At 38.1% G+C, this 72,089-nt stretch overlaps 1 pseudogene; it reads left to right on the top strand.

Annotated features, from left to right (window-relative positions):
- Positions 1-20,975: 20,975 nt before the first annotated feature.
- Positions 20,976-65,545, top strand: LOC134379140 (small ribosomal subunit protein uS12-like; annotated as a pseudogene).
- The last annotated feature ends 6,544 nt before the right edge of the window (positions 65,546-72,089 follow it).

Genomic DNA, 72,089 nt, shown 5'->3' with positions numbered 1-72,089 from the left:
GACTACCATTTTCTTATGCCATATATAGCCTCTTTCTTAGCAGGAGAAAGTCCAGGATTTGACCTATATCTCTAAATCTAGACACATATATAAATTCACATAGTGAGTCACTAGACTCACATAAGATGAGAGAATGGGCTATAAATATGTCTATATAAATTCCAACAAGCTAATGTGTTTGCATATGGCTAATACATGAGTTCTATAAAAATTCTGAAATTTTAGGAGTATTTGTGTTTGCCAGGCACTGGTCTGTTGCATTAGTCTTGCAAATTAAACATATTTTAATTGTTCTAAAACAAAGAATACATTTTGAGTCTATCATAATCTTTTGCCCCTCCCTATTTGTTGTATGGCACAGTTTCAAGGGAAGTTCATCACAGTGTAGAACTCTGGAAGTTTTTATAACTAAATTCATTTTTGAAAGGGGAAGTCATATATGAAAAGGTTTAAAATGTCTTGAAATTATTGCAGTCGACACAGATCAGGAAAGTAAAGTGGAAAAAGCAGAAATGGGAATGCAGACTGTTCTGGCAGTAACTCTCTGTGTGTGTTTGTTTCCCTAGCTATAAATAGAGAGAATTTATATCCAATACAGCAGATGAACATAATGTGAACATGTGCACACAAATAACATATAGAAATGCTAGATAAAATATAACATCAAATATTCTTCTTTTACCTACTAGACTTCCAAAGTAAAAAAAAAAAAAAGATACCAAAACCTATGAAGAAAATTAAAATCAAAAGGGTGACAAAAACTAAATAGCTCTAAGGAATGTAAGAAGGAGGTAAGAGTTAAGGGGGTTGGATGTAATGAAAGGACTGTGAGAAAGGACTGTGGTTGAGGCTGGAAACCCTGTACTTAGTGGGACACTGGAACTTAACTCCCTGCCTAGAGACAGGAGCCAGAAAGAGGAATTCAGTCTGTGAAAGGGAGAGAAATCCTCTGCTCACAGGCCCAAGAACACATCATGGAAAGCAGGCTGCCAGCACTGAGTGATGAATGGAGAGAGAATCACCATCAAGGAACTGAAACCACAGTCATGCCTGGGTACTGCATTCAACTTCTCATCAATTTCTGCATGAAGTTAGAGCCACCAATTTAGAAATTAAAAGTCAATACAGACATGGGTTATGTACATATATATTTCTTACCACTCTCCACTGAGGGGCCTAGAATACCCCAATAGAAATGAGCAGACCTAGCACTCAATCTTGCTTTCTAAAAACCATATTCCAATAAAAAGAAACATGGATCCTTAAAGAGATGGCTGCTTTTAGGACCAAATCAGAGAAAATATTTAAAAATCAAGCAGAAATACTGGAACTAAATAATTCATTCAATGAAATAAAAATTACATCTGACAGCATGAGCAGCAACCTAGAACAAGTGGAAGAAAGAATCTCCAAACTAGAAGACAGGCTTTTTGAATTAACATAGAAGGACCAAAAAGAAAAAAGAAAAAGAATTTTTAAAAATGAAGAAAACCTAGGAGATCTTTGTGATAACTTTAAGTGTACAAACATCTGCATTATGGATGTACTGGAAAGGGAAGGGAAAGGAAAAGGCATTGAAAGCCTATTTAATGAAATCATAGCTGAATACTTCCCAACTATCAGGAGATATATGTTCTTACAGATCCAAGAAGCCAAGATCTCCAAACAGATTCAATCTAAAAGAACCTCCCTGAATCATATTATAGTCAAATTATCAAAAGTCAAAGACAAAGAAAGAATTCTAAAAACAGCAAGAGAAAAGCATCAAACCACCTATAAAGGAATCCCCATCAAGCTAACAATGGGCTTCTTAACTGAAATCCTATAGGCCAGGAGAGAGTGCGATGACATATTCAAAGTGCTAAAAGAAAAAAAACTGTCAACCAAGAATGCTATATCCAGCAAAGCTTTCCTTCAGAAATGAAAGAGAAATAGTATCTTTCCCAGAAAAACAAAAACTGTGGGAATCTACCACCACAAGACCAGCCCTTCAACAAGTCTTCAATGGACTCCTACATATGAAATCAAAAGAGAGATACATGTCACTATAAATACATGAGAAAGCATAAAACCACTAGTAGAACAGATATGCAAATGAGAAAGAAAGAAAATGTATCTTATCACTACAAAAAACACCCAACAGCAAAGGTAAACAATAAAACAAAAAGAAAGGAACAAAAGAAACAAAAAACAACCATAGAGAAATTGATAAAATGGCAGAAATAAGGCAATACCTTTCAATAACAACCTTGAATGTAAATGGATTAAATTCCCCACTTAAAAGATATAGACTGGCTGAATGGATTAAAAAACTAGACTCAACTATCTGCTGCCTGCAAGAAACTCACTTCACCAATAAAGATACACAAATGGAAACCAAAAATGAGAAGGAGCTGCCATATTTATATCAGATAAAATAGACTTCAAATCAAGAACTATAAAAAGAGACAAAGAAGGACACTATAAAATGATAGAAGGATCAATGTAGCAAGAAGATATAACAATCATAAATATATATGAACACAGCATTGGAGCACCCAAATATACAGAGCAACTGTTTTGGATCTAAGGGGAAAGAAAGACTAGCACAGTACTAGTTAGGGACTTTAACACATCACTCTCTGCACTGGACAGATCACCTAGACAAAGAATTAGCAGAAAAATATTGGATTTAAACAGTACTTTAGACCAAATGGACTTGGCAGACATATATAGAACAAACATTTCATCCAACAACAACAGAATATGCACTATTCACATCAGCACATGGATCATTCTCCAGGTTAGACCACATGGTAGGCCACAAATCAAGTTTCAAAAGCTTTAAAAAGATTGAAATAATATCAAGTATATTTTCAGACCAGAATGTAATAAAGTTAGAAGTTAACAACAAACAAAACTTTGGAAACTGTGTGAATTCATGGAAATTAAACAACATGCTCAAATGTACCAAGGAAGAAATAAAGCAGGAAATAAAAAAAAATTCTTGAAACACATGAAAATACAAGCACAACTTACCAAAATCAATGGGTTACTACAAAAGCGGTACTAACAGGGAAGTTTATTGCAATAAGTGCTTACATGAAAAGAATAGATGGACTTCAAATAAACAACTTATAACCTTAAATCTCAAAGAACTAGAAAAACAAGAACAATCCAATCCCAAAACTAGTAGGAGGAAAGAAATAATTAAGATCAGAGCAGAATGAAATGAAACAGAAACTAAAAGAATGATACCAAAAAATCAATGAAACAAAAAGTTGGGTATTTGAGAAGATAAATAAACAAAATTGACAAGCCATTGGCCAAAGTAAATAAAAAAGAAGAGAGAAGACCCAAATAAAAGTCAGAAATGAAAAAGGAGACATTACAACCAATACCACAGAAATACAAAGAATTATTAGAGACTATTATGAACTACTATATGCCAATGAATTAAAAAATCTGAAGGAAATGCATAAATTTCTGGTCAAATACAAACTACCAAGACTGAACCAAGAAGGCATAGAAAACCTGAACTGGCCAATAATGGGCAATGAGATTGAGGCAATAATCAGCAGTCTCCCAACAAAGAAAAGCCCAGAACCAGATGGCTTCACTGCTGAATTCTACCAAACATTTACACAAGAATTAACAACAATCCTTTTTAAACTATTCCAAAAAATTGAAACAATGGCCATTCTTCCAAATTCATTCTATAAGGCCAGCATCACCCTGATACTGAAATCACACAAAGACACAATAAAAAAAGAAAACTACAGGCCAATATCCTTGATGAACATAGACACAAAAGTCCTCAACAAGATATTAGCAAACAAAATAAAACAGCACATGAAAAACATTATACACCATGATCAAGTGTGATTCATCCCAGGGATACAGGAATGGTTCAACATATGCAAATCAATAAATGTGATACACCACATCAACAAAATCAAGGACGAAAACCATATGATTATCTCCATAGACAAGAAAGAGCACTTAAAATTTAGCATCTCTTTGTGATAAAGATTCTCAACAAATTAAGTATATTAGGAAAGTATCTCAGCACAATAAAAGCACCACTACCATCATCCTGAATGGGGAAAAGCTGAAAGCTTTTCCTCTAAAAACAGGAGTAAGACAAGGATGCCCACTCTCACCACTCCTATTCAACATAGTATTGGAAGTATTAGCCACAGCCATCAAGCAAGAGAAAGAAATAAAGGACATCAAAGTTGGAAAAGATGAAATCAAATTGTCCCTGTTCACAGATAATATGATCCTATACATAGACAAATCTATAACCTTTACGAAAAAACTCCTAGAGCTGAAAAACGAATTCAGCAAAGTTGCTGGATACAAAATCGATACACACAAATCAGTAGTGTTCTTATACACCAACAATGTACAAGCAGAAAAAGAAATCGGGAAAGCAAGCCCATATACAATAGCTACCAAAACAATAAAATATCTAGAAATAAATTTAACCAGAGATGAAAGAGCTCTACAATGAGACCTACAAAACACTGCTGAAAGAAATTAAAGAGGACACGAAAAGATGGAAAGACATTCCACGTTCATGGATAGGAAGAATTAACATTGTGAAAATGTCCAAACTATCCAAAGTGATCTACAGATTCAGTGCAATCCCCGTCAAAATACCAATCACATTCTTCTCAGAAAGAGGAAAAACTATCCTAACTTTCATATGAGACAACAAAAGACTATAAATAGCCAAAACAATCCTGAGCAAAAAGAAAATAAAGCTGGAGGCATTATACTATCTGACTTCCAAACTCTTCTACAAAGCTATATAGAAACCAAAACAGCATGGTACTGGCATAAAAACAGACACATGGACAAATGTAATGGAATAGAGAACCCAAAAGTCAACCCACATACTTACAGCCAACTGATTTTTGACCAAATCAACAAGAACATACATTGAGGAAAGGACAGCCTCTTCACTAAATTGTGCTAGGAAAACTGGATATCGATGTGTAGAAGATTGAAACTAGACCCATCCATCTTGCCATGTACTAAAATCAACTGAAAATGGATTAAAGACTTAAGTATGAGACGTGAAACTATAAAACTCCTAGAAGAAAACACAGGGGGAACACTTCAGGATGTAGGACTGAGCAAAGAATTTATGAATAAGACCCCACAAGCATAGTTAACAAAAGAAAAAAGTAAACAAATGGGATTATATCAAACTAAAAATCTTCTGCACAGCAAAGGAAACAATCAACAGAGTGAAAAGATGATCTACAGAATGGAGAAAATATTTGCAAAATACACATCTAAAAAGGAAATAATATCCAGAATATACAAGGAACTCAAACAACTTAACAGTCAAAAAACAAATAACCCATAACCCAATTTAAAAATGGGCAAAGGAGTTGAATAGACATTTTTCAAAGGAAGACATACAAATGGCTAATAGGTACATGAAAAAATGCTTAACATCACTAAACAACAGGGAAATGCAAATCAAAACAACATTGAGGGATATCATCTCATCCCAGTTAAATTGGCTATTATCAAAAAAGAGAATAACCAATGCCAGTGAGGATGCAGGGAAAGACAAAACCCTTCTACACTTTTGGAGGGACTGTAAATTAGTACAGCCATTATGGAAAATAGTATGGAGTTTTCTCAAACCACTACAGATAGAACTACCATATGATCCAGCAATCCCACTACTGGGTATACACCCAAAGGAATGGAAACCAGCATGTTAGGGGCTGGCCAGTTAGATCAGTTGGATAGAGCGCAACTTTGTAACACCAAAGTCAAGTATCCAGATCCCCTCACTGGCCAGCCGCCAAAAGAAAAGAAAAGTTTAGAAAAGGAAATCATTCATGTCAGAGGGACACCTGCAATCCTACATTCATCGCAGCTCTATTTACACTGCACTCCATGTTCATCACAGCTCTATTTACAATAGCCAAGATAAGGAACCAACCTAAATGTCCATGGATGGATGACTGGATAAGGAAAATGTGTTATACATAAACAATGGAATACTACTCTGTCATAAAAAAGAATGAAATTCTGCCATTTGCAGCAACATGGTTGAGCTTAGGGAAAATTATAAGTGAAATAAGCCAGGCACAGAATAAGCAAGCAGAGAATGTAGCAGAACAACTTGGACAACTATTAAATTTTTCTTCTGGGGAAAAAACCAAAAAACCCTGACAAATTCTGGACAACTAAGGCAGGAAAATATTAAAAGAATATGGAATAACAACCACCACCACCACCCCCAAAATAACTGCAGGACTCAGCAGTAATGATGAACTGGCCGGTGTCACAGAAGATAAAATGCTCTCACCACAGCCAAACTTCTCCAGCTGCCTAGTGCTGCCCGTCTTGGTGCCACCTTCTTATCTGTGCACCTGAGTAACTGCCATAAAGGGACCAAACCAACATAATGTCACCATACATAAGAGGACTAAGCAGAGGGACACATTCTCCCAGGGTTTACAGCATCAAAGAAAAGTGCATTAAAAGTGATTTTAGATTGCAAAGTGATTCAGTGCTAGGTGGAGGATTCACAGAGACGGAATCCTTGGGTCACAGATGACTCCAACCTAAGATATGGAAAGAGAATAGGAAACAGCCTAATTGAAGGAAAGCTAAGAGTTATTCAGCATTGAAGGAAGGCAACGAGCAAAGGAAAAATGATCACTATTACCTAATTTGATTCTGGTGACTATTTTTCTCACCGCTTTTTCTGACCTTGGCCTAAAATTTCACCATCCTGAAATTTTTAGTCTAAAACCCCCAAAGCTTACAGCAGTCACTAGCTCATCATCCATAGAACTCATAGTCTGAAATTACCATTTCCTTTTTTTTTTTTTAATTAAACTTTTTTTTTATGTTAAGCAATGATAAATGATGGCATGGATCTTATGGTAAGCAAGACAAATGGTTTTTGTGTTGTTTAATATACATAATGTACAATTTACCTTGTTAGCCATTTTACCCTGTTTGTTAGTGTTTACATTTGCTTCTCCTTTGTCATGTAAGTTCAGGAAAGGCCCTTTCTGTCTTGTTCACCTCAGTACTCCCTGCACTCAGAAAAGTGACTGGCACATAATAAGTGGTAAATAAATCTTTGCTGAATGAAGTAATGAATTCTTTAGAATTTCTGTGTTTCTTCTGAGAAGCAATAAATGATTCTTGGAGACAAATGATTTAGGGTTAACTATCTTAAGTTGACAAATATCCAAGGTAATTCAAGTAAAAGTGAAGCTCAAAATACATTAGCCAGAAAATTCTTTAATTCTCCTTGTTAGTTTTAGCTCTGAGGCCCTGACCTCAATGTATATTCTTCTCATCACCACCAAAGGGAATGTTTTAATTATTTTATCCATTTTCCTTAATTTAAATCTCGATAAAATTTTAAATTTTACCATGGATATATCCATCTTTGAAATGATACTTTTTGTTTCCTCTTTCAGTTAAACAGAGGTGGTAATACCTGTTCCTTAATTCACAGAGATCAGAGATGGTAATATTTGTTCCTTTCTTCATAGAGCTGTAAGAATTAATCTTGAGAAATAAATCTACATATATTTTTGAACTTCCTGGTGCTGGGTACTATTAGAAAGCCTAATACCCTGCTTAGATTTTAAATCTTATTTCTTTTTATCTGTAGTGCCTACAAGGGATGAATGATTCATCTAAAAGAATAATCCAGGCTTAATTTTCAGTGTGATATTTGGGGAACTTGAATATCGCCAAACAACAGACTCCATTCAGGACCCAGCTGATGGGTTACTTTCCCTGATAAGTAGCAAAAGGGATTTTTAGTTCATAAACAGGTTTGGGTAGTAGCTTTACAAGTTTGTTCACTTTGGGAAGCACATGTTTGGGACTTTTTTAATAGCAAAGATTAATTCACTCTAAACACCTCAGCATGAAGAGAAGGACTGGTCATTTATTGATGCTGTCAGAACCAATCTTTTGGCCAAACACTGTACTATGGTTGCTTCCCAACACGGTAAGGTTGAATACAAATTCTTTTTGTCTAGGCTACAATATTCTTTAAATTCTTGGGAATCTTCAGCAGAGAGGTAGTATTTACCCAAACCCAAGAAGCTCTGGGGTGGTTAAGCATTAAATTCAACCAATGTATCCATTTATTAAGCCTTGCAGGTGCAATGGCACTACACACCACTGACTCCTATTGCCTGCTCTTCCAGAAGGCAACAGGAGCACTTAATGCTCATAAGAAAGAAAAATAAGTACCTTAAAGTCCAAGGACCACAGCTTTTCTCAGAATAGCCTCCAAATGCTTACTAATATGTCATGCACATAGAGTGACCATATAATTTATAGTCCAAACCAGGATATATTTGTATGTGAGAGTGAAAAGAAACTCTAATAGGCAGGGTGGCAAGGGATGTCAGTACCATCCAAATAAACCAGAGTGCATGGTGTGTTGTCATTTGAGCACGAACATGGTGTTGCTGATGATGATGATGGAATGATGACAACGTTCTTATTGGAATATGTGCCTGACATATTTCTCCATTTGGTGTTTGTAACTAATGCCATGACTGTTAAGTTGCACATTCCTTAGATTTAGCCTTAGTTTTGGAATGTTTTCCACCCAATATGACAAAATGCTATCCTCAATCACAGACCCAAGGGACTGTTCTGTTACTTATTTTATGGTGAATGCTTTGTCACCAGTATTCAATTTCATTTGCTAAAGCAACTCGTGAAGGTAACACCACCTGAGAATGTCAAGCCTTTTCTGTTTCTGTTTTCTGAAATTCATCTGTTTCTAGAAATCCATCTATAACCACCAGCTTTTCAGTCTACTTTTTTAGCAACTCCTTGCTCTGGGTGTTGGTGTAGAGTTCTTGATGAACTGTGGCTTTGTTTGAGCTAGCATTTGCACGTTTCTGGGGACTGACAACATTTGGGAAAGATAAGTCTGAGTCTTTGCTAAGCCTTTGTACAACCTCACAAAAGAAGCATCTCCATCTTCTATATTTCTGCTTTATCAGAAACTTCTCTGAGTCTTTCCAGTTAAAAATAAATAACATAACATCAGAATTAGGTGATTATACTACCGTCTAGCAGCATAATGACTATTTAATATCTTACATAATAATTTCGCATATATACCTCAGGTCTTTGTACTTGAACTTGGAGTGTAGATTCATGAAACTCTGCCACTCTGCCAGAATTTGCATTTCCATTATAACATTTTTGTCAGGTCACCACACTCTCTCAGTTTCCTGTCTTGTAAAATGAAACTTTAACCATATTATTATTCTCTAATTTTAATAAAGCAGAGCATTGAGATAATCATTTGGGGGAAATGCTGAACAAAACAATGCATTAAAAATTTAACTACCATAAACAGAGAAATGCAGATCAAAACCAAAATTAATTCTTCTTTACTTCCTGGAATTTCCAGAAGATTTACCCGCACTCTCTTCTCCTCATTTACCTTGGGGAAGAATTTTCAGATCAATCTGCAGGAAATAAAAAGCTGGATGAAAGTTGAGCGACAAATCCAGAGCTTTACATTTCTGAACCTATAATTGTTCAGTGTGGAACAAAGAGCATATAAAGTTGGCAGAGTTCGGACTGTAAGGCATTGTCAGCATCACAGGTAGGAATTACCATAAGGAGGAATAACCATAACTAAATTCCATAGTGTGGGGAAAACAGAATAATTTGGTCAGGGTCCCTGGACACTTCTTGTAAACAAGTTGAGTGTGGGTGGAGTTAGTGCGCATGCGCACCAATGTATCTTTTTAGTTGATTGCTTTTGTGTGTTCTGCAGTTTGCAAAGCAGAGCTGGCCGGCAGAGAGCTCGCAGCTGACGGTGGAGCTTGTTTACTCGCAGCTACTCGGTTTCAGTTTTTCTTTGGACCTTGCTGGTAGCAGTTGAGTTTCTGAGTTTCTCCTTTGTACTGCCTAGCTCCTAGATGTGTGTGTGCTGAATAGACTATTCCTACTTCAAACAAGTCTCCAAGTACCTTTTTGCCGGTGACCTAGCTCATAGATCTGCGTGTGAAAGGTTTGTGAACGGGCTGGAGGGATCTGTGAGCTTCAGACCCTAGCCCTAGCTCCACACATAGACTCCTCAGCTTACACTTATTGAATACTTGTTATAGACCCAGAGGTAACATATGTAAAGTACTTAACAGAGTACTCTTAGCAGAGGTAGCATATGTAAAGTACTTAGTAGCGTACCTCTGACTGTAGCCCTAATAATCTTTAAAATCAAGCATTATTGTTATCCCTGTTTTTAAAATTAAGAAAATAAGGTTTAAAAAGGTTAAGTACATTGCTGAAGGATACACTGCTAGGAAGGGTTAGAGCCAGCACTAGACCAAGAAGCAATTTGACTCTAGAGTCCACAGTGTTGCCCTCTGTCCTGTTAGTATTATCTACCCTACCAATCTCCTACTACAAGAACGAATGTAAAGTAATGTGCTTTGGAAGAAATGATAAATAACATGAATATACTGAGAAAAGACTTTAAGTAAGTAGTATGCCCATGCAGGAAGAAAAAAGATTTAGGCAGCATAAACTTTGGGAAAATAGGATTTACTTTGATTTTAGGATATAGTGCTTGCTGAGTGTACCAACAATGGATAATTACAAGAAAAATCGCATATAACCCCTAGCAAAATAGGAGTTTGTTTGGTTTTAGCATGTGATGAGGAAAACGGCTCTATAGATTTGTGCAGTTATGCTAGGAAAACAGTGTGTAGGAAAAGATTTTCATTTATTCGTTTATTCAGTCAGCAAACATATATTATATTGAGTATCTGCTATGTGCCAAGAACTGTTTCATGTTCTGAGGATACAGGGCGAAAAGACAAAGTCCCTTTCCTCACAGAACTTAAGATGGAGAGAAGGGAACAGGTAATATACAAGCAAGCAAATAAAAATACAATTTCAGGTGGTAATTGTCAAGAAACGTTAAGGGTCTGAGATTTTGCCCTACTTGCAAGCTACCAAGTTAGCCTGCCACAGTTTCATGAATGTTGGTAGAAGACATAAAATTGTATATCCAGGTAGGAGAGGAGAATCAGCCTTCTGTTAAAGGGGTTTTCCTACTTGTATTTTCTCAGGGAGATCCATTTTAGTGCACAATACACAAGGAAATCGAAGAACCAAATAGATGTCCCTAGAGCTTTCTAAAGTAGCATAGTCCCTGGAAAGGCTGTGCCTATTCCCAGAGTCACACATACTCCAGTTTGTTTTAAGTGAATTGTTTTTATTTTTTATTTTTCAGGATCCCAATTCCCATAGAAAATTGCACAAACATGCATACTCAGAATATTTTATGCAATTTTAGAAAATCCACAGACCACCCTGAATCCCATAAGCAAGGTAGCTGAGGAGAACATACGTGGAGTATGTTTTGGCCCAGGAGAGTCATTACAAAAAGGCTTCTTCCTTCTTCCTTCTCCCCGAATCATAGGTCTACTTTGTCCAGAAGTAAAATGAGAATTTGGATCTCTCAATTTCTATTAAATAAGTTATTTTTTAAATGAAGGTAGATAATTTAATTTACCTAAACAAACCAAATGTCTGTTTGTAAGTATATCTTTAATGAATTTGTCTTTCAGGTATAAGATAAAAAGAGACTTTTTCTATGAGTTCTAAATATTGGCATTTTCATTCTAACAGAAGAAAAATTTATTGTAAATTGACAATGTATAATTGCATATATTTATGAGGTACAAAGAGATATTATGATGTGTAAATACAATTAGGAATCATTAACTCAACTTAATTAACATATCCATCACCTCAAATACTTACAATTTTTGTAGTGAGAACATTTGAAATTTACTCTTAGCATTTTTGAAATGTACAATACACTTTTATTAACTATATTTACCACACTGTGCAATAAGTCTCAAAATAAAACTTCTCATTCCTGTAACCTGAAAATAAACTGAAGCTAAATATTTATAGCAAGGAGTTTATTTGAGTGCATATAAGGAACTGCAATCCCAGAAGACACACAGCCAGGTTGCCTTGGAATGTGCTTTGAAGGAGGTCAGCAGAATTCAGCATTGTATAATCACATGAAGGGGAAGAATCAAAGAGGAAGAAAGAAGACAGCCCCTCAATCGTTACCTCAGTTTTTCTATTTGTTGTACCTGACATATAGATTTGGGATTGTTACTAGGTTACATCCTACATGCAGGGATCTAGGGCAAGGGTTATAAGAAAAATTCTACGTTATTTCATTACTTCTGTTGCCAGTATGTCAGCTTGTAACAATGATCTTACCATGTTTTCGAGGACATGGCTACTCATCTGGCCAGAGTAGATTTTTTTAGTTATCACTCCTGTCTAACCGATTTTGCACCCTCTGACTACCATCTCTCCATTCCTCACATTCCCCTAGCCTCTGTAACCACCATTCCACTCTCTGCTTTTATGAGCTCAATTGTTTTAAATTATACATAAAAGTGAGAACATGTGGTATTTGTCTTCTGGTGCCTGTCTTATCTCACTCAGCATAATGTTCTCCAATTTCAGTCACGTTGTCACAAGTGACAGAATTTTCTTTTTTTTAAGGATGAATAGTATTCCATCGTGTATACGTATCACATTTTCATTATCTATTTATCTTTTGATGGACATTTAGGTTGATAACAAACTTGGCTATTGTGAATGGTGCTGCAGTAAACATGGGAGTGCAGGTATCTCTTCAACAAACTGATTTTAATTTTTTTGGGTGAGTACACAGAAGTGGGATTGCTGGATCATAAGATAATTCTATTAAACTTCCTGTTTCTGTTCCTTATAACAAAATACTTAGAACTGCACATCATTTTAAAAAATGAAATTTATTGCTTACAGTTTCATAGGCTGGGAAATACAAAGCCCAGGAAACACATATAGTAAGGGTCTTCTTTGTTGGTGGCTTTACAGCAATGCAGGGGTCTCACATGGCAGAAAATGGTGGAGCTGAGAGACACACTCTCATGTACTCTCCTTTTAAAGCCCTCAGAACCACACCCCTGACCACCATTATTAATCCATTCACCATGGCATGGTACTACAATCTAATCACCTCTCCAAGGCCCCACCTTTCAATTACTGTAATAGGATTTGCTATTTCCTGTTTCCACCCTCAACAGTTATAGTGGGAATTAAGCTTCTAATATATGAACATTGGGAAACACAATTCAATCAATCCCTGGCACCTCCATATAATTTTCTATAGTAGCTGTACCAATTTACATTCCCACCAACAGCTTACAAGTTCCCTTTTTTCCATATCCTCACCAACACTTATATTTTGCCTTTCTGATAATAGCCATGATGACAGGTGTGCAGTGATATCTCATCGTGGTTTTAATTTGCATTTCCCTGATGATTAGTAATATTGGGTATTCTTTCATATATGTGTTGGACATCTGTCTTCTTTTGAGAAATATCTGTTTTGGCCTCTTGCCTATTTTTTAGTAGGATTGTTTTCTTGCTGTTAAGGTATTTGAGTTCCTGGTACATTTTGGATAGTGACCCCTCATCATATGTATTGCTTGCAAATATTTTCTCCCCATCTGTAGGTCATCTCTTCATGCTGCTGGTTCCTTTGCTGTACAGAAGCTTTTTGGTTTGATATAATCCCATTTGTCTAGTGTTGCTTTTGTTGCCTGTGCTTTTGTGGGCAAATCTAAAAGCCCACATCATGTAGTTTTTCCCTTGCTTTTCTTCTAGAGTTTTACAGTTTGTGGTCTTAATGTTTAAGTCTTTAATCCATTTTTGAGTTTATTTTTGTCTGTGATGTGAGATAAGGGTCCAATTTCCTTCTACTGTATGTGGATATCCAGTTTTCCCAGCACCATGTATTGAAGACTAGCCTTTTCCTATTGTGTATTCTTGGCATCTTTGTCAAAAATCAATTGGCCATACATATGTGGTTCATTTCTGGGTTCTGTATTCTGTTCCATTGGTTGATGTGTCTATTTTTATGCTGGTGCCATGCTGTTTTAATTATTATAGTTTTGTAGTAGTTTCAAATCAAGTAGTGTGATGCTTCCAGCTTTATTCTTTTTGCTCATAATTGCCTTGGCTATTCAGGGTTTTTTGATATTCTATATAAATTTTAGAATTGTTTTTCTGTTTCTATGAAAAATGACATTGGAACTTTGATAAGGATTTCTTTGGGTAGCATGGACATTTTAATAATGTTTACTCTTCCAATCCATGAACAAGGGATATCCTCTCATTTATTTGTGTATTCTTCCATTTTTTTAATCAACATTATAATTTTTAGTGTATAGATCTTTCACCTTTTTGGTTAAATTAATTCTTAACTATTGTTCCCTTGATTTTGTTTTCAAATAGTTTTTTGTTAGTTTAGATAGAAACTACTAATTTTTGTGCTTTGATTTTGCATTCTGCAACTTTACTGAATGTGTTTATCAGTTCTAACAGCTTTTTGGTGGCATCCTTAGGGTTTTCTTTATATATAACTATGTCATCAGTAAACAGTGACAATTTTTCTTCTTCCTTTCTTATCTGGATGCCTTTTATTTCTTTCTGTTGCCTAATTGCTCTGGCAAGAACTTCCAATACTATGTTGAATATAATGACAAGAGTGGGCATTTCTGCCTTGTTCCAGATCTTAAGAAAAGGCTTTCAATGTTTCACAAACTAGTATGTTGTTAGATGTGGGCTTTTCATATATGACCTCTATTGTGTTTAGGCACATTCTTTCTATATCTAATTTGTTGAGAGTTTTTATCTAAAAAAGATATTGAATATTGTCAAATGCTTTTTCTACATTTAATGAGATGGCCATTTGGTTTTTGTCATTCATTCTGTTAATATAATGTATCACATTTATTGATTTGCATATATTAAACCCTCCTTGCATCCCAGGGATACATCTCATTTGATCATGGTAGATGATCTTTTTAATGTATTTAATTCAGTGTGCTGAATTAATACATTCAAATCCTGTCAAAGATTTTTGCATCTATGTTAATCAAGAATATTGGCTTGTAATTTTCTTTTTTTGTAATGTCTTTTTCCAGCTTTGGTATCAGGGCAATACTGTCCTTGTAAAAAGAGTTTCAAAGTATTCTCTCCTCCTCAATTTTTGGCAGAATCCGAGAGGGACTGGTATTAGCTCTTATTTAAATGTTTGGTGGTACTCAGCAGTGTAGCCATAAGGTCCTGAGCTTTTCTTTCCTGGGAGACTTTTTATAACTGATTCAATCTCATTACTCATTATTGTCTGTTCAGATTTTCTGTGTCTTCATGATCCAGTCTTGGTAGATTGTATGTGTCTAGGAATTTGTCCTTTTCTTCTAGGTTATTCAATTTGTTGGTGTATAACATTTATAGTAGTCTCTTGTGATCCTTTATATTTCTGTGGTATCAATTGTAATGTCTTTCATTTCTGCTTTTATTTATTTGAATCTTTTCTTTTTTCTTAGTTTAGCTAAAGGTTTGTTGATTTTTTTAAATGTTTTCAAAAAAGCAACTCTTTGTTTCATTTGTCTCTTGTGCTATTTTCTAATTTCTATTTTATCTATTTTTCTCTGTTTTTTATTATATCCTTCCTTCTGCAAGCTTTGGGCTTTGTTCTTGCTCTAGTTCCTTGAGGAGTAACATTAAGTTGTTTATTTGATATCTTCTTTTTGATGTAAGTTTTTCTTGCTATAAACTTTGCTCTAAGAACTACTTTTGCTGTATCCCTTAAGTTTTAATATGTTGCATTTCCATTTTCATTTGTCCCAAGATTTTTTAAAATTTCCCTTTTAAGATTTTTTTATCCATCCACTGTTATTCAGCACATGTGTGTCCTTAAAAATGAGGTGAGTCTCATATAGGCAGCATACAGTTGAATCTTTTTATTTTTATTTATTCAGTCACTGTATGTCTTTTTACTGGATAATTTAATCCATTTACATTTGAGGTAATTATTGATAGGTAAGGACTTACTACCAACATTTTGTTACTTATTTTCTGGTTGTTTGGAGATTCTTTTTTCTTCTCTTGCTATCTTCCTTTGTGATGCTTTGTATTCTTTCTATTTTCGTTTTGTACTTGTACTAAAGACTTTTGTTTTGTGGTTACCATAAGGTAAGGCTTACATAAAAATTATATACTTATAAGAGCCTATTTAAAGATAATAACAACTTCACTTTGATTGCATACAGCAACTCTACACTTTTACTCCGCCCCCCATATATTTTATATTTTTGATGCTTTACATGTCATCATTACAGTCCTAGAGTATTCTGAATATGGCTCCATATTACTTATTCCATTGAGTTTTATGCTTTCATATGTTTTATGTTATTAATTAGTAGCCTTTTGTTTTAGCTTAAAGAACACTCTTAAGCAATTACTGCAAGCCAGGTCTAATGGTGTTAAACTCCCTTAGCTTTTTTTCTCTGGAAACATTTTTATTTCTTTCTCATTTCTGAAAAATAACTTTGCTGGGTAAAGTATTTGCCTTGGGTTGAATATCCCCCCCCCCAAACTTAATCCCCACTTCAATTGTTGAGGGTGGGAAATCCTATTATGGTAATTGAAAAATGGGGCCTTGAAGTAGTTGAAGATTAGATTGCAGGACCATGCCATAATAAATGGATTAATAATGGTGGTCAGGGGTGTGGTTCTGAGTGCTTTAAAAGGAGGCCACATGAGAATCTCTCTCTCTCTCTGCCATTTTCTGTCATTTGAGACCCCTGCATTGCTGTAAATTCACCACCAAAGAAGACCCTCACCATATGTATTTCCTGGACTTTGTACTTCCCAGCCTCTGAAACTGTAAGCAATACATTTTGTTTTCTTATAAATTACCCAGTTCCAGGTATTTTGTTATAAGCAACAGAAATGTAGTAATACAGAAAATTGGTACCAGAGAAGTGAAGTGCTGCTCATAACAAGTACTAAAAAATGTGGAAGTGGCTTTGGAACTGGGTATCAAGGAGAGGCTGGAAGAATTTGGAAGAATAGGCTGGAAAAAAGCCTAGATGCTTTTGAAAGTTTAGAAGACAGGAAAACTAGGATAAGTTTGGAATGTTTTTGAGACTGGTTAAATGATCATGACCAGAATGCTTATGGAAATATGGACTGTAAAGACTATTTTAAGGAGGTCTCAGATAGAACAAGAAGTAGTTTTTTGGAAACTGGGGCAAAGATAACCCTTGCTATGAACTGGCAATGAACTTGGCTGTATTCTGTTTATGCCCAAAAGCTGGCTCAGGGTATTTGGTAGAAAAAATTTCTAAGCAGCAAAGTATTAAGGAAGCTGCATGGCTACTTGTAACAGCCTATGCTGAGTATGGTAGCAAAGGCATGATGTAAAGCCAGAATTTAAAAGGGAAGCACAGCATTAAAATTGGAAAATTTGTAACCTGGCTGTATGGTAAAGAAGCAGAAAGCATTTTCAGGAGAAAAATGGGATGGTGAGAAGAAGATTAATACAAAAGAAAGGGATTATCAAGAAAAGGGGGGAAAGGCCCTGAAGGCATTGCAGAAGCCTCTGGGGCCAGCTCTTCCATTACAGGTGAAGAGGCCTAGGGAGACAGAATGGTCTTGGAGAACAGGCTTGAGGCACCCTCCACCATCTCACTGCCCAGGGCCACCTAGGGGAACTGTTTCAAGCACCAGCACACTGGCTTCTTTGGCTGCTCCACCCATGGCTAAATTGTCCCCTCCTATGGCTAGATCTGCAGCTTTAGAAAATGCAAGCCAGAAGCCTTGGCAGCATCCACATGGCGTTAGGTCTGCAGGCTTGCAGGATGTGAGCTGTGAAGATTTGGGAGTCTCCACCCCAATTTCAAAAGATGTATGAAAATGCTTGGGGGCCCAGAAAGAGGTCTGTTGCAGGGGTGGATTCACTGCATAGATTCTTTGCTAGAGTGATGCCAAGAGGAAATGTGGGGTCAGAGTTGCATCAGAGAAACCCCATCAGCATCACACCTAGTGAAGCCATGGGAGCAGGACCACCACGGAGTCCCCCAGAATTATGGAGCTACCAGAGTTCAGTGGCAGCCTGCAAGAGCTGAAGCATTGCCTGAAACCAGGAAAGCCATAGAAGCAGAGCTGCCTGAGAACTTTGGAACCCAATCCCCACACCAGTGGGCAGATGACATTGAACATGGAGTCATGGTACACGATTCACCAGTTGTAAGATTTGATGCCTGTCCTGGTGAGTTTCAGACTTGTTTAGGACCTTTTACCTCTTTCTTTTGGCCTATTTCTCCCTTTTTGAACATGAATATGTACTCTATGCTTGTACCACAATTAAATCTTGGAAGTACATAATTTGTTTTGATTCCATATATGGGACCTTGAGAGTTTGGACTCTTGAGTTGAAACAAGTTAAGACTTTGGAGGTATAGGGATGAAATGAGGAATTCATATGTAAAAATGATATGAGTTTTGTGGGGCCGGGGACAGAATGCCTTGGGTTAAATGTCCCCCCAGAACTTAATCCCCACTGCAATTGTTGAGGGTGGGAAATCCTATTATGGTAATTGAAAGGTGGGGCCTTGAAGAGGTGATTAGAATGTAGGACCATGCCATAGTGAATGGATTAATAATGGTGGTCAGGGTGTCTGGTTCTGAGTGATTTGAAAGGAGGCAACATAACAGTGTCTCTCTCTCTCTGCTCTGCCATTTTCTGCCATTTGAGACCCCTGCATTGCTGTAAATATATTTTTAAATATATTATCCCATTCTCTTTTGGCATAGAGTGTTTCTGCTAAAAAATAATCTATAGATAATAATATTGATACTCCTTTGTATGTGAAGTGTTTCTTTTTTATTGCTACTCTCAGGATTTTTTTCTTTGTCTTTGATTTTTTGATAGTTTGATTATTATTATGTTGGTGTTGATGAACTCCTCTTTGGGTTGAATTTGACTGGAGGCTTCTGTGCTTCCTGCAGCTGAATGCTGCCATTTGTCTTCAGATTAGGGAAGTTTTTATCCATTATTTCTTTGAATATGCTTTCTAGCTTACTCTTTCTCTCTCTCTTTTTTGACTCCGCTTATGTAAAGGTTTGGTCTCCTGATATGGTCCCATAATTCCTGTAGATTTTCTTTATGCTTTTTCATTCTTTTGGTGTTTTTGTTCCTTTGACTGGATAATTTCAAAGATTCTGTCTTTGAGCTCACTGATTCTTCTGCTTGATCAAATCTGCTATTAAAGCTTAATATTGAATTTTTCAGTTCAGTCATTGTATTCTTCATCTCTGGGATTTTTTTTTTTAGAAATTAATCGTGCTTATTTCTTTGTCAAACTTTGTGTTTTGTTCATATTATTGTTTTCCAAATTTTATTTAATATTCTATCCATATATACTTATGGTTTGATAAACTTCTTTAGGAAGATTATTCTTAATTATTTGTTGGTCATTTTATAGATCTCTGTTTCTTCAGGGTCCATTACTAGAGCTTTGTTAGTTTCTTTTGGTGTTGTCATTCCCTGATTTTTTGTAATTCTTATGTCTTTGTGTTGTTGTCTGCACATTTAAGGAGATGGCCTCCTCTTTTAGTCATTATAAGTGTTCTTAGGCAGAGATAGACCTTCACTATTTAGATTAGCTTGTAATTCTGGAAGGGCCTGCTTGTGATGACACCAGGCAGGCAGTGCTTTTTGTGGGTTCTCCAGTTGGCTGGGCCACTGCCATTGCTCTAATTTGGGGTTGAGCTACTGGTTGGGCTTCACTGTCTGGTGAGATCATTGGCTAGGTTCTGCTACTAGGTGGTACTGCTGGCTGAGCACTGCAATGGATTCTGATCATGCTAGTCACAGGATGTATTCCCTGGCTGGGCAATTCTGCTATTGCAATCTTCACTTGGGCAGGGCTGAAGGCTGGGCTCTGAGTTCAGGCATAGTTGCTGATCAGGATGGGCAGAACAAGAGTCTATGTTCCTTTAAAATGCATAATTGAGGATTGCCTCTCTGTCAGGGTATAGACATGGGGTGGGCTTTTGGCTGAGTTGAGATGCTGTTTGACCTCCAAGGTCAAGCAGGTCTAGCCTCTACATTTCTCTAAAATGGATAGAGGCAGGTGTCTCTCTTCCTGGGTGGAGACATTGGGTGGGAATTTTGGCTGAGTGGAGCCACTGCTTGACTTCCATGGTAAGGCAAGTCTTGTCTCTATCTTTCTACAAAATGAGTGGAGACAGGCATCTCTCTGCCTGTGTAGGGCTGTTAGGGTAGGCTCTGAGGCTGGATGTGGAGACCAGTTGTCCAGGGGCTCAGGCTGGGTTTAACTTCTATATTTTTGAAGGCAACCAGCTCAGCTTTGCTGGTTGGCTATGAAGTTGGCTGGTAACTCTGATCCTGACAATCACAGCTGACAGAAACACAGAGGTACCACTAAGGGCCACATACTGATCACTGTGACCTCTGCCTTCTTTTTCATTTCTACCTGACCCTGGTGTCTAGCCATGTCATTGACCTCAGAGTCACTTGTAAGATGAGACCAGAGTAAGCTTTCTGGCAAGCATCACAGAATGCTAGAGAAGCTAGATAACTACCCCCAGTTCTCTTTTCTCCCTGCAGAATCCTTGGGCCCAGGGAAATCCTCTCCATCTGTCATTGTGCCACCTTAAGAGAGGGGGAGGGATGGCAGAGTTGAAGTGAGACCATGCTTCTTACCCTCCTAATCTGGTTTACATTCAGTTCTATGTTCCATAAAGGTGTCTCAGGCTTGTTTCTAAGTTTGCAGGTTTTCAAAAAGATGTCCTGGTCTGTGGGTAGTTGATAGTTGAACTCTCTGGTGGGTGGGAGGAGTAAAACCTGAAACTTCCTATTCTGCCATCTTGCTGCCTTCCTCTGGAGTGCAGAGAATTCTTGATGTTGTGTTTGAAACAAGAGTTTGTTGAGTCAGAAAAAAATTATTTTGACAGGGTATTTTAAAAATTAATTATTATTTCTAAGGTTTTGAAATTTCTCCAGCAACCCTGAAATACTCCCTGACTGAGATCATAGAGCATATAAACAAACAATGGTGACAGTACACCCCAAGGGCTATGGAACTCAGGTAAAAAGTCATTTTTCTTTTCAGCTTCTGAGAACAGAAAAAAATAATGTTTAATTCCACCCTAGGATCAGATTCTAACTGTTAAGAGTGTCCCCAGGAATTAAAATAAAAACACTATAGGCTCAAAAATGAATCATAGGTAATTGCTATGTACCTCTAGTTTATTTTATTGTTTCATTGTAATCATTTCTGGATTATTTTGTCCTTATCAAGTTGACAGCCTGCTTATTTAGCTCTGATATGAAGAAAAGCAAACTTCATATCACTAATACAATAGAGTAAAAAAGTAGAAGGATGCATCCATTTCATTACAAGCCCTTGATATGATGCTAAGATGTGCTGTCTATGGTGAATATTTCATGTACTAAGTTGTTCTTCAAGGTCTTGAAAAATATTGTTAAATGCTTCCTTAGAAATTGCTCCCATGTTTTATGTGTCTGTGTAAATCAATAATTCCCAATGGGGATGATTTTGCCCCACAGGGAATATTTGCCTGTATCTGGAGACATTTTTTGATTGTCACAACTTGGAAGGTTTTGTGTTTTTGGCTATCTAGTGTGTAGAAACCAACATTGCTGCTAAATGTTTCCCAATGCACAGGACAGCCCCTCACAGCAATGAATCATCCAACCCACATGTCAATAGTGCTGATGCTGAGAAACCCGGTGTAAGCTTATATGTATAAGTCTGCACTTAGTCCTGTGACAATTACATGTTACCTGTGAATTTATATCCATTTATGCAAAAATAAACAAAAATGTCTTAAAAAGCAGCTGACTATTTTTATTTGTTTTTCTGGTGGCTGGCCAGTATGGGATCCAAACCTGTGACCTTGGTGTTATACGGCTATGCTCTAACCAACTGAGCTAATTGGCCAGCCAAAAATCAGCTTACTTTACTTATGTAAAAACTTTTACCCATAGCAGAAAGATCACTCAGAGTAAATGTTTCCAATATTTTCATGTTTATCAGTGCTCTGTGTGAGATAAAAATCTGTTCAAAATGTAAAAATGGCCATGTAGAAAAAAAGGAACAATAGTTAAAACAGAGTTTGATCTTTATGCTTTATGTATATAGAAAATAACTACTAAAAAACACATTTGAAATACTAATTATCTCACTTCATGATACTTTAATCATGTTCCACTTTGTGATGTCATTTTTCTTGCTAGCCAAAGAAATATTTTTTAAATAAATAAAACTCAAAGATGTTTCTTAAATGTACTTCTTTATGAAGTATTCTTATCTCTATCCTTAACTAAAAATAAATGTCTGCAACATTTTAATTGAAGATCCATAAAAATGGCATCTCAGCAAATGTGCTAATATAATTGATCAGATCTTTGGTCTTTTCTGAAAATAATTGCAGACAATAGAATTCCTTCCAGCTGGTTTATGAGGAACAAGGTCTTTTAGAAAATATTATGCAGTTTACAGAATATTTTGGAGTGTTCGAATATTGCATTTGAGGACACAGTCAAGAATAGAGCAGCCAGGAGAAAAGCCAAAAGATACCACCGGACCTAGATGGTGAAATGCAACTGTGCTTCCCCTTCCCTCGATATGCCAAGTCAGAATCTTTACCATAGCTTCAGAGGGGCACCTCTGCCATCATTCATGCTAGGAGACACAGTTTTCTGTGCATAGCCAACACGCCATGCTGCACGTGGCCTCTTCCAAATCAAGTATAAGTGGCTCAACTTAATGAACGATAGATAGATTGCACTACCCTGGCTGCTAGGGAGTGTGAAAATGTAGATTTTTAACTTTTCAGTCTTTATAGTTCTAGCAGTCAAGTTAAAAAGAATTGAAATGGGAACTGAGTGAGTCAAACTACAGTATCTGTCACAGTCATGGAGCTCACATTCCAGTAGGAGCTCAATAAATCAATTAGGATTAGAGTCAGCTACACATAACAAAAACTAAACTAAATTATAATATCTTGTTATCTAAAAGATGTTTGTCCCTTACATAAAAGAAGCCTGAAAATGTGAAAGATTGCAAAAATCACCCCTATTCTTCTTTCCTCCTGATACCAACCCCTTTGTTGTATAAATTGCAATTGCTCTCACTGAAGAGGTGGAATCTATTTCCTTGAATCCAGGCTGGTCTTGTGACTTGCTTTGGCCAATAGAATGAGGCAGAAGTACTGGTGTTCTAGTTCCAAGTGTAAAGTATAAGAGGTTTGGCATGTTTCAAGTTGCTTGTTTAGCCTCTGTCATTTTCATGTGAAGGATGTGCCCAGCTGGTCTGCTGTAGGATGAAAGGCACATGGAGCAGAACTGAGTAATGACAATTGCCCCATTTGAACCTAGCCTAGATCAGCCAACTCCCAGTTGACCCCAAGAAGCATGAGGGGGCCCAGCATCAGATCAGCTGAATCCCACATGTGTGTGAGAAATAAATATTTATTTTGATATGCCACTAAAGTTTTGTGGCCATTTCTTACTCAGTATTACTCTAGCAATATAACTGGTACAGGAACAAAGTGGTCTGCTGCAAATATGAGAGCTCAGAAGTGTTAGGGACCCAAGCTCCTTCTATTTTGCAGTTATGCATCCTCACTTTATAGCTTCCATTTCATGGTCCAATTTGGCTGCTTAGCCATCCCATCCAAATTCCAGCCAGTAAGGCAAAAAGAAGTAAAGAGGACAGAGGCTTCTATTAGAGAAATCTCCTTGTAGATTTGCATAAGAACTTACGTATAGTCACATCCAGCTGCAAGGAATGTGGACTGGAAAATGTACTCTTTATTCCTACTGCCTGTGCCTACATAAAAATTGAGGGCTCTATCACTAAAAAAGCGGGGGGAGGACAGATACTAGGGGATAATTGGGAGCCATATGTACCAACAAACATACTGACAGAAAAAAAGCTATTTCCCCACTTCTGTTCACATTTGGGGCTCTTAACAAATGAAGGCAGTTTTCTAAACTTAAGGTACATTTTTTTCTGGCTAGACTGCCAAATTATAAGACTTAATAATTAAAGAAATTAATATTCATAAACCTAAAATAGAAGTTTTATCCTATGGCATTTTACTGCTTTGTGCAATTTTGCTTTTTGCCAAAGGAACGAAAACTTTTTGGTAATAGTCCCAACAGAGTGTTCCAACTGTCTAAATAATTCAGCCATTGTTAGCCAGTGTTAGAGCAAAACACGGCATTCATTTTTGTCTTAAGTGGTCATCAAGCATAACAGTTGCCACCTGGGCTGAAAGACTAGCTTTGAAAAAAACATTTTGGAATATGGTAAAAGGACCAGTAGTGAAAGAGGAATTGCTTCGGTACATACTTGCAGGGCCACGGTTCATCCCCCGCACTATAGAATTCACCTGGCAATGCTTAATCAGCTATATTCTTGAGAAAGGAATTCAAAATCAATGAGAAGAAACACCAATGATTATAAACTATGATCATTAAAACTATGCACCAATTTTTTATTGAAACAATATTTGTGGGGTACAGAGTTGACTATCAGTATTTGTGTACAATATGTGACGATCAAATCAGGATAATTAGCATATTCATCATTTCAAAATGTAATCATTCTTTGTATGCACCAATAATTTAAACTATAATTTAATCTATACAGTAGTCCCCCCTTATCTGTGGTTTTGCCTTCTGTGGTTTCAGTTACCCATGGTATAGTACAAGATATTTTGAGAGAGTCCACATATATGTAACTTTTATTAAAGTATATTGTTATATTTGTTCTATTTTATTATTAGTTGTTGTTAATCTCTTATAGTGCCTAATTTATAAATTAAACTTTATCATAGATACGTATATACAAGAAAAAAAGTAGTATATATATAGGGTTTAGTACTGTGCATAGTTTCAAGCATCCACTGGGAGTCTTAGACTGTATCCCCCATAGATAAGGAGAGACTGCTGTAATTTCCCTATTCTTGAGTTCTTAATTTCAAAACCAAATCCTAAATTCACTTGAGCAGAACTATATTTTTTAAGGATGTTAAATGAAATTTATACATTAACTTTGGATGTTTTACATGCATACCGTACACCTACATTTGGTAGACATTGAAATCATTCCCTCCCCCCGGTTCCCGCCAGTTCCATGTGACTTTTCAGAACCTGTTCATATGAGCTTCTCAGAGTCAGTCTTCACAATCCCTGCAAAGTGACAATGGGGCAAATTACTAGCTATAGATAAGTGAAACAGTGATAGACACCTGACCTCGGATTGCAAAATTGTACAGTCCTCTCTTCCAGAACTTTGTAATTGAGATATGAGATACAGCAAATTTAAGCTCTTAAACTGAGGACCTAAAAGAATTATAGGGCAGCTGTTTGCTATGGTATGCCTGCCTAGGTGTTGAACATCAGACTTTGGAGAGATTGGAGAATGACACAAACAAGGAGAGAGAGAGAGAAAGAGAGAGAGTGAGAAAGAGAGAGAGAGAGAGAGAAGCTGTCTCAGTTTCTGATGACTTTCCTGGCTTTAGTACCTCATAAAGCCAAATCAAGCAACCTATTTGCATCTGAGCCGACATATTGTCTTCCTTCCTGTTACAAGCTCCCACGACCAACTGTACAAGCTACCGTCTGAAGCCAGTCTCTCCACTTGTAAGCTGGATCACACTCTCTATCTCCTAATCAAGGACATCATTCCAGATATTATTCCCAATTTATCCTAAGACATCAATTATTTTCCCAATACTAAATTATTCCCCTAGTGTCAAAGTAGTACCTGGAACAGGTGCTAAATAAATATTTGTTGAATGGACTCACCTCATGGGGAAAAACATAGTCTACACGGATCAGGACTGCAGGGAAATAGATTGGCACTACTACAGCAAGAGAAGGGATCAGGGAGCAGGGGCCAGGGTGAGGTGGGGTGTGAACCTACACCACTGGAGAAATACTTGGAAACATCATAGCCCTGAGACACAGGCTCACCAAAAGATCGAGATTTAATGACAAGATTAAAGAATGCTATCTCTCTTCCATACCTTATCATAATACCAACAGGGCTTCAGCATGAGCATAATAACAATGGATTGCAGCTGAAAGAACTATAAGGCACAGACGATCGCGGAGGGAGAGTACTCAGGAAAGCCCCAAGTCGAGGAGACAAAAACAAGGTCACTAGAGCAATTTTAAAACTCTGACACCTATAGCAACAGCAAACTAACATAGCCCAACTTCTAGACCAATTAATATAAATTCTCACACTGAAGGCCTATTTTCCTTAGTTCCTACTACTTGATACATGATGTCCAGCTTTCAAGAGTAGCCTAAGGAGACAGGATGATTAAACGTAACATGGTATCTTGGATCAGATTCTGAAAAAGAAAAAGGACATTGGAGGAAAAGCTAAGGCATTCTGAACATTTTAGTTAATAATAATATATCGATATTTTCTCATTAATTGTAACAAATGTACTGTGCTAATGTAAGATATTAATAACTGGGGGAAATGGATGTGGAGTATATAGAAACTGTATATCTTTGCAATTTTTCTGTAAATCTACAACTATTTTTAGAAGTTTATTAAAAAATCATAAGAAAAGCTGAATACCATTGTAGATAATTATCACTTCAGGTCACATTGCTCCCTTGGTATATTCTGTTCTCTCACAGAGAATGTTATCCTTGGAAGATAGATGTAAGCATCTCTGTTGGATATCTACATCCCACAGCAACAGAAATGAATGTTCACGTGGACTTGTTTGGTTTTCATGCCAGCAAGTGGTGTGTTCTTTTGCCTTCCATATGTTCATGGATGATACCAACACCTGAGGCTCCACCATTCAATTTAACTATGGTTTTGGAGTTCAACAAATGTTTATTAAGTAGCTACTAAATAAAAAGTAATAAATAACTAAGAATGATTAAAATTTCAGCCTTAAAGAAGTTTATAACCAAAAATGATTAAGTCATATCAAACTAAAAAGCTTCTGCACAGCAAAAGAAACAATTAAAAGAGTTAAAAGACAACCAACAGAGTGGGAGAAAATATTTGCAAAATATACATCTGACAAAGGATTAATATCCAGAATATATAAGGAACTCAAACAACTTTACAAGAAGAAAACAAGCAACCCAATTAAAAAATGGGCAAAAGAGCTAAGTAGGCATTTCTCTAAGGAAGATATACAAATGGCCAACAGACATATGAAAAAATGCTCAACATCACTCAGCATCCGGGAAATGCAAATCAAAACCACATTGAGATACCATCTAACCCCAGTTAGGATGGCTAAAATCCAAAAGACTATGAATGATAAATGCTGGCGAGGCTGCGGAGAAAAAGGAACTCTCATACATTGTTGGTGGGACTGCAAAATGGTGCAGCCTCTATGGAAAATGGTATGGAGGTTCCTTAAACAATTGCAAATAGATCTACCATACGACCCAGCCATCCCACTGTTGGGAATATACCCAGAGGAATGGAAATCATCAAGTCGAAGGTATACCTGTTCCCCAATGTTTATCGCAGCACTCTTTACAATAGCCAAGAGTTGGAACCAGCCCAAATGCCCATCATCAGATGAGTGGATACGGAAAATGTGGTACATCTACACAATGGAATACTACTCAGCTATAAAAACGAATGAAATACTGCCATTTGCAACAACATGGATGGACCTTGAGAGAATTATATTAAGTGAAACAAGTCAGGCACAGAAAGAGAAATACCACATGTTCTCACTTATTGGAGGGAGCTAAAAATTAATATATAAATTCACACACACACATACACACACACACACACAAACGGGGGGGGGGGAGAAGATATAACAACCACAATTATTTGAAGTTGATACAACAAGCAAACAGAAAGGACATTGTTGGGGGGGAGGGGGAGGGAGAAGGGAGGGAGGTTTTGGTGGTGGGGAGCAATAATCAGCTACAATGTATATCGACAAAATAAAATTTAAAAAAAAAAAAAAAATGATTAAGTCATATACCCGATAGCTATAACAAAATATGTAAAATTCTGTACTGGGTAGTCATAATTGGGGGAGTATATAAAGGAATTAGAAACTATGATTTATAAAATGTAATAGATTCCATATTACTTAGAAAAAAAAAGGGCACAGAGTCACAAACGTGTGAAAGAAATTTAAGATCACATTCGTATACTGTAAGAGGATAGGTCTAATTATCATAATGCAGGTATTTTAGAAATACATTTTCTTAGTTTTTTTTTTTCTACTGTCTACCTCCAACATTTTTCCTTTCTTTCTTTTTTTTTTTTTTTTGTCTTTTTGTGACCGGCCGCACCGCGCTCAGCCAGCGAGTGAACCGGCCATCCCTATATAGGATCCGAACCCGCGGCGGGAGTACTGCCGCGCTCCCGGCGCCTCACTCTCCCGAGTGCGCCATGGGGTCGGCACCTCAACATTTTTCCTTTCTAATTGATAGTGAGCAGAATTGACCCTAATAGCATTCCCATAAGTATACAAAAAAGGTGTTTTTTTTTTTTTAAATCAAGTACCTCCAAAATAGCTTTTTCTTATAATTTCATTTTGGATTCTTGAAGCCAGTTAAGCCCTTTAACACTGCTCTGCATTGTCATCCAAACTGCAAGCCCCTGGGATCATTCATTTCTTCTACCCTCATTCTCACCTAGCTGGCCTTCCATGTTCCTATCTCCTCACCTCTGAATTCACCTTCACCTATTCCATTATGGCCTTTGAATCTCCGAATCCTCTGTAAATAAACTATTATTTTTCCAGTGTTTTCCCCAACTCTTTTATCATGAAATCTTCCCTGATGGCTCTAGTCAATACTAAGCACTTTCTCCTCTGTACTCCCAAATCTCTCTCTCTAATCTAGAGCTTATCACTCTGTTATAATTTTGTTTCTTATTTATTTTTTCATTTCTAGGGCCCAGCAAAGGGCTTGGTAAATGTTAAATTAATGATTAAATAGATATAAAAATAAAATATTAGTAAATTAATTAGCAAATTAACACAGCAAAAATTGTGCATGTATAGGGTTGTTTATATTTGGACTAGAGTTAATCAAGCAAAGCCTTAGCTCTCAGTTGGGTAAACTGGAGGATTCATCTGTGAAAATGTAATTCATATCACTCAAAATGAAAAAAGAAAATGTGATTAAATTTTCCTTTTTTTCCCTGCAAAACTCCTAAGTCCCTAAGGAAATTTGACAATATCATCAGGTTAACAGCCTCTCTCTGTGAACCCTCTACATGCATGCACAGAGTGGCACTGGTGATGACAGATGTTGGGGAGGTAAGAGAGAACAGCGGTCTCAATAACACCTATATTGTCAATAAGAGGCAGCTCATACATTGGGAATTGTCCTGATCATCAATGCCATTCTGAGAGCTACATTGCTAGGATGAGAATAAAGACCAAAATGTAGGCTAGTGTCAAAACTTCTCAGATTTCACTGACACATGTAAAAATCAACAAACATGAAAGCAAACTCATCATATTATTTTCCTCATCAGAATTCACACTTTGAAAAATGGATGTCCAGTGATAATTCAATGAGATGATGGGCATTTACATTTTTTAAATTTATTTTTTAACTGAAATGTATTGATTGTACATATTCATGGGTACAGAGTTATATTCCAATACATGTGTGTAATGTGTAATGATCAAATCAAGTAGCAAATTCATTATCACAATAGTTTATCATTTCTTTGTGATGAGAACATTTAAGCTCCACTCTTCTAGCCATTTGAGAACATGCAATAAATTGTTGTTAATTATAGATGCCCAGCACCACTGTACACAACTAGAACTTAATTTTTCTGTCCAGTTGTAATTTTGTGTCTATCAACCAATGTGTGTGTCTCTCTCTCTCTACTTCCAAATTCTACTCTCTACTTCTAAAACTTCACTTTTTAAAAACTCCCACAAATGAGTGATAACATGCAGTATTTATCTTTCTGTGCCTGGCTTTTTTCACTTAACATAACATCTTCCAGGCTCATCCATGTTGCATCAGATGACAGGACTCCATTCTTTTTCATGGCTCAGTATTATTCAATCGTGTATATAAACCATATTTTCTTTATCCATTCATCTGTTGACAGACACCTGGGCTGATCCCATATCCTGGCTATTGTGAATAGTGCTGCAACAAACATGGGGTCCAAATATTTCTTTGGTAGGCTAATTTCCTGTACTTTGGATGAATATCCAGCAGTGGGATTGCTGGATCAAATGGTAGTTCCGTTTAGTTTTTTGAGGAAGCTCTGTACTATTTTCCGTAATGGCTGTACTAATTTACAGTCCCACCAGCAGAAAGAGAAATACTACATGTCTTCACTCATAAGTAGGAGCTAAAATAAATAAACAAATAAGTAAAAGAGAAAGAAAGATACAACAATCAAAATAATGTGTTAAACTTTCAAAAGGAGAACCGAGCTGAGGTACCAGAGATGGGACAGGGAGTGGAGTACAGGAGGAATCATTAAAGGGCCATGAAAAATGATAACATTGTATAATATTGACTATACTGATTATCCTGATGTGAACATCATATATTGCACATAGGTATTGATAGGCAACTCTGTACCCCACGGACATGTACAATCAATTATGTTTCAATAAAAATATATAAATAAATAATATTAAAAAAGAATTTTATCCATTTCCTTCAGATTTTCCAATTTGTTGGCATACAGTTGTTTATAATAGTTTCTAATGATTCTTTGTATTTCAGTGGTATCAGCTGCAATGTCTCCTTTCTCATTCCTGATTTTTGTTATTTAGGCCTTTCCTCTTCTTTTCTTGGTTAGTCTAATTAATGATTTTCAATTTTGCTTATCTTCTCAAAAACCAACTTTTCATTTCATCAGTCTTTTGTATCTTTTTTTGCTCTCAATTTCATTTAGTTCTGCTCTTATCTTTATTATTTCTTTCCATCCACTAATTGGGGATTGGATTGTTCTTGTTTTTCTAGTTCCTTGAAGTGCAACAGTAGGTTGTTTATGTGAAATCTTTCTATTGTTTTAACATGAGCACTTATTGCAATAAACTTTCCTCTTAGTACAGCTTTTGCAGTATTCCATGGTTTTTGGTATTTGTGCTTCTATTTTCATTTGTTTCAAGGAAGTTTTTGATTTCCTCCTTAATTTCTTTTTGACTCATTGATTATTTCAGTAGCTTGTTTGTTTAATTTCCGTGTAATAGTAGAGTTTCCATAGTTTTGCTTGTTATTGATATCTAGTTTTATTCCATTGTTGTCTAGAAAGACAGTTGAAATGATCTCATTTCTTAAAAATTCATCGAGACTTGGTTTGTGGCCTAACATGTAATCTGTACTGGAGAATAACTCTGATTTTTTTTTTTTCTACATGTAAGTTTAACAAGAAGCCATTTATGGGGCCAGCCCCGTGGCTCACTTGGGAGAGTGCAGCACTGGTAGCACCAAGGCCGTGGGTTCGGATCCTATATAGGGATGGCTGGTGTGCTCACTGGCTGAGCATCATGCAGTCAACACTGTGCTGAGGGTTGCGCTCCCCTTACCGGTCAGAAAAAATAAAAAGAAGCCATTTATAAAAATAAACCTTAAAAAAATTCCCTAAAGTCATAAATATGTTCATCTACATCATAACAAACTTTACAATAACTACAAAAGATCCAGCTTTCTGATCAGTCTCTCTAAATTGTCATGTGAATTAAAATCATTTTAGATGTTTGAAATTTGCAATCATTAAATTCATGATTACAGGGTTACCTCCTTCTATTACTTACTCATAATGGTCCTACTGGGAAAAAGGGAAGGGGGAAAATAATCATGCGCTGTGCCTGCCAATTGAAATATATTTTAAATATATATTGCTGGTGAGAAGACTGTATATTCTACAGGTGTTAGATGAAATGTTCTGTAAATGTCTGTCACGTCCATATGGTCTATAGTGCAGTTTAAATCCAATGTTTCATTGTTGACTTTTTTTCTAGATAATCAATTCAGTGCTGAGATAGGGGTGTTAAAGTCCCCAACTATTACTGGGTTTTATTACTCCCTTTAGATCCAATAATATTTGCTTTATATATCTGGGTGCTCTGATGTTGGGTGCACATATATTTACAATTGTTATATCCTCCTGCTGAATTGATCCCTTTATCATTATATAATGTCCTTCTTTATCTCTTTTTATAGTTTTTGGCTTAAAATCTATTTTATCTGATAAAAACATAGCTACTGCTGTCCATTTTTGGTTTCTATTTGTGTGGAACATCTTTTTACATCCCTTCACTATTAGTCTATGTATGTCCTTACAGGCGAAGTGAGTGGCCTGTAGGCAGCATATAGTTGGGTCTTGTTTTTTAATCCATTCAGCCAGTCTATAGCTTTTAAATAGGGGATTTAATCTATTTACATTCAAGGTTGTTATTGAAAGGTATTGCCTTACTCAACACTTTATTAATTTTTTATGGTTTTTTTTTTTTAATATATCTTTTCTACATCTCTTTCTGTTGTTTATCTTTGCTGGTTGGTATTTTGTTTTGTTTTGGGGTTTTTTGTTGTTGTTTTGTAGTGATAACATATCATTTCTTTCTCTTTCTTATTTACATATCTGCTGTACTACTGTGTTTTATTCTTTCACTTATTATGATGGTAGTTATGGTTCTTTTGCTTCCAGATGTAGGACTCCTCTGAGGATATCTTTATGGCTGGTCTTGTGGTGATGAAATTCCACAGTTTTCATTTTCTGGGAAATACACTATTTCTCCTTCATTTCTGAAGGATAGCTTCATTGGGTATAGTATTCTTGGCTGGCAGTTTTTGTCTTTCAGCACTTTGAATATATCATTCCAGTCTCTCCTGGCCTGGAAGGTGTCTGCTGAGAAATCTGCTGCTAGTCTGATGTGGATTCCCTTATAGGTGACTTGACATTTTTCTCTTGCTGTTTTTAGAATTGTCTCTTTGTTTGCTGATAATTTGGCTATGATGTGTCTCAGAGAGGACTTTTGGGGTTAAATCTGTTTGGGGATCTTTGAACCTCTTGGATCTGGAATTCCATAATTGTCCCAATACTTGGGAAACTTTTCAACTATTATTTTGTTAAATAGGGTTTCAATTCCTTTCCCTTTCTTTTCCCCTTCTGGAATACCCATAATACTGATGGTCTGTACACTTAATGTTGCCCTATAGATCTTGTAAGTGTTCTTCATTTAAAAAAATTTCTTTATCCTTTTTATTTGTCCAACTAGGTTGTTTCAAAAAATCTTCTCAGAAGATCTTTTGTCTGCTTGATCTAGACTATTTCTTAGCTCTTGGTTGTGTTTTTTATTTCATTTAATGAATTCTTCAGTCCCAAGATTTCTGCGTGTTTTTTTTTTTTTTAATGATATTTATCTTTTTGTTGAATTTCTTCTTTAGATCCTGGATTGTTTTTCTGATTTTATTGTTTGTCTATATGCATTTTCTTACATCTCATTGATTTTCCTTAAGATTATTATTTGGGCCTGTGCTGTTTCTCTTTTGCTCAGGCCTGTAGCACTGGTGGGATGGGCAAAGCATAGCAGTCTTTGTACTGCCAGGAAGTTCTGCAATCATTGACAGTACCAGAAATGGCATGATAAACAGTATGAGAAGGCCTTGAAGGCCAATGCTTCTAGAGGTGCTTCCACAATTCCATGCAGAAGGAATTGTGCTGGAAAAAGTAGAGGTTGAAGCCAAATGGCCAAATTCTGCCATAGGGAAGTATGTCAGGATCCAGCAGATTAAGAAGAGCATGAAAATCACAGACTTTGTACCTGATGATGGTTGCTTGAATTTTATTGAGGAAAATGATGAGGTTCTGGTTGCTGGATTTGGTCAAAAAGGTCATGCAGTTGGTGACATTCCAGGAGTCTGCTTTAAGATTGTCAAAGTAGCCAATGTCTCCCTTTTGGCCCTATACAAAGGCAAGAAGGAAATACCAAGATCAAAAATTTTGCTGGTGAAAACAGTGGTAATAAATTTTTATATGCTACCCCCCCCCCCCCGCCAAAATAAATAAAATAAAAAGATTATTATTTGGAACTCCTTTCCAGGCATTTTCTATATTTCCTTTTCTTTGGGGTCTGGTACCAAAAAATTATTACTTTCCTTTGGGGGTGTCATGTTTCCTTATTTTTTCATGTTTCTTGTATTCTTGCATTGATTACTAAGCATCTGGTGTAAAACTTGCTTCTTCTAATACTCTAGAGTAGCTTTGAAGGGAGAGACTCTTTCCTATAGATGTGTTCTACAGCATCAGCTGTTGGGGTGTTTTAGGTTTGGTTAAAGGTGAGCAAAGTAGTATAGTCTCCATGTGATTTCTTCAACTGTATTCAATATCAGAGTTATCTGTTAGTGCCTTGTGGCCTTGGTGCTAGGGCACTCAGCATCTCTTTCCTGAAGTAGGCAACACTGGGCTGGGTTACAGGGGTTATGCATGAGATCTTAAGCTCTTGGAAGAAACACTGGGGTACACTTGGCAGCTCCTCAGCTGGAGCAGGTAACCCTGGGTGATTTTGCTGGTGCCATGGCCAAAACCTGTAGGGTACTCTACAGCTCCTCAGCTTTAATGTCTGACCCTAGGTAGGATTGCTTGAGTCACAGTCAGGGCCTTGGACTTTGAGGGAGACAATGAGGTGCTCAGCAGCTCCTCACCTTAAGTGGGTGACTCTGAGTGGGGTTACTGGGGCTTCAGGTGGGTCCTGCACCCCTAAAAGAAGTTGTAGAGAACTCTGTAGCTGCTTAGCAGAAGTGGGCAACACTGTGTGAGGTAGCTGGGGCCAAGTGTGGAACCCTGTGCTGCCAAAAGAGATGCTGGGGCACTTTGCAGCTGCTTAGCTGGAGTTGCCCATTCTGGGTGAGATTGCTGTAGTTGTGGGTGGGCCACTGTGCCCTCAAAAGAGACACTAGAGTGCTCTGTAGCTCCTCAGCTGGTGTGAGTCTCTCCAGGTAAGGTTTCCAGGGTTGTGAGCATGACCCTGTACCCCCAAGAGAGAAAATGGGGTGCTCTGGGGCTTCACCATTGAAGCAGGGGCATTTATATTTTGTGAACTTTTATATATGTATGTTACATGAGTATCATGAAAAAAATAAAATAAATTTCCTTGGCTTAACATTATGTAAAAAGGAAGATTCATTTACAAATAGCCACAAATTAAATTTACCATTAATAATTATATATGTAGTAAGAGTCATAGAAGAATTAGGTACCAGTAATTGAACACAAAACAATTTCTTGCTTTTTCATTCTAGCACTACTTTTATTCAAATGATATTGCAGAAGTAAATAAAATAACAGGCAGTAATCATGTTGACAATTGGATTATAAGAATAATTTTATGTCTCCTAGTCCTTCTCTAAAGTAAAAATGTTTTAAAGATATTTGTTATAATCAGTATTTTCTATAGCTACCATTGGGCTATAAGTGAACTCAATAATTTACACCTTTCTCTCCTCACACAAATAACTCTCTTAGACATTTGAAAAATAACTCAAAAAAGTAAGAGGTACTGGGTTTAAATGTTATCTTTGTTATTTGTTAAGCTGATATCAAAGAATGTGGCTTAAATTTGCAGCAAACATGTGTTTCTAATATTGCACCCCAGAATTAGACAGACCCATCACCGAGTCTCAGGCAGGGCTAAAATCCACAGACCTTTTCAGTGGGCAGAGACAGCCTGGAATAACTTAAAAATAACTTAACAACAAGGAGGAGCAGACAAGAGCATATACTCGTGGGCAGGAGTCCCACAGAGAAGGGGAATGGAAGGCATGGGGTTACACGTGTCTGGTTCCTCCTCCCACACTCATCTATCAGGTAAGATTGAATGGAGCAGGGTGGAGAGCAAGAGTGGAGACAAACAAGAGTGATACCCAGAGAATGAAACACAAACAGAGGTGCTGGATGTTACACTAATTTGTGTCCTCCAACAAGGATGAAAAATCAGGAGTTGGGAGGCAGCGGTCCCCCACTCCCAAAAGCTACTTTGTTCTGTGCTGGTCTCTGATTTATGCCTCGCCACCATTTTCAAAACCTTCTTTTTCACACGACATTGTAATGGGTAATATCTATTTTCCTAGCTGGACTATAACCTCCATGAGGTTAAGGAATGAATTTGTACTTTTTACTGTATTTTCAGCATCTAGCACAAGGCCTGTTATAGAGTAGATGTTCATTTGAATGAATGAGTGAGTGGCTGAGTGAGTGAGTGAATGAGTGAGTGAGCGAATTTGAATAATATCTGGCATGACTTAGAAAAGTCGCAGAGGTAATACATGCGAGCTACCACTGTTGCCACAGAACAGCCAGTTGCTCTCTTTGTGTGTGACCTTGTTAAACATAGCTCTGCTTGGATCTAATCATTCTCTCTCTCTCTCTGTCTCTCTCTGTCTCTGTCTCTCTCTCTCTCTCCTTTTACTCCCCTGCCCCCCCCCCCCAAGCATACACAGGAATATCTGTGATGAAAGAACAGAGCCTCCTATTGAATACAGTTTGTCTCACGACTGGGTAGCCAGGAGAATTTTCAGGCTGATGAACTTCAGGGGACAGGCTAAAAAACGGTGGGTTCTGACTGAGGTGATAGCATATGGGGGTATAGTAGGTATGGAGGATAATATAAGCAAATGAATAGAAAATTTTAACCAAGCAACGGCTTTATCCACTGTACCTTTTGTGTAAATATATTATTTTTCAGATCATACCAATTTGTAACACTTTGGGAGCAGGGCTGGGTCCAGCTACAATTACCGTTAAGATGTATTTGTTATGAGAATCAGACTAGGCAGTACAAAATGGTATTTGACAATTGGCTTTGAGTCACACAGTTCTGACCTTGTACTAGCTTTACGACCTTAGTTAAATTACTTAATCTCTCAAAGCTCGGTTTTCTCATCTGGAAATGGGGAAGACAATGGCTCCTTCACAGAGTTGTTGTAAGGATTAAGCCAACAAAGCACATGTAATGCATTCAGGAAAGTGCCCAAAACACACACAGCAGTGAATAAATGGTAGTCATTGTTGTTCTAAATCTTAAAACGCTGTGTAAACTGTAAATCACTAAGTAAATGTAAGGGATTATTATAATTATTATTATTGTAGGAAATTTCACTGCCATTTTACAAAAAGGCAACAGCTAAATAAATAGAGGATGTTTTGTTTCACATCTATCTATTACACAGAGGCTAATAGCTGTGCACTAATGGCTGCCTCATTCCCCAGTGGAATGTGAGCTGTATTATAATAGAAAAGCATATATCCTCATTAGGTATATAAGGTGCATTGCGGAGAAGAAAGGCACGTGTCAGATATGCTCAGCTGTCTTCTGTCACCTGTCATCTTGTCACATTTGTTAAGTCAAAGAATACATATAAGTTCATAACAATTTAGGTGTTGTGATTTCTTCATTGCTTTTTAAAAATTTTTCTTTTTAAACTACAATTTTTGTTTGATAGCTCTGAGGTTAAATGTTTAATATGAGACATCTTCATTGCTCTGTACTTCAATATGTAACTATTGTAATTAAGATTTCGAGTGACTCTGTTTCTGAAGTGCATTGCCTCTGGTTTGCATAATGCACAATATATTCATTGTTGTGGCTTACTCTGCATAAATCAATCTTATTAATATCTTATTCATCTTCTTGCTTTCCAGAGTCTTGAATCAAGTTAATTCTCTGAAGGAGGAAGTGTCAGGACTCAGGCAGCTAGGGAGGTCTACATAATTCTACTCTGTTGTTCAATAAAATCTTACTAGAAAAGACACGTGATTTGCTAGCAAATTTTAACTCTGCTGCCTCTTTGTTTCTCTAGGAAACAAGAACATAGATTTGTATCTACATAGGATGTGCAGAGAATGGGAATAAAGGGGTTAAAGGAAAAAAGTGGGCATCCGTGCTGTGACAACAAATCAGAGTCATTCCCTTAATGAATATTCTATTGGGAGTCTCAATCTGAAAAGAAAGTGGAAACATTCTCCTTATTAAAACTTGCAGCAATAAAGGTGAGGTGTCACCATGCTATTACAGGTGGCAGAACTTCCAGTAATGACTAACTGAGATGCAGATAAACCCACCCAAGTTGGTGACATACAGAGTGAGCCTGTGGGACCAAGATGCAGAAGATTCCCCAGCTGGGCCTAGCATGAAACCACAAAAAAACCCTCAGAAAACAAAAGCAAAAGGAGAGAAGGCTGCCCTCTATAAATAGCCTCTTGGAAAGCTTATATTGACATCCACAATCCAAGAAGACCTGATTCTCTTGTCAAGACACTTTTTCTTACCCCACCGGAAAGTTGTGTGCATTTATTTCTTCTAATCTCAAAATCAAGGTGTTGGCAGGGTTGGTTCCTTTTGAAAGTTGTAAAGGAAGGATATGTTGCAGGTCTCTCTTTTTGGCTTGTAGATGGCCTCTTTCTCCCTAAGCCTAGTCACATTGCCTTCCCTCTATGCATGTCTGTGTCCAATTTTTCCTTTTTCATAATGGCAACAATCATATTGGATTGGAGCATCCTCATGAACTCATTTTAAATTGATTGCCTGTGTGAAGATCCTATCTCTAAATAAGGTCACATTCTGAGGTACCAGGGGTTAGAATTTCAACATATGAATTTGGGGGGTGAGGGATAAAATTCAATCCATAACAAAGGAAATTTTGAAAACCTGTCAATCTATAATTCTAATCCAGGGAAAATATGCTTTGAAAATGAGGGTAAAATAAAGATTCTTTTTTTCAGATAAAATAAAATTAAGGGAATCTTTTTTGTCTACCAGACCCTTATTTTAAGAAATATTAAAGGAAGTTCTTTAGATTGAAGGCAAATACTATGTAGAATGTGAGCTCTATAAGAAGAAATAAAGAACTCCAAAAATGTTAAGTACATTGGTAAATATAAAAGGGTCTATTTTATTTTTTCCCTAATTTATTTAAAAGATAATTAACTGTTTAAAGAAAAAATAGTAAAATTGTATTGTAATGTTTATATGGAGAAGAAAAATAGGACCAGAGCTCTAAAGAATACTGTTACAAGTCTCTTAAATGTTAGTTGAAGTGGCACAATGTTGTCTGAGTAGGCTGTGATAAATTAAGGATGCATATCGTAATTCCTAGAGCAACCACTGCAAGAATACAACAGTTTGTTAAAAAGGAAGGAAAATGGAATTATAAAAATTAAGCAGTTAAACCAAAAGAAGGCAATAAAGGCAAAAGAAGACCACCCCCCTGCCCAAAGAAAGCCTAGATGGGACAAAGAAAACTATCAGAAGGAAGAGGGTTTAACATAACAATGGCAGATTGTGTTTTCCATATACAGATAAAATAATTTCGGCCAAGCCCGTGGCGCACTCTGTAGAGTGCGGCGCTGGGAGCGTGCCGACGCTCCCGCCGCGGGTTCGGGTCCTATATAGGAATGACCGGTGCACTCACTGGCTGAGTGCTGGTCACGAAAAACGACAAAAAAAAAATAATAATAATAATAATTTCTCCTGTCTTCTACAATGGGTCTGTGTTAGGTTCCTAGGGCTGTTGTAACAAATACCAAAGACTGGTGAGTTGCTTAAACAACAGAAATTGTTGTCGCACAGTTCTGGAGTCAAAAATCAAGGTGTCAGCAGAGTTGGTTTCATTCTAAGGCCTCTCTGCTTGGCTTATAGATGGCTATCGTCTCCCTTTGTCTTCACATGGTCTTCCCTTGGTGCATGTCCTTGTCCTGATATTCTCTGCTTAAAATATCTCTAGTCATATTGTATTAGGGCCCACCCAAATGATATCATTTTGCATTAATTACCTCTTTGAAGACCCTATCTCCAAATACAGTCACATTATCAGGTACTAAAGAGGACAGATGAATTTCAGGGGAGACACCATTTAGTCTGTAACAGGATCTTTGCTGTTCACAACAGGAGGAATTGTTTCTTCATACTTTTGAATCTAGGTTGTGCTGTTACTGCTTTGACCAGTATATTATGACAGAAGCAACTCTGTGTCAGTTCCAGGCACGGTCCTGAAGTGACCTGGCAGTGTGCTTACACCGCTACTAAGCAGTGAAAGAGATTGAACTGCTAATAGCCTCAACTTGAATGAATCTCAAAATCAGTATATTGAAAGAAAGAAGCCAGACACAAAAGAATCAATACTTTATGATTTCATTTATGTGAAGTTGGAGAATAGGCAAAAGTTATTTAATCTGACAGAAATTAGAACATTGATTCTCTCTGTTTGCAGAATGTGATTTGACTAGGAGTCAATGAGAGAACTTTCTTGGGTAAAGAAATGTCTGCAACTCGGCTGACCACACAGGTGAAGATATTCGTTAAGACTTAGCAAACTATACACTTAAGATTATAAATTTTACTCTTTGTATTAGTTTCCTACTGCTGCTATAACAAATTACTGCAAACTTAGCGGCTTAAAACAACACAAATTTATTATCTTACAGTTTTGGAAGTCAGAAGTCCCAAATAGGTATCTGTAAGCTAAAAACCAAGGTGACATCAGGGCTGGTTTCTTCCAAAGGCTCTAAAAGAGAATCCATTTTCCTGCTTTTTCCAGTTTTTAGTACTGCCCACATTCCTTGGCTCATGTTTCCCTTCCATTTTCAAAGCCAGCAAGACCCAGTCAAGTCTTTCTCACATTGTATCACTCTGACACTGACTCTTCTGCCTCCTTCTTCCACATTTGAAGGATCCTTGTGATTACATTGGGCCTATGTTAGTCAGTTTTGTGTTGCTATAACAGAACACCACAGACTGGGTAATTTATAATGAATGGAAATTTATTGGCTCACAGTTCTGGAGGCTATAAAGTCCAAGATCAAGGGGCCGGCATCTGGTGAGGGTCATCCCATGGTGGAAGAGCCAAGAGAGGGCACAATAGAAGCAAAAGGGGGCCAAACATTTTTTTGTGAGAAACCCACTCCTGCAATAATGGCATTTATCCATTCATTAGGGGAGAGCCCTCATGGCCTAATCCCCTCTTAAAGGTCCCACCTCTTAATACTGTTACAATGGCAATTAAATTTCAGAATGAGTTTGGGAGAGACAAACATTCAAATTATGGTAGGGCCCATCCAGATAATCCAAGATAATGTTCTTATTTTAAGGTCAGCTGATAATTAATTTTAATTCCATCTGTAACCTCAATCACCTTTGTTAAGTAAAAATAGAAGATTCTGGAGATTAAGACATGGGCATTGGGGAGGGGAGCATTATTCTGCCTACCACACTTTATGTAAATTTTACTTCAATAAAAACAATTTTTGTAAAAGCTATTAAATGCCTATTATATGCCAGTCACTACTCTAGGTGCTAGTTACATATTTATTTATTTTTGTCTGCATTCCCTTCTAGAATCTAAGCTTCATGAGGTCAAGAAAGTTTGTTTGGTCTACTGTTACTAGGACAATATGTAGCACATAGTAGGAGCTCAGTAGAAATTTATTGAATGAGTGAATATGAACTCAAACAATAAGTTTCATTTGTTTTCCCCAATTTTATCGATAGTGTTGATTAAACTGATTTGTTGGCAGAGCTTTATGTAGACAAAAATCACAGAAATTAAAAATTTACAAACCTCAGTTATAAATGTTTGTTTTCAACCATTGAATGTTAGAACACCACCATCATCTTACAGGATATCCCAGCCCTAATGCCGGGAACCAGGGGTCAGAGCCATCCATTGAAGAGATCAGCCTCTATACTAGAAAAATATAAATTTCCTCAGAAAACAATTTGATTCAGGAGGCACACTCCAGTATTTATTTCCTGATTTATTTTGGCTATTTATACTGTTATTCTTTATGAAGCTGAAATACATTATATCAAACAAAAATACATGGTGCTAGAAATACCACCAAAGATAATTTATTTCATTCTTATTTATTAAGTATTTTTCTAAAGGTTTGTAAAAGTCAACACCAAAAAATATTATGTTTTGCACCATCATTTCTTACATTTTTAAACAATCAAAGGCTCACATCTTTTTTTATAATGTTATTACATCTAACACATGAAGTCTTTGAAAAAATAAAAATATTGTATTTTACTATGCTTTGAGGAGAATAAAAGTGTTGCTTCTCTCTGTTTTCCCCCTTAAGATATTTATGTTCCCTTAGGAAATAAATGCAGCAACAATATGTAAATGCAGCGACAACTTCTGACCTCTCTCTTATTCTGGCTTGTGTTTTGAATATCACAGCTAGGACTCTGTGATTCTTTATAACTCTATCCATGAGGGAAAAAATAATTTATTGCATTGAACAGACAGGACAATTTTGATTAAATTTTTATTATAGCATGATCCTGATAGAATTAGCACACAAACATACACTTCAATAATCTCTTCACTTCCAAAGATCTACTGATCAAAAATACCTAATTTTGAAATGATTTTCTGTTTTAAAATTTATATGATCTTCCCCAATATTAGTGATCATCATAATTAGATTTTTTTCATATACCTTTCTTTAAAAAAAAAAAGCGTGTGTGTGTGTGCGTGTGCGTGTGCGTGTGCGTGTGTGTGTGTGTTCCTAAACTTCTTTGTGGAAAGATACAAGCAAGAGCTTTGATATAATGGGCATCATAGTGCTTTAAAGAAATAGAACAGCCGACAGAATTTGGCAGTCAAGTCTAAAGGAAGCACACAGATACATTATAAAGGGGGAGCTTATATTGGCCTGCATCCAAGAAAAAAACCAAAATGTTGTAGAAACAACTTGCTGGACAAAGAAGGAATTACAGAATCTCTGTGGATGGTTCTGAATGTGATAAGATTAATTTGAACTAAAAATACAACTGATCTGAATATTCTACATGACACTGAAGAAAAAGTAATCATAGGTCAGATAATAATAATGGGGAATTTTTAATTCATCATACAATATCAAAAGATAAAATATTGGTAAAGAACAAAGAATTATAATGTAGAACAAGAGCCTTTGGAGCCCCAAGAAACCTGGAGATAATACAGCTTCTCAAAGTCTTGGAATAAATATGAGCCAAGGGACAAAATTATGAGACCTAAGCATGGGGGTAGAGAGTATTATGGACAAGGAAGTATCCTCTTAAAATGGAAATATATTAAAGAAAAGAGAAGAAAGAAGCAAATTCAAACTAGAAATTAAGGTGCAAACCAGAAATTACACAGAAACCAAAAGAAGAAATTCAAGGACAACCTTGCAAAGAAATCAAAATGCATTTTTTTTATAATTTCAAGGAGAAATAACCAGGTTCAAATTCTGAAGGAATATTTCATAATCATAGAGTAAAAAGTGTAATTAGTGGATTAAAAAGCAAAGAACAAAGTGTCTGGTAGTTGTTTAGAGCATTTAGCATAATGCCTTGAACATGAAGGGCACTCCATTTTTAAAAAATTTGTCTATTTGATATCCTTTTTGGACTTAAACTTTGGAAAAATTTATTAGGATTTCCACTTTCAAATTGCCTTGAAGCAGACAGATCAAAGGTGCTGCACTGAGTAACAAACATACTAATATTCTAGATTTAATAAAAAGATATTAGAAAAAAAAATCTATCCTAAACTTTTGAAGAAACTTGAGGGTTTAATTGTAGAATTATTGACAAAAGTGAAACTTATTCTACAAGACCTCAGAGCTGGGGTCTGATGAACTGCCCTTAAAATTCATCTACATGAAAGATGTCAGGGGAGACCTTGGGTTAAAAATATCAGTAGGTCACATTTCCTTACAGGCAGGGGCATCACTGGACATACAAGCAAACATCCAATGTGGGAAAAGAGAGCCTGGTTTTTGTTAAGCGAAATCCTGCCTGGCTGATCAATGCCTCCGAGTACTTTAAGATATTCTTTTAAAACATTTTGATCAAATAAAAACTTCCTAAGTTCCTAATTGCACATGTCACTATACTCAGCTCCATGAATGTGGGGATTATAACGGACAAGGATCTTAATCTAGGATAAGCAAATACGCCAAGACATATCACGCTAATTTGTCGCCAATCTGGGACTTGAATCTTCTATCCATTTATTCCTTCTTTCCCTTTTCAAATTTCTGCTTCGAACTCCACACTCCAAATACCTCATATCTGAGTGAATAGTGCCAAGAAATTATCTGCAATAGTTCTGAAAAACATGATGTCATCTACACAAAGAGATTCAAAGTGGTCACCCTTTTAAAATCATAAGCCTGTAAATAACACTTAAGGAATGGCTAAAGGATTGTTTTAAAAGATAAAAATAAGTTGCAAATAAATAACTTGTTTTCTAAGGATATTGTAAAATGTATAATACACTAAAGAATGCCTTTCTCACCTGTAGGCTAGGAACATGAAAAATTAGATCAATTTCCAGAGTTAATCCCTGGAAGAATCTGAGCCACTGGAGAATTTAATAATCAATGATTGTCTCTATTTCTTCTGCACATCACTTAAGACAGTTTTCAATGCCTCACAATTCTCTACTGTGATTATCTTGAACCATCCCTGTGGTTCAGCACTCTAGGTAACAAAGAATAACTTTTTTTCAAGGAGAAATGTCTCAAGATCCTGTTCGAAGTTCTTTACATACTCAGTTTATTAACGTTTTCAAATTGTTTTCATGGTTTGAGTTTGTTTAAGGAAAAATATTATTCAGTTGAAAAGAAATGCTCCTCCGGTTGGAAAGGATGATGAAAGATACAGAATGAAGTTGTTATATTCAGAGCAGGGCCTTCAAAGGTTGACAGTGATAATTACAGAACCGAGGATTATACATCTCCTCCCCACCACCTGGCTGCTAGACTGTGTGTTAAATGAAAACAAGTCAGACCGAACGGAGTCACACATACAAACGTTTTTCACAAACAGGTCCAGAAACAGCCATGCAACCTGTTCCTGCAAGGTTAATAAAGTCTTTTCTCAGAGTTATGGGCTGGATGTTTGTGTCCACCCAAAGCAATAGTATTTGGTGATGGCGCCTTTGGGAGGTAATTAGGTTTAGGTGAGGTCACAAGGTTGGAGCCCACATGAAAGGATTAGTGACCTTATAAGGAAAGGAAGAGATACCAGAGCTCTCTCTCCATCATGGGAAGACACAGTAAGAAGGCAGTTGTCTGCAAGCCAGGAAGACAGCCCTGCCTGGAACCCAACCATGCAGGCACCCTGATCTCTGACTTTTCAGCCTCCAGAACTGTGAGAAATAAATGTCTGTTGTTTAAATCACCCAGTCTGTGGTATTTTGTCATAGCATCCCAAGATGACTAAGATGACTCTTGACTCTAAAAAGTGTCCTATAGGAAACTCCAATGCAGATGTAACAATATTTGAAGACAGAATCAACAAGCCTTTTAGTCCTTCATTACAGGAGGCACAAATGACTAAAAGGAGTTCTGGCACTCAGGCATCACTCCAAACATGCTACACTGCTGCATTTGCTGGCTGTTTGCTGGGCCCTGCTTTTTTCCATAAAAGGATGAAGACACCTGTATAGTCTTTTTAGCCAACCATATACATACACATATTTACCTAGAATACCACTCATTTCTCTAGTGAAGAATTATTTTTATAAGGCTGAGCTCTAACCAACTGAGCTAACCGGCCAGCTGTGAAGAATTATTTGTAGCATCTGTTTGGCTAAATAAAATCTCTCTGGTGCAGATTTAGATAACAATATTTAAATAGCTATCTCTGGAGTAGGGATCCTAATTAGAATTTTTCAAGTACTAACCAACCACTTTTAAGTAGACTACAAATTACATACAATAGGCTCTTCTGGTCAAGATGGCAGAACAGACAATTCCTAGTGTCATTCTCTATCACAAATCAACCAATTTACAATTATTAAAAAGCAACAACAGGAGGACGGAAAGCCATGCCAGAACAGGCAGGAGCCACATGCCATGGGACCCCAAGCCCAGGCCAGTCTCTGCCACCCAGAGAAGCCCAAGAGCCACCAGGCCCATACGCCCCAAACCAGCTGCACCAGAACAGGCAGGTGCTGTGTGCCACAGGATCCCCAGCCCAGGCCAGTCCCTGCTGTCCAGAGTGGGCTGACAGCTTCCAGGCCCACACACCCCGAACCAACCATGCCAGGACAAACAGGTGCCGTGCACCACAGGACCACCAGCCCAGGCCAGTACCTACTGCCCAGAGAGGCCTGAGAGCCACTGGGCATACCCTGAGCCAGCTGTGCCAGAACAGGCAGGCACCATGCCACAGGACCCCAAGCCCAGGCCAGTCCCCACTTCCCAGAATTGGCAGTCCCTGTGGAATCCAGGCCGTACATCAGGGTGGAATGAGTGGACTGTGCCACAATGACTAAGCGCCAAAAGAAAGATACCAGAAATATGAAAAATCAAGAAAGTATGACACCACCAAAGGAAAATAATAACTCTCAAGCTCTAGATCCTATAGAACAGGAAGTCCTAGAAATGACTGATGAGGAATTTCGAGCAATAATTCTAAGGAAACTAAAAGAGAAACAGAAAACTCAATTAGACATACAATGAAATAAGAAAAAGTATACAAGACCTGAAAGAAGAAACGTACAAAGAAATCAATGCCCTGGAAAACAATGTTGCAGAGCTTGTGGGGTTGAAGGATTCATTCAACAAAATAAAAAACACAACAGAGAGTTTAACAGAAGGCTAAAACAAGCAGAAGAGAGAATCTCTGACCCTGAAGACAAGCTGTTTGAAATAACACAGGTGGACCAAAAAAAAAAAAAAAAAAAAAGGAATATGAAAACATTGAAGAAAATCTAAGAGAAATAATAGACAACCTTAAGCACTCACATATCTGAATCTTGGGTATTCCAGAAGGGGAGGAAAAAGGAAATGGCATTGAAAACATATTCAACTAAATAATAGCAGAAAACTTCCTAGGTATAGGGAAAGACACAGATCTCCAGATTCAGGAGGCCCAAAGATCCCCAAACATATTCAGCCGAAAAATGGTCCTCTCCAAGACAAGTTATAGTCAAACTGGCAAAACTCAAAGACAAAGAAGGAATCTTAAAAACTGTAAGACAGAAGCATCAAGTAGCCTATAAGGGAGCCCCAATCAGACTAACATCAGACTTTTCATCAGATACCCTAGAAGCCAGAAAAGAATGGGATGATAAATTCAAAATACTAAAAGACAAAACTTGCCAGCCAAGAATACTTTATGTAGCAAGGCTATCCTTCCAAAATGAAGGACAAATAGTATATTTCTCAGACAAACAAGAACTGCAGGAGCACTACCACACAACCAACCTTACAAGAAATTCTCAAGGGAGTACTGGGTTTGATACCTGAAAAACAACCATCATTGCCATGAAACTCAAGAAAGAACAAAACCCACCAGTAATATAAAAATATTAACAATAAAGAGAAACAATAGTTTATCTACCACCCCAAGAAATCAACAAACGCAGAAGACAAACAGAAAATCAGAAAGAAGGGAACAAAAGATACTTAAGACATCTATGCAAAAATCAATAAAATGCTAGGAGTAAATCAACACCTTTCAATAATAACTCTAAATATAAAATGATTAAATTCCCCACTCAAAAGACCCAGACTGACTGGATTAAAAAGATGAACCCAATGATATGCTGCCTTCGAGAGACTCACCTCACCTGTAAAGACACACATAGACTAAGAGTGAAAGGATGGAAAAAGATATACCATGCAAATAGAAATAAAAACAAGCTGGAGTAGCTATTCTTATATCAGATAAAAAAAGACTATAAACAAAAAACCACAAAAAGAGATCAAGAAGACCACTATATAATGATAAAAGGATTGATCCATCAAGAAGACATAACAATCATAAACATATATGTATATTATATGCACCCAACATTGGAGCAGGCAGATTCATAAAGAAAACACTATTAGATCTAAAGAATGAGATAGACACTAATACCATAGTAGCAGGGGACCTGAACACCCCACTCTCAACATTGAACAGATCATCTAGGCAAAAAATCAATAGAGGAAAAACAAGATCTAAACAACTTTTTAGACCAATTGGACTTTGCAGATATCTACAGAACATTCCATCTGACACCTCAGAATATTTATTCTTCTCATCAGCACATGGAATATTCTCCAGGACAGACAACATGTTAGGTTACAAATCAAGTCTCAACAAATTCAGAAAAATTGGAATTATTCCATGTATTTTTTCAGATCACAATGGATTAAAATTAGAAATCAATAACAAATGACACTCTGGAAACAATACAAACACGCAGAAATTAAACAGCATTCTACTTAATGACATATGGGTCCAAGAAGAAATTAAACAGGAAATCAAAAATTTATTGAAATTAATGAAAATAATGACACATCATACCAAAACCTGTGGTATACTGAAAAAGCAGTACTAAGCTTCTGCACAGCAAAAGAAACAATCAACAGAGTGAAAAGACAACCAACAGTGGGAGAAAATATTTGCAAAATATACATCTGACTAAGGATTAATATCCAGAATATACAAGGAATTCAAACAACTCTACAGCAAGAAAACAAATAACCCAATTAAAAAATGGGCAAAGGAGCTGAATAAGCATTTCTCAAAGGAAGATATACGAATGGCCAACAGACACATGAAAAACTGCTCAGCATCACTCAGCATTCGGGAAATGCAAATCAAAACCACTTTGAGATACCATGTCACTCCAGTGAGGATGGCTAATATCCAAACTGAGAATGATAAATGCTGGTGAGGTTGTGGAGAAAAAAGAAATCTCGTACACTGTTGGTGGGGCTGCAAGATGGTGCAGCCTTTATGGAAAATGGTATAGAGGTTCCTCAAACAATTACAGATAGATCTACCATATGACCCAGCTATCCCACTGCTGGGAATATACAGAGGAATGGAAATTATCATGCTGAAGGGATACCTGTACTCCCATGTTTATTGCAGCTCTATTTACAATAGCCGAGAGTTGAAACCAGCCCAAATGTCCATCATCAGATGACTGGATAAGGAAACTGTGGTATATCTACAGAATGGAATACTACTCTGCTATAAAGAAGAATGAAATACTACAATTCACATCAACATGGATGGAATTAAAGAAAATTATATTAATTGAAACAAGTCAGGCCCAGAAAGAGAAATGCCATATGTTCTCAATTATTTATGGGAGCTAAAAATAAATAAATAAATATACAAACAAACAGTGGGGGAGGGGGAAGAAGACACAACGATCACAACAGTTCCTTCAACTTGTTAAGAAAATGAACAGATATGTTGATGGGGGAAGGAGGAGAGAGAGAAAGAGGAACTGGTAAAGGGACATGAAAATCAACTACAATGTATATTGACAAGTTAAAATTTTAAAAAATTGCATACAATATAACAGAGGCTAAGCTATTTCTACTTTTTTTCAAGGCTACCATTATATTAAAAATATGAGGTAATAATACATTTGCTGTATGTTGTGAATGTTTACATTTAATAAAAAATTCCTTTGATATAAAATGTATATTATAGAAATTTATTCATAGTCCACTATAGTCAATGAGGTCTGGAAATGAGATATGAGCTGAAGTTGGTGATAAATACCTTCTTTTTTCAATTTTGTTACTGTATCCCTGTGATAGTTGAACAGCCTAATTTGGAGACAACATCAAAATCTAAAATAGAAGCCCTAATGAAGAAAGTTAGGCCTGGGCTAACTAGCATGCCCTGTACCATTTCTCCAACCCTAACTCATGCCCTGACTTATAAAATCCCAATGGCTTTGAAGTTTTTCCCAAGAAATCTGCCTAAACCAAAGTCATTGTGCTTTCAGGTATGTCATGCTGCCTCCCAGGTGAGGCCACTCACAGCACAACTCTAGGCCCAACTGTCAGGCACCTGCCAGGCCACATGTCTAGCATAATCCAGGATGGCACTGTTGATGTACATATAGTCCTCTTTTTACCACCTATATGACTTAAATTAACTGTTAAATGTTACCCTCACTGCATTCAGGGCCAATCTGAAGATATTAGGTAATAATGGAAAATTCACCAAACTGGGTAAATATTTTTCACTTAATTTACAAGTGGAATGGGTGGACATATTTTGATAACTGACTCTTTTTAATGTCTTCAGTGGGTTGTTAGTAAGCTGCCAATAACTAATATCAATTGAAGAAAATGCCTTAAGAGTTTCTATAACTAAATTTAAACTACTTAAAAATGTCAGGGAATAAATCTTTTTGCTTTTATAATTACCTCTACACATATGCCATCAGTCAGAATTTTTGCTGCTTTTTTGTCCATTAGTAATTAAACCAAAATGCTAGGTAGAGAATCCTCTAAAAATGCCAAGTAAATACCCAGCAACTTGGGAATCTTTTTAAAGCAAATATGTTCAATCAGATTATATGGCAACCATAGGATCTACCTGGAGTCTGTCACCACAAGTTCTCTTCCATTGTACTTACCCAAAAGTGCTAGCAAATGATCAAGATGAGAGGGGGCGGGGGGACGGAGGAATAACACAAGTGAGTTTTTAGTTATCCTCCAAAGTAAAGAGATTCCTTGTTCTCTAAACCTATTTCTACCCTATTGCCCCTATTGCTCTTGGTTTGGTCTCCTTGGCTCTTGTGAAGAGTTTACCAGACAATCATGGAAAAATAATATGCTCCTACTCCCTAGGGCCATGGGTTTCTTCTGGTATCTCTGGCACCTTGAGGATGTATAATCTAATTCAGATGTTTAACTGGACTAGTTTAAATCTCACCAGCACTACAAAGCCAATTTCTTCCAGTCTCCTCCTGGCTGAGGGTGCCACTTTTGGGCTAGCAACATTCCTATCTGACTGCACCTCCCTTGAGTGCTGCATTAGAATCCATCAGCAACTGACTCACCTATTAGCTCCATTTATGTTTTGGCATGTCTGGCCTTAAAAATAGAAACCTTTTACCAAAAATGAGCTAAATGTATTATACTTTGTGCCAATGTGTTACATTTAGACCTGCTTCTAGGTTGAGGTATAATTACACAGTATTAAATTGCATAATAAGATCAATGGTTGTTTCTTCTGGAACCAGTAGATTGCTTGGAGTATATCGCCTACCTAGAATATGTATGATAGGAAGAGCTTTGCTTATGGGTTTTAATATTTAATATGTAGGAGACTTGGAGTTCTAGAAAACACATTTCCTTGAATTCACATTTAAAAACACATATTCTCATGTTTTCTTTTTGTGTCAGTTGCATCTTATAAAACTAATACAGAGGCATTGAATGCTCAGCCACTACTATACTACAAACACTCTCCTACCAAAAAAGAACTTTAGACAAGTTGTTCTTCCCAGCAGGTACATGGCAAAATGTGAAAGAAGCTGCTAAGAAATTAATCTTGCAGGGTGGTCCAGTGATTACAGTTGAAATCTGGGTAATGAACTGTTTGAGACACAAACCTATCTAGGAAAAATCTCCTTCAGAAGTTTCCAGTGAAGTGACAGCAATTTTGGAGAAATAGAATTAACGAAACTTACTCAATCTGGATCTTCATTTCAAAGGCCAATATGGGGGACAGAATGAACAAATCATTAATCTCAGTTACATTTTTTTAAAGCTCCAAAATTTGTCACAGAGGTAAGAAGACAAAAAACTCAAACTATACACCTTCAGTTAATTTAAGTGTGCGTCTGTGTGTTCCATACTGGCAAGGTGATGCCTGTATTGTATTCATAATAATCTGATCGTATTCATGTACAAAAGTCATCATATTGATGTAGTCTCAGTTGTTTTCCTAGGACTGGAAAATTACATTTCAGATTATTTATGTGACAAGAAAAGAAATAAATACACAACAGAGACCAGCAAACTGGCAACACAAAACTAAAGAATACAACCTTGACCTTCTTGTTCATATGTGGTTATCATTTAACTCATCAGCACATGGTGCAAAATGAAGTGTTAATTTTAAATGCTAAGTGTGTAGATCATGGTTAGAAACAAGTGACAGGACACACTCATATAGAAATTAAACGTCAAATTCTCTTTAAATTTCCTGGGTTAAATTCTGCTTTGAATACTTGGAAGCCACTAGACAGATTTCAAACACAACAGACATCTCATTTTCTAAAGGATAAAATAAATAAATAAATAAACCTCTGGGTTTCCACTCCTCTTCCATTACAAACATATACATTGAAGTCATGGGCTAAGAAATGAAAAAGATGTTCTATTAGTTAACATTGGAATTCACGAAGTATGTGAATCAACGAAATAGACCAGAAATCTTTTCCAAATGATGCTAGGCATTCACTTTGGAGCACAATGTCCTGAATTCCATGTGCCAACTATACTAGATTTGCACAGGAACAGCGCCTCCTGCTGATGTGCATATGGAATCTGCCTTTAACACTAATTCTTGGTGCAGAAGTTTCCCTCATTTAAAATAAAGCAGCATTTTCCAGTGTCTACTAGGGAGTTATGCCTGTATCTACACAGCCAGTTGTGCATACATCACAACTTTTCCTAGAGAGAGAGGAAATCTGCAGAGCTACCTACAGAATGATCATTAGCTTGCATCTCTGGACTACAGAGCACAGATGAATCTTTCTTAGTTCAACAGGGGAGGAAATTCACTTAAAATCTGCTTTTTGGTTCATTGTCAACTCTGTAATGGTCATCCTTGGGATCCACATAAATGCTTACATAACAGGTCATGAAAGAGCTAAACCCATAACAGCCAGTATTTATAAAAGCATTTATTATAGTGTCTGGCACTGTTCTATGTGTTTGTTATGTGTTAACCAATTTAATTCTTACAATAAACTTATGAGGTATGTTCTATTTTATTCCCATTCTATGGATGAGGAAACAGAGACACAGAGAAATTAAGTGGCTTGCCAAGGTCAAACAACTAATAAGTGTAGGATGTGAACCCAGGCAATCTAGCTCACACTATTAACCACTACGCTGTTCTTGATTCATACAGCAACTTTTTCTTTCTCAATACTGACTCTGCAAATCTGTGGTCAGCTTCATTCTGTGCATCATCTGTGCCCCATCCCACTCCTTGAATAAAATCCTGGGCAGGTTCCATAGTTCTTCTCCTAGAGGATAAAAGTCTTCATGGCATAAGAATTCCCACTACTAAGTAAATAATAGACGAGGTACAGTGTAATACAGTAGTTCCCCCTTATCCTTGGGGAATACCTTCCAAGACCTCAGGTGGGTGTCTGAAACCATGGATAAGTTTAACTTATAAATTAGGCACAATAAGAGATTAACAATAACTAATAATAAAATAGAACAATTATAACAATATACTGTAATAAAAGTTATGTGAAATTGTCCTTCTCTCTGTCTCTGTAAATACTGTAATATTTTCAGACTGCTGTTGACTGTGGGTAACTGAAACCATAGAAAGCAAAACCACGGATAAGGGGGGATCATTAAATGCTCCAAACAAGCCTCTCCCAGTACCTAGCACCTGCCAGCTAGTGGCTGTTGCAGGCATTGCTCTGGGAGAGGAGCCTTGGTTGGCTGCTTCTCCGTGTAGTCTGCCAGGTTCTCCTGCTCCCCCACTAGCTGTCTCTGGCTTCCCTTCTCCAAGGCTGGTGGTTTGGAAGGGTAAGAAAAGTAGGTGAAGGGGACTATCTTGCCTGCACTAAGCCAGCATTTGCTCACTCTGGCTACGCTGATGTTTAAAGCTGACTTGATCTCTAGGGTAGGCTTCTGTGAGCTCTTGGAGAACCCCCATGACCAAGATCCTCTGTGCAGGTCATGCCCTTCAACTAGCTCCTTAAAGCTCCCCTTTGGCTCTGACTCTCAGTAATCCACCTTCACAGACAGTCTTTTTTCTGTTTTCTGTTCTCCACTTCCTGTAGCCCTCCTGTGCCATGTCCTTTCTGAGGGCTCTGGGTCAGCCCTCGCTCAAGACCCCCATGGAAACATGCACCCCATTGTCCTATCACTGGTAGAGCTGCAGTTATTTCCTACACCACAGCTTTCTACTCTGTAGCTCTAGGCTGGTTTCCAGCCTTCCTTTGGCCACTGCTTTTCCCACTGCAGGAGACCTAGACCCAGTCCTCTGGGTGGTCTCTTGAAGCCATTCTCACTTCACTTGAAGGGAGGAGTAAGGCCCCTCATGACCTCATGTTATATCAGCACAACAACCACTCTGTCAAGACCACTTTCCAATTTCCAACTTCACCCTCTCCAACCTCATTGTAAGAATTGGACTCGGTGAACTCAAAGGACTCTCGCAGCTCCCACATCCTTGGTTTTCAATATCTTTTGAATCCATGATTTTATGTCCCTCACAGGTGCTGACCCCCCTCACCCTCTTGAGCCACTACTCTTGCTGTGCTTGCAAAATGTAGTTGACTGGCAAGGAAAGAGCCTTGTTTTATGTTGCAGGTTGGGTTGTCCAAAAGCAGATGCTGAGACAGAGCTTGGCATGTGGAGGATTATTAAGGATCAACACCTGTGGAAGGGAGAGGTAAGAAGTAGTATTGGGTGAAAATGGAAGTCTTTAGTGTAGGTATGACAAAGCCTTGTCCCGCCCCATGAGGAACTCAGAAGCAAATATTGTCCATCAGAGTTGACCCACATCAGGCCAAAATGTCCAGGCCTTCAAGTTCCCATCTTGATCAGTCGAGCCCGTGAGACTGCTCCTCAGCAGCTGAGGCAAACCCTGAAGGAGCAGCTGGAGGCTCTCTGTGGACAGATGGGCAATAAGTCCTCCATCAAAGGGCATCTGGGAGGTGCATCCTGTGTCCAGCACATGCTACTTACTTAAGGTGTGTAATTTATGTTCTGTCTGCTCAAGTTGTACTGGAGAGAAGAGTATGGAATATGGGAAGGAAGGATTCACTTCCCTTTTCTATCCTGGAAGGCACTGAAAGTGCTCAACTGGTTCAAAGGGGGTCAATAGCTTTGTTAAATATGGGGTCTATCTACAGGCAGAATCCATTTCCAGAATCAAGGGAGGAAAAAGAGAATCCATCCAAATTGCCATAAAGCATGAAGCTACTTCCTATCATGGTGAATGGCAAGAAACATCATAATTGGCACACCGCATCCACATTCCTCCACCTCCCACCTCCCCTGGGTGCTGAAGAAAAAATCTCTAATCTCATACACTATTTGAATGGAAGTGAGTGAAGAACATACCAATAATAGAGGAAACCAACTGTAAACTACATCTATATTCTGTGTTAGAATAGTTTTTGCTCTATTTCAATTCTATGTTTGCAGAAATTGGCTTAATGATAGAGCCAAATTATTTAATACCTATACTTAATTAAAGGACAAATTGACACAGGTGCCTAAATAGAGTCTAGGCAGCTCTGAGAGTGACTTATAAGAGTGTTGATTTTTAAGGATATTTGGAAAAAAGTAAAAGATTATGGCAGGGCAACATAAAAGCCAGCTAGAGCTCTGACTTAATTGCAAGACCAGCTCCAAAGCTGGGAGCCAAATGGGGGATAAAGGAAGGACATTAAGAAAACAGCCTCGGGTACCCACTTCCCTGGCTCAACAAGAGTCACAAAGCCCCCAAACTTTATCTTTCCATATGTTCTGTTGAGTCATCAAGCTGTGAATATGGAAACAAGTGGACTGTCAATTCTTCATCCTGAGCTATTTATGGAAAACCAAAGGGGTAGGTGATGCTGAGTGAGCAGGTGGATTTTAGTAAAATATTTCCCTGGCTGTTTTAACTTATGCAAAATCCAAACTGAAAAAAGCAACAGGAAGTACTAATTAAAGCTGTAGCTCAGAGTTTGCCAAAACTGCTGGCTTTGATGAATGAGCCTTTCAAATTCTCCCAAGCTCATGGATGATCTATCAGTCAGCATGCACCTCATTCAAAGACTCTCTAATCCAAGAGCTTTATAATGTCACTAGGGGGTAAATCCAAAAGAATAACTACAACGATTACTATTTAACATTTACTTTTTAAAAACTCAAAATACTCTACACGCTGGTACAAAACTGGAGGACTCCAAACTGTCACTGTGAGTCACTGTTGGATAAAATCCTGGTAACCTCTGCTCCCATCTGGTGATTCTGTGAAGCGAGCAGTCAATCTCCATCAAGGCATTCAAGGCATTTTATGACAGATCCAGTCACTGAACATCCAAAAATCAAGGGATCCAGGGAGACTGAATTATTGAGTAGTTTCAGATAAAGAGCAAAAAAGACAGTGTGAGGTTATTCATTCTGAAGCTGAAGATGCTCTGTCTACTTTTTGACTACAGGCCAAGTGTGGGAGACAATACTAGTGTTCACCAAAAGAATGCTCTTCAGATGAGTGAGGCCAAATGACAAGTTCTAGCCAATGAACTGTGAGCAGAAATGACTTGTGTCATTTCTGAGCTGAGGTGATAGAAAGCCTGTTAGTGCTCCTCCTGCCTTGCTTGTTACTTCTGTAGCAACAGAGGGGGTCATGTGGTCCAGATGGTACAACCACAGCAGGGCTGTTTCCATCAGCCTCTATTCCTGATTCTCCTGATTCCTTATGCTCCTCTCTTACCTACATGTAACCATTATCTTGAGTTTGGTGAGATCCCCCATATGTGCTTTTGTATTTTTTCCATGTTTATGTTTTTCCAAAATGAATTATGCTGTTTTGCATGTGTTTAAGCTTTAAATAAATAGAGTCTTACCATATATATCAGTCTGTATGTTGCTTTTCTATTAACCCTATATTTTTGATAGTTATCCATGTTGTTACATGCAGCTCTTAGAAGATTGAATGAACACAATCAATCTTATATCTCTATTTTCCTACTAATGGTCATTTGCGTAGTTTCAGTTTTTGCTGTAATAAGCCATACCACAAGACATATTCTTATATAGGCCCACCGAGCACAGGTGCAAGAGTTTTTCGAGTTTGCACTTCAAAGGGGAATCATCAGATTGAAGTGTATGGACAGCTTTAGCTTTTTTTTTTTTTTTTTTTTTTAAAGTAGTTAATACTGTACAGTGTTAACTCTGGGGGAGGGTCTGTTTAAAGCTTTTCATTTAATCCTCACACAAACTCTATGAGGCACCTTAGAACAGGGCCTGGCTGGATATTAAGTAAGCTTTATGTAAGTTTTGGCTATTATTAACATTCATATTTCACAGATGAGGAAGCTGAGGCATGAATATTTGAAATAGCTTGACTAATGTCACACAGCTAGCAAGGGAAAAAGGCTTCTTCCAGAGTCCATGTTCTTAGACACTAAGCTCTCCTACCTCTGGGCCCCAAAGGCCATAGAGGAGAGGCCCCATTTCTCCAAAGACTTCCAAAACTTGCTATTAATCAAGCTTTTCCATTTTTGCCAATCTTATACATGTGAGATGTTTTTTATTATTGTTTTATTTTCACTTTCCTTACTAGAATTTGAGATGTTTTTCATATGTTCATTAGCCATTCATATTTTCTCTTCTGCTATGATTAACTATTCATACATATCTTTTGACCATTTTTATATCAGCTTGTTTGCCTTTTTCTTGATTTATAGGTGCTTTCTACATACCCGAGATACTAATTCTTTGTCAATTATATTTATTGCAAATATCTTTTTCAGGCTGTACGTTGGAATTGAGCATGTTAAATACTTATATAATGAAAAGGCTTTTCAATGTTAATCTAACAAAATTTTTCAGTCTTCTTGTTTGTGCTTCTCATGTGTTTGTTTTTAAGAAATCCTTCCCTATGCAGAGGTTATGATGTAAGAACGCTATGTATGCATCTCTGTGCCTTCTTAGAGTTTTAAAATTTTGCCCTTCATATTTAATTCTTTAGTCTACCTGGAATTTATCTTTAAATTTATCTAAAGCTACTAAATTACTACTGATATTATTTAATAAGGCCCATGCTTTCTCTATTTTTCTCTATCTGTAGTGCTATCTCTGTCATGTATCATGTGCTTGTATGAGTGTGGGCTTTCGCTGAGCTCTATTTTGCATTAATCTGTTCTCTTAATCCTTTTGTTTATTTCTGGGGAAAAGCACCACCTTGTGTTACCACAGCTTCATAAAATATCTTCCCATCCGAATGGCAACCCTCCCCTCCCTCACCTTCTTCAAAATTGTTTTAGCTCCTCTTGGCCATTTAACTGAGAGACCTCTTGGCCTCTTTCATATAAATTTCAGGATCAGTTTATGTTCCATGAAAAACTCTATTGGGGTTTTATTGGAAAGTTATTGAGTTTATAAGTCTTTTCTGGGAAAAAAATAACATCAATTACAATATCAGTTCTTTCCATCTATTAACATAGGACATATCCGTATTTGTTCAGTTTTTTTCCTTAGGTCCTTCAGTAACATGTTTTAATAATCTCCATGAATAGCTTGAACATACTCATTTCTAGGTATTTTCAGTTTTTTGTTGCTGTCAGAATATCATCTTTTTTTCTCTTTCTATTCTTACCTTCCTATTGCTGATACGGCAATGCAAATGGTTTATGTACGTTGATCTTTTATACAACAAACTTACTGAACTATTTTATCAGACCTAATTATTTGTCTGTAAGGTCACTTGGACTTTTAACATATACAAGAGAGTACAATCTTTGTAGAAAATATTGTCTTTTTCCCATTCTCATACTTCATTTTTTTTATTTGTCTTATTGCATTGGCTATGACTTCCAGTGAAGTCCTGGATTCAGGAAGAGGGAGGTCCATGCTCAAAGTCACCCACCTGGATAATGACAGGTAACCCAATGTTGAATATCAAAATCTTGTCTCCTTTTCACTAAATAAATATTTTTATCTGAAAGAGACTTTCCCCTTAGTCTTCTGTTAGATTATTAGGTCAGTTTTAGATGACTGTACAAAAATTTTTATTAGGTAAGGAGGAAGGATGCAGACCCCAAACATTAAAAGTAGGTTATTTGATAATGAAGTAGTAAAATTAAGATAGTACTTTTTTACACTTAAGTAGTCAAAGGAAACACTCATTACATGCTTCAAGTTACATTGCTTAGCAACAGGTCTTTAAAAAATTCAGTTATCAGCATGATCACTAAAAAAGACAATAAGCTGCAAAACTAATCTACAAAGATAGATATATTCGCATCTAGAAATAAATGAGTAAATATATCATTGTGTTTTAAAATATATGCTGTTTTTGCTATATCAATAATTTTTGAGACATTGAAAGGCTAGATCTTCTCAGCATCAGTCATATTTTTAAAAAATTTTCTCTATTCATATGCAGTACCATATATGCATTTTAGCCCTTATTTTCCAAATTTTGGGAGGAGACCCCTTTCTCCTGAATTGAAAAACAAGCAAATGACCAAGGTCGTCCACTCCTTCCTTTCTGGGAATAATCTGCTGCTATGATCTAAGTGTTTGTGTCCCCCCCCCTCAAATTCATATGTTGAAATCCTAATACTCAAGGTGATGGTATTAGGAAGTGGGGGCTTGGCACATGGTTAGGTCATGAGAGCAGAGCCCTTATGAATGGGATTAGTGCCCTTATAAAAGAGGCCTGAGACAGCTCAAATTAAATACAGTTACTTCTAAAAGAGGCTTGAGAGAAGTCTCTTGACCCTTCCACCATGTGATGTCACAGTGAAAAGACAGCCTTCTATAAACCAGGAAGTGAACCCTCACCAGTCACCAAATCTGTGAGCACCTTGATCTTGGACTTCCAAGAACTATGAGAAATAAACGTTTATTGTTGATGAGTTACCTAGTTATGTTATTTTGTTATAGCAGCCCAAATGGAAAAAAACACCTGACTCTGGCATAACGTTGGCACAGTGTAAGTGCTCAAAACTAGAGAGCAAAACCGTGTGTCCTACTGTTAGATAGATTGAACCTGAGCTGTGCTTTGGAAGAGAGAGAAAAAAGAAAGCCAAATAGCCTTGCTTTTGTTATCATGTTTAATGACTGCTTTCTAGGAGTATCATGTTAGGTACTAGGGTACAAAGATGAACAAATATTGCCCCTCCCTAACTTCCATGAGCTACAGGTGTAATGAAGGAGTTAGTTTGAAAAATACTCACAGTACTGAGTGCCAAGCATTCTAGTAGATGCATGTCGAAATGCTATAGAAACAAAGAGAAGGCACCACCCGACTCAACTCAACTTGTTTTCACCGGGAAGACTGGGCCTCTCTTAGTAACTAACCCTCAATAAACTGGATAAATAATCTTCAACATGCAAGCAACTTTCACAAATATATGAAAATAAACAACTTATGCTCTTAATATACAAAAGCTCTTGCAAATCAGTATGTAAAAGATTAACTCTCCTGTTGAAATGGGCAAAGAATACGCTCAAGCAATTAACAAAGTATGAAATACGAGTGGCCAATAAGCCAAAGAAAAGATGTTCAATGTCACTAGTCATTAATTAAATATAGAACAAAATATCAGGGATAGTATTTTTATCTCTCAGTTTGACAGATATTCAAAAGATTGCTACTGCTCAGCAACAGGAAAGGTGGGTCCTCACATTCATTGTGTACAAGAATTCAAATTGATTTACTTTCTAGAGAAATCTGCCAATATGAATTAAAGTTTTGAAGCACTATCCTTTAATAAAATAATTCTACTTCTTAGAATTTATTCTCAGAAAAATAATCAGACAAGTACACAAGGATGTGGGATATAAATGTTCCCTGCAGAATTATTTAAAACAATAAAAAATAAAGTTTTTAAAATTTTTGTATGTTTGGTTAACTAAAATATGGTGCATCTACCCACTGAACTACTATGCACTCACCTTAAAAGATGAAGTATATAACTTTTGACTTGGAAAGATGTGCAAGATATATATCTTAAATGACTAAATTAGTTTATAAAACAGTACATTGAGTAAGATCTCATTTATATAAGTATATTATGTATACTTAATAAACTGGAAGACTGCACACTAGATAGCAGTGATTCTCTTTGGGAAGATAAGCTTTCAGGGAACTCCCACATTATCCATTTGAGCATTCGAATGTGTACTTTGAATCTTTGTCATGGAGCATATGTCACTTTTACATCAAAACAAAACCAAAACATCTGTTTTAAGAAGAAGGAGGATTTCTTTACAAGCTTATAGAATGTTACTGAAATGGAATTGTGTGTAAGTATTATATTTTATAGAATATTGCTGACTTATAATAACTCTTTCTAAAATTCCTTAAATACGTACATCCAGTCAGATTATTTGAACAGAAATTCCAGAAGTCTCACTGCCCATTCTTGACTCTAAAGTATTCCAGAGCTATAAACATATAAAAAGGTCTTTATGATGGTTAAATAGAGATCACTAGGGTCTTTCTACAGGAAGCCTGCTTCCTCTTCTTCATAAAGATATTATTTAAGCTTTTTAGGTTAAATGTAATTAGGTTTCACGTAATTCTATGAAAATTTTTTGTTGAAGACAAGCGGCTCCACGTGTGGGTAGTAACTTCCAAACTTATGCTGTTAATCAGACTGTATTTAAGATTTTTTCCCACTTCAAGTAATTAGCCATTAGGACAAGCAAAACACATTTTTTTGTGTGTCAAGGATACAGCAGATTTCAACAAGTTTAAAAACAAACCAAAAAAAAAAAAACAGGCTGGCAAATAAACACCATGAAGAGCCAATACAGAGAGTAAAGAAGCATAACCATCAGGAAAATACTATTTGAGTTTTTTGTTTGTTAATTGGTTTGCTTTTGTAGAATCAGTTGCTCAGACTATGACAGCAAGCATAACCCTGTGCACAACCAACAAGCAGTAACATAACTGGAGACCCTTTCGGTAAGGAAATCTCTGCTGCCCTAACACAACTGTGTGAAATGAGCTTGTTTATCAGAGACACACGAGGATCAGGAGTAGCCACACTGCACAATCTTCCTCTGCACCGGGTTGATTCAGAGAGAGAAAATATGTATGAGTGGAGTCAGACTCCTTTGCCATATATTATAAAGCACAGTCCAGTACAGAGATTATAATGAGAAGAACCTGAAAGCAGCATTAAGCAGAAATTATCAACTACCCCTTGTATTAAATTATCTTCTCAAAATCTGACTAGGACATCAAACTATACCTAGACTGAATCAGGGTCAAAACAGTACAACAGAATAATCCCTTGGTTTTCACCTTGCTTACTGAGAAGTCTGGAGGCAGGCACCTCCTGGTGGCGGGGAAGGGGTTGGAGATGAGTGGCTCGATGATGTAAGCACACTATGTATGCATCTCTGTGGTTCTCTTGACATTATGGTTGCAAGATGGCTGCAGAAGCTCAACGATCACAACTTCTCATGAAAAGGTCCAAAGCGGGAAGGATGGGATAGAACAAAAGAGTATTCTCCCTGCCTGACTCTCCCACAGTAGAAAAGAAGATCCTTCCTAGAATCTGCCAGTTGACTTCTTATGTCCCATCAGCTAGACCTCTAAAACAATCCCTGGCAAAGGGGAACAAGATTGCTATGATTGACTTAGTCCAGTCATAATTCATCCCCTGAGGCTGCAGTCCAAATAACAATGATTTCTGTTAGCAAGAAGGAGGAGAAAACAACCATTGAGCAGGCTGTCAGCAATCTGTGACATAAAAGATAAGATTCCCATATTAACAGACCAGACAGCCCATTGACCATCCTGGTGTTCAAAACTTTCTCTATAGTTTCCCTCCTAAGATTCATTCCTGGATCTCTAGGCATATTCCCAGAAACAGCCCCAGTTTCAGGGAAACTTCCCCCCAAATTGTCCCCAACTCAAGACTTGCACTCTGCAGAGAACACATTCATCAGCAGCCTTTTACTGTCTCCTGTAAGATGGTGGGGACTACATCTACCTACTGTGGAAGGCCTGTGGATGAAACCAGCTGGAGTATACTCATGTCACTCTAATGTGCTCCTCTTGTGCTCTCTCCTGAATGAACACCCATTGCTGTGACTGGCAGAAGTAAGCACCCATTTTTTCCTCTAGTCCTGAAAGCATACCTCTGGGTTTGTGTGTCAGAAGAAGTCATAGCATCCAGCGACATCCATACTGATCCCTTCCCTGGCCCAGACAGCAATTATCAAAGTTCAGTAGACTTGGTTAAATTGCTAATTTGCACCTCCATGTTCTTAAAAGGTATGCGGTATAAAACAGTGTCTCTCACGTAAATGCTTGGTCTCTTCTGGGTAAGTATTCCATTTTCAGGCTTTCTTCCCTCTCCCATCTCTTCTTCCTGGGTAACAAAATGCCTTGGCAGTGAGCAGAGAGGTTCTTAGGCTATGTGCTATACAAAAAGGGCCTGATGATTTCCTCCAAGATGTTCCTCATCCCTTCTGGCCACTGGTATCCACCTGCTGTACTGGGCCCTTCCCAGTTTCCCTGTGCAGTGGCTGAGCTGCTCTTGTATCATGCTGGCATCTGTCACTGAGAACGAGGGAGTCTAAGCCATTACCCTGGGTCCAAGCTTTGCACACTCTGATCCTCCCTTATCCTGGGCTGAGGCCTCTTCTGGCCACTCCAGTTCTCAAGACCCCTTGGGATGGGCAGCTGAGCTGCTTTCTGTGCACTGATGTGCAGGACAAGGCTCTGGAAGGCTGCCCACAGGCCCTCTTGCCTATCCACTACTGCTGCTGCCTGGCTCCATTCTTGTATTAGTCACCGATGGTGCTGTAACAAATCATCACAAACTGGGTGGCTTAAAACAACAGAAGTTTATTCTCTTACAGTCCTGGAGGCCAGAAATCTGAAATCAGGACGTTGGCAGTGTTGGTTCCCTCTGCAGGCTCTGAGGGAATATCTGCTCCATCCTCTCTCCAAGCTTCAGGTGGCTACCAGCAACCCTTGATGTTCCTTGGCTTGGGGCTGCACCACTCCAGTTTCTGCTTCCATCTTCACACGGCCTTCTCTCTGTATCGCTCCCTTCCTATCTCATATAAGAACACTTGTCATTGGATTTAGGGCTCAGCCTAATCCAGCAAGTTCTCCTTTATTACTTCTACAAAGACCCTTATTCCAAATAAGTCACATTCTGGGGACAAGTGGACAAATCCTTTGGGGACCAAAATTCAACTCACTACCATTCGGAATTCAGAGCTTTGTGGCACCTCCTTAGGCTATGCTCAAGAGAGTGAGGCACGAGCCTCCAATACTCTGATTCCTCTAGATCGCTCTGGGAGTTTCTGCCACCCCCACTCTCAAGATGTAATCTTAAGAAGAATGGGGGAATGACACCTCCTGCTTCTCTAAGCATAGATTCGAAACCAAAAGCAATTTAAAAACAATTGGTACTCCAAGGAAGCACTCAATAAACAGTCACCACCGTGACAATGTTGGTAATTATTTCTGTGATTGTGATGATTATCATGTGAAATGAAAAACCAGTAGTAATGAAATTATCTTACATAGTACATCAAGAATAACCACTCTCAAGTCACTAACAAATGTAGTATTTCCAGCTGATATAAGAATGCTGTTGATACTTGCTTGTGCTCATTGTGATTGAAATCAAAGTTATGGAGACACAGTAGGTGAAATGCAGAAGCTTGTTTCTTTATAAAAATGAATTTCACAGTGGAAGCCCGTCACTGAACATCTGCTTATTATCTTCTGAGCTTAGCATGCTAAGAGTTCAGCATGGATGAGAGGAAGCCTTTCATAACGGTGACAGTGTTCTGTCATTGATTATTTTTATTTTAAGACGCAGTAGCTGATGTTGTCTCCCTGGAGATAGACTCAGAGACATTTAGCTTTTTGACCTTTAGAGAAAAAGAACAAAATTTCCAGCAGAAGTCTCGTCCAACCCACTTCTCTGCTCTTTCTGATGTGAAGTTATTTCCTACAGCCACTATTGATGGACAGAAATGGAACCACTCTCTCACCCACAAACTGTTCATTTATTCACACATTTATAAATAGTCATTAAGCACCTACCACACGCTGGGCACTGGAGACACCATAGTGAACCAGACAGGTCTTGCCTCATGGAGCTCATGGTACAGCAGGAAAGACAGACAAGCAAAAGAGCAGAGTGAAGATGATCTCCATCCTCCTACTCAGTGCTGAGAAATACATACATTTCTTAATTTTTCTATAACTCAATCTACTTTCTATTTCAAGCTCCAATTCTCACAGAGTAGCAGAAACTTTATCTCAGTCCAGTAGAGACCTTCTCTTCCCATGGATTGCATATAATTTTGGAGGTAGGTCTAACAAAGTGTTGAGGAGTTGGTGGGGAGGGATAAGGAAGGCAACACTGTCCCTTGAAGCCACTAAGGCTGCCTGTTCCTTCTGCATCTGCTGAGACTTCCAGCATGCCATATGATGCTGGATGTCACTCCATGAGGTCATCTCTAAGAAATGGCCCCTGACCCATCCATGTGGGCCCTCATGTCCAGCATTTCTGTACACTGCGTCTGTGCTGTGCTTATGGGGTGGGCATTATTCTGTGGTGTGGTGTTCTGGATCCCTACATTCACTACATACCTCTTCCTTTGCTAAAGTTCTGCCGCCAAACTGGGGTTCGCCCCTGTTCTCAGATTCCACAAACCTGTATCAGGTCTTTCTGCCCCTTTCCATCCCCTATTCCCTCATTAAACAGTTCACTGGAAGTGTTCAGCAGGAAACCTTCCACATGGCAACTCAGGGACCCACTTTCCTTCCATTTTGTGACTCTACTTTTCTTTAGGTCCTTAGAGTCCTCTCCCTGCAGCCAGTACAGGAGGAAAGACGGAGAGTGGAGGAATGCTTGGGAGGTTTTACAGGCCAGGCGTGAAGGAGGCGCACATCCCTTTGTCAATGTCCCATTGCTCAGACTTAGTTATGGTCTCATATGACTGCAAGGGACTCTGAAAAACGTCATCAAGCTGTGTGTCCAAGAAAAAAAGAAACAGGTTTTGGTGAAGACAACAGCAGACTCTGCCATAAAGCACAAGCCCTCGTCCCTCCAAAATGTTGGTTAAATCAAGAAGTTCTTTCTGCCCTGCTCCGAAGTGTTAGAAATTTGGAAGATAGAATTCAAGATAAGAAGGCTTTTGCTTTCTACTCTCTACAGCTCTCCTCTGAAGCCATGAACATATAATATCCTCTCAGGGAGCCTCTGATGTATTATCCAGACACACGCATCATTTAAACTGCTGTAAGTGCTTTACTAGCGGAAGTATGGGATGCTCTGGGAGCGCACATAGACCTTAAAGAATTTCAGCAAGAAGATGGAATAAACTCTGTTGTTGAGGTGGATGGCACGAAGCAGGTGTCAGGAGGCCACAGCAGGGGATTTGTTTAGGACATAAGAACGATGAGATTAAAGAGATTGTTCGGTGATGTGAGACCCTGTTTAAGATTTACATCACATCATCTAATCAACGTGGCACTAAATAATGCCAAACTATTTCTTTTATTAAGGATCTTTTCCTCACTAAAGATCCCTACTCTAGACATGCCTGGAAGATGGTAGGTCTCATCCCATTCATTGGGCTGGCCGCTTTCAAAGTGCATGACCAGAAACCAACAATATTAAAACATGCCATTTGGGGTTTTTTTGGTTTGGGCAGCTGGTCAGTACAAGGATTGAACCCTGGGCCTCTGTATTATCAGCACCATCCTTTAACCAAATGAGCTAAGTGGCCAGCCCAAAACATGCCATTTGGTATGAATCCTGTATGTGTATAGCTTCATAGGCAGCCCTGACCAGCAACCTAGAAATATTTGTTGAGGGTTCACCATATGCCAGCATTGTCCAACCACTGTGGATGAGTTTTAGAAAGAAAAGCCCGGGCTTCTGGTCAACATGGCAGAATAGACAATCCCCAGCGTCACTCCCACAAATCAACTCATTTACAACTATAAAAAAAGCAACAACAGCCAAGCCGGGGCTGCTAGAGCTCAAGGGAAGAGGAGGAGAGACCTATGGAGTACATGAAGGCAGGAGAAGCCACAATGAGAAAAAGAAAAGACTGCTCTGACTGTTTCGAGCCCCAGCCATGTGCAGGCTGGAGCAGCTGAGCTTGTGGAGCAGGAGCCAACAAAAGCCGCAGCTATGCCCTTTGGATAAAGTTGCTTGGAGGCAGCAGGGGAGAAGAGGGCCTTGGTGGCCCCCAGGCCAGCAAGACCACTAATAGGGTTCCTGTAGACCCACATAGGACTGAGGAGCCACAACAACTGAAAAAAAGGAGCTGTTCAGAGGCCGGTGACTCATTGCAAGAGACCGAAGCACTGCCTGTCCCATGGGAGGTACTTGCAGCATGGGTGGTGGGGGAGACAGGCCCACTGGGGAAACACTGGGGCACAGCAAGGACAGCTGATCTGCCCCCAATCAGCGCAGGACTAGTCAGAGGAGACTGGTCAGGAATATAGAACTGCATGGGGTGCAGTTTGCTGAAAAGACTCAGGCCCAGATCAGAGTTTCTACACAACACAGGTGCACCTGATTGCATGAGAGCTGGAAGTACCTACAAAGCCAACCATTAAAACCTGAGCCACACAAAAAGCCTTCCCCAGGGAATCAGCAGCAAAGCAGCAATTTAGCTCAACCATAGTGCTGAAGTACTGGTCCCCACAGGAAATTCCCCCATTTTAGCAGTAAACAAAGGACACAAAATTCGTTCCAGCACAGAGTTTAAGTGGTGGGAACAGCAAATAATCCAATGCAGAAATGAAGAAAAAAGCAAAGTACCCACAACCAGGGACAAAGTTTCATATTAACTAGTAAAGGTCTCATTTTACCAAAGAACACCCATAACACCTAGAAGGACCAGAAGTCACCTGGGCCACCAAGCCAGAAAGGGGGGAAGGCCAGAGGCCTCAGCAATGCCCCCTCAACACCAACACCCAATCCCGAGGGTGGGGGAAAGGGCCTTGGCCACACCCCCCTGACACATGTAGCCAACCCAGTGGCCATCACTGAGCCACCGCAGGAAGCACCCAGGGCTCTCCCAACCCAGGGCAGTGGGGAGCAGAGGGCCTTGGCCACATTACCCCAACACCTGCAGCCAGCCCAGCAGCAACCACCAAGCTGCTGAAGGAAGTGCCCCAGGTTCTCCTGAGCCAGGGTGGTTGGGGGCCTTGGGCCTCAGTCATGCCCCCCTGACACCCGCAGCCAGCTGAGTGGTGACCACGAAGCCACCACAGGAAGCACCCCAGACCTCCCAAGCTGGGGCAGTAGGGAGCCTTGGGCTTTGGCCACGTCCCCCTGACGCCTGCAGCCAGCTCAGTGGTGACCACCGATCCACCACAGGAAGCGCCTGAGGCTCTCCCAAACTGGGGCAGGGAGGGCCTCAGGCCTCAGCCATGCTCCCCAGCATGTGCAAACAGCCTAGTGATGACCACCAAGCTGCAGCAAGAAGGGCCCTGGGTTCCCAAGCTGGGATGGTGGGGGGCAAGGGCTTTTGCCACAACCCCCTGACATCTGCACCCAGCCTGGCAATGACCAAACCACTGCTGGAATCCCCCCTGTCTCCCCTGTGGGAATAAAGGGGGTACCACAGGCCTCAATCCCACCCCTCCTCCTTCCTCCTTCTTCCACCCCATTTCCTTCCCCTTTCCCCTCTCCCCATCCCTCCCAACTGCTCTGCAACAACATCCTAGAATGTAAAAAATAATATTGATAAAATTACATTTTCTTTTAAAAAAATTAAAATTAAAATTAAAATAAAAGACTTCAAAAACCGATGCAATTGGCCTTTTAATTTAGCTGTAAAACAACTGCTATCACTTAACCTTTGTCTCACTGTTTCAACGTCTGGTCCTGACTGAAAAGAGATCAGAGAATGGAATAGGTAGAAGAAGGTTTCATAGGAAGGGGACAAGCTGGCCCAGCAAAAGAAAAGTGGCAGAAGGTGTGGGGTCAGCTATTAGGAATCAGTATCAGTTGAGACCAAGCTGGAGGAAAACATAGTGATGAGTAGAAGAAAATAAGGTTGGAAGGAGGTAGGGACAGATGACGAAGGGCAAAAGAATTTGAACCATGTAAACTGTACCAAAGTTTGCACAAGAAGGCACTTGTTGTTGCACATTTTGATTTTGTAGATTATACACTATTTTATGTAACCCTCAAAGTAGGGGTATGGAAAAGGGAAAAAATTTCAGTAGAAGCTACTACTGGCTAAATAGCCTAATATATGAACAAAATTATCTCTGTTTTCTAATGGATATCAATGTATGTATATGTACATACACAGTACTACTTTGGATTGAATTTCCTCCCAAAACTCAATGAAGCTTGACCCCAAATGAAACAGTGCTAAGATGATGGGAAATCCAATTATGATATTTGAAAAGTGGGGCCTTGTGGAGGTTTAGAAATCTTGATTCTCATTTGATTTTTAGAATTGGGTTTTTAGGTAATGCACGCATGGGGCAAAAGTCCTCAGCCAGGGGGCAAAAGCCCACAGCTAGCCATGCAACAGTCCATCTAATCAACTCTAATCACTGTTTAGGTATGGGATTGTATACTTTAATGATTTTAGAGCTAACAGGTGGTTGATATACAGATCCTGTTAAGAGATTTTTAAAGAATTGCTATAGGGAAAAAAGTGAAAAAAATGTTTGCTAAGGGCAAGCTGTTTGTTGGTGAAAACTTTAGAGACAATTATACTTAGATTTAAATGATGTTACTAGTTTCCATTGCTTAAGCTATACTTAGCCATAGATAACTTTTGTCACATTGCCCATGTCTTTGAGTCCTTTTGAAATGATTAAATCAACTGATTTTTCTTGTGAAACTTCCTTGTCTTTACAATAAAAAACAGAAGCTAACTTTGAATCGGGGTTGTACCCAGTTTTCTCCTTCTAACAGAGGAGTTGCTGAGGTGCAGTCCCTTTGGGATTCTCATTGCATTCATGTTGCTTTGAGTAATCTTTTTTTCATCTCTGTCACACAGTGAGAAGTATAACAGTGCCTTTAAGAGGTGATGAGATTGTGAGGACTGTGCCCTCATGAATGGATTGATCCATTCGTGGAGTAATGGGTGTGGTTCTGATGGCTTTATAAAGAGAGCAAGTGAGAAGGTGAGCTCTCTCTGCTGTTCATGCCATTTCCTCTCACTGTGTGATACCCTGAGTTGATATAGGGAGTTATCACCCAGAAGAAGGCCTTCATCAGATGTGTTCCTTGGACTTTGGACTTCCCAGCCTCTGAAACTGTAAGAAATAAACTTTATTTCTTTATAAATTACCCAGTTTCAGGTATTCTGTTATAAGCAGCAGAAATGGGCTAATACAAGTACCATCAAAGCAGTTTACAAGAGACATAGGGAATCCATTAGGAAACACAATAAGAAGTAAAATAAGAAGTAAAAGAGAAATTAAATACTAAATTTTGTGGTACTTTCTAGTCACACTAGGTCATAGCATTGTGTACTAGAATGTAATGGGCTCTGGAATCAACCATAATTGGATTTAAATCCAGCCTCTCCCACGTTCCATGCTCTGTTGGTCAAATTACTTAAGTTCTGTGAACTCCAAGTGTATTCATCTAAAATGGTGAAAATAATCTCTTCATCACTCCATTATGGTAAGAGTTAAATAAGGTAGCACGTATAAAGCACCTAGCCCTGTGTCTAGCATATCATGTGTGATCAATAAATACTATTCCCTTCCACTTCTTAATGATAATATAAAATTAATAAGCTCCAGCCTTGTTATTTGGGCATTCACAACATAACACTAAGCCTAGTTGCAAAAAGAAATAAAATGAGAATTCTCTGAAACAGATAAATTCAGGAAACCCCAGCAAGGGTCACACGATGGAAAAAGAGTTACTTTGTATTTCAATCATAAGCAAAATTCAAATTATCAATGGCTTTTACATAAGAAGGATAAAATGCTCAAAAATAATAGGCTTGAACTTCTATTCTCTTAGGAATTTACAAAATTAATTTCATCTGTCTTTTGTTAATTCCCCTTAGTGGGCAATGAGAGGTGACAGTAGAAGGGGCAAGTAAGGGGATCTTCTAACCACAATCTGAGCAACTATTCAAAAGATATTCTGAAGGAAGTGTCTTTTACTACTGTGCAATTAATCAGCTCCAATCACTTTGCCTCCTGTGATGACTGAAGGGAATATCTTCCTTACCACTCACAGAATTGTGTTTTCCCAACATGTCCATCACCAGCCCCATGTCACTAGAGACACAGCGGCTTGAGTCTCTAATAAGTGCAGCACCCTTCTCTAGAATTTTAAATCAAATGGAGGCAGGCAATTCAGGATGCAGAACAACATGCTAAATCACAATTTGTGTCTGGAACACACTTTGGATGCAACAAAATTACAGGGTAACAGAGAAACATAAAGAGACAAATTATTTAGCTTTACCGAAATGACTGAAAAAGAAGCAGTATTTGAGAAGCATCCAAAATATCCTATGTCCATTTTACTGCTTTTCTTACTCTATGGAAGAAAAATCTAGAAAGGAGGGAGCGGCAAATTAACTTAAAGCATATGGATTTGTTCTGGCAGAGCACAGAGAAAGGTGCAGTCAGTAGTGCAGATTCATCAAGCACTTGTGGGTACCCAGGGGAGGACAGCAGGTGCTCACAGAGCCCTCTCATCGGTTTTAGGTACTCAGATACTCCTGAGGGACACTTTGTCTGTGTCTTGGTAGTTTCTGCAAACACTGAACAAAGACCTAGCAGTGTTAACTGCATGGCTAGTTTCAAGTTTTTTCAAATGATAAACAAAGCCCACATAATAACAATAAACAGACCTAATGTGCTGGTATTCATCATTTATAATCTTCCTGCTCGGTGCAGTCAGCCCTTCAATCTGTAAACTCCTGTTGAGCTCCCACTGTATGCCAAGCACTAATTCAGCTGGCGACACACTGTCTCTGCCTTCGAGAACTTCACATTGTAGTGAAACTCTATATAGGGGAATAGATAGATATAATTTCTAACAAATGAAAAGGAAGAGGTAGTCATGAGGTAATGGGAGCAAGGGGGAATGCACTTAAGCTGCAGAATAGGAAGCTCAAGAAAGCCTTCTTAAAAGTTTTTAATGATAAGCAGGAGCTATTCTGACCAAGAGGTTGGGTGAGTAGGTGGTGAGAATGATGGGCCAGGTGGTGGAGAGATGCTGTGGGAAAGCACAAGACAATTAGCATGACTTTTGGGGGCAGGTATTGGGGCTCTAATTAGCACAGAGTAGAGGACACAGAGGATTAAATGTGGGCAGGGAAGTACTGAGAGGCCAGGTTAAAGAGGTAGGCAGGAGCCAAATACTGAAGAGCCTTTCATTCCCTAAAGAGTTTGAATTTTATCCTAAAAGCAGTAGGAAGCTGTTATAGGATTTTAGCAGGGAAGTTACAGCTTAAGATTTGTAT

This window comes from Cynocephalus volans, chromosome 5 (assembly GCF_027409185.1).
Source record: "Cynocephalus volans isolate mCynVol1 chromosome 5, mCynVol1.pri, whole genome shotgun sequence".
Lineage (NCBI taxonomy): Eukaryota > Metazoa > Chordata > Mammalia > Dermoptera > Cynocephalidae > Cynocephalus > Cynocephalus volans.
This window is presented reverse-complemented; position numbering and strand designations above follow the sequence as displayed.